The sequence below is a fragment of the Gordionus sp. m RMFG-2023 genome, chromosome 3 (genome assembly GCF_954871325.1).
Source record: "Gordionus sp. m RMFG-2023 chromosome 3, tfGorSpeb1-WG-v2, whole genome shotgun sequence".
Taxonomy (NCBI): domain Eukaryota; kingdom Metazoa; phylum Nematomorpha; class Gordioida; order Chordodea; family Parachordodidae; genus Gordionus; species Gordionus sp. m RMFG-2023.
This window is the reverse complement of record NC_088777.1, coordinates 18819722-18889715: the sequence shown is the minus strand read 5'-3', so window position 1 is coordinate 18889715 and position 69994 is coordinate 18819722. Positions and strand designations below refer to the sequence as shown.

The following is a 69994-nucleotide window of genomic DNA, read 5'->3' as shown; positions in this document are numbered from 1 at the left end:
GTAAAGGTAATATAATTTCGCCATCTATATTTTCTTTCGGTCCACATATTAAAGGTTATAGCATAAAATATTGCAGGGGCGGACTGGCGACCGTACGGTCTCGTGGGCATTTTTTATAGCGGCCTCATTTATATGGGAGCTTCGCCCCCATATCCCCATTTTGTCCGCTTATTCCCGATCTTCGACCGGGTGGGTTCCCTTAAATGACTTCTTATTTTTTGAAAATAAGTTCAAACGTTTTACATTTTTAGTAAAAAAAAGAATAGTATTATACGATAATCATATATTTTATTTTAAAAAAATGCACATCTAAAATCATATTCATTACATATATAAAATAATATTCATCGAAATATATTTTATATTAGATTTACAACGATATTGCACTATAAAATCAAATCATACATCATATGTTAAATATAAAAAAAATGCATACTCAATATATTAAATCAATTAATTATAAATATGAAATAATTGCAGTTATACAATATTACAGAGAATAAAATTGTTGCACTTTTATAAAATCAGGCACCAATCATATTGTAGATAATATTAATAAGATTCTAATAAAAGAATTAAGAAAATATATAATTTTTACGTTAATAAATCTCTCATTAACTTTGAACCTTTGCGCAAATATATAGGAATATCTTCTAATTCAATCTATGCTAATCGTTCTCGTTCAACTTACATCATTAAAAACGCTTCTAATTTTTCTTGGTCAATGTTAAATAATAGTGATTATACCTTTCGGTCAAAATTTGGAAATTACTATTCAATTTTTACATGGTGGCCAAGACGAGTCACGAACTCGCGACCTTCGCGTTCACTGGAAGCCATTGTAGTGGATTGTGATAAGGTTCCCCTGCTAGAACAAATGTGGCTTCATGCCTTCAACAACATATTAAAAACGTTCTTAGTGGGTAGCGCAGAGAATGATCTTGAGAAGGTAATCTTGACAACAAAAAAAGACCTCGAGTCAACCTACTCCTATAAACCAAACATGGTCAGACAAGGTAAAATTCACTTGAAGTTCGATGCCGTGCCTAAGATCATACATCCGAGGAGAGTTCCATATGCCAAGATCAATGCAAAGACTCAGTAATTGGATGGCTGGCTTAAGGACAAAATAAACCCTGCTCAAAAGGAATCTAGATGTCCGATACCATGCACAAGCGATCTGATTGGGAAGTTAGCTAAGGGCGGACTTTAATTTACCAAGCCATCGTTCGGTTTGAAAAGAGGACTGCACCATGAACATGGGTGGCGTATTGCCTGGCAATAAGAACGTTGATGGCGTTACCACTCAACTTATCCAAGGGAATCATAAGCCTAATTTCTTTGGAGGGTGAAATGTTAAATAATGGTGATTATACCTTTTGTGTCAAAATTTTATATTAACATTTTTTATATATCATTTTAACTACATTTTTTATATATCATTTTAACTACATTTTTTATATATCATTTTAACTACATTTTTTATATATCATTTTAACTACATTTTTTTAAAAATCAATTTGTATTTCACACAATTAGTTATTTTTTTCATTGTTAAAAAAAGATATATAAAGAAAAATTGTATTTAATGAAAGAGTGAATAAAAAATAAAAATGTAATTCAAAAATAAAAATGTAATTTATATAAAAATAAAATATATACATCATGATATTATTACTTAATGGAAATTACTATTCAATTTTTACAGTTAATATTAGCTCTCAGCTTATTTTTACATTTTTTAATTTACTAAATGCCTTCTCGCAATTAACCTGCATAAATGATAAAGTTAAAATGTATTCATAAGCAAAAATAAATTAGTGTCACTTGTATGCATATTGTATCTTTTAAGAATTTCATACACGCATATTAAACACTTGTTACATTTATTATCACACTCTGATTTATTATCATATTGTAATATTCCATCTTCTTCATTAGACTCCTCACTTGTACATGCGATATCATCGTCCGTTTCGTTTAATTCTGCTACCAAATCTTTGAATACACTGGCAAATGAACATAATTCGTTATGAAATTTAACACTCAATATATATGCCAATTGTGCCAGTTTTTCCAAGGCCTTTTTAGAAATACCTTTACTATTTATTTCATCAAAATGTCTTGGATGTAAATATTGGACATCCAAGATAAGCTCTCAATTCGCAGAAAATAGTTCCGACAAGCTGTTTATAATTTAATCAATAATAGGACGAAATAGTTCGAACCTATAAAGGTAAATCGATTCTTGAGGAGGTTCATCATGGCATTTGTCACTATATATTCGTCCTATTCGATCTTTTTAGAGAGCATTTTGTTCTCAGATACTCTCCGGGAGCTATAAATATGATGTTTTATTTAAATTAGCAGCCATTTTATTGTTTTATTTTGAATCGATATAATAATCAATGATACAGAAGATTTAGCATCTTCTTACATTTTCCATGCTGACAAAGTACCTAATTTTTTAGTTTGAAGATATGACAGTTGCCCCATTATTTTAAAAATTTTCAAATATATTATAGCTGTACTTAGAGTCTTAAATTTACATAACAAGTTCTTGTCCCAAATTATTTATTATCTATTATAAATTGAAGTGCCTTTACCGTTATTGGGAGCAAGCATTCTTTGCCATATATTCATCAGAGTGCTTTTTCACGTGCCCACCACCTTATCTTACTTATTTTTTGCAGCCATCTCAACTCATTTTGGCCAGATGAATTATTCTTTTCACCCAAGCATCCATCCTTTTATCTGATTCAACGACCTGGATTTTATTTGATTTCAATGAATTAAGAACAAGAAATGTTGGCTATATTATTTATACAATAAATCAATGTATAAATTATAATATAATAAATTAAAAACTTAGCTTTCACTCTACTCAACCGGAAACGTTTTCACTTCATTTGAAAAAAAAACAAAGAAAAGAACGTGGTAATGATGTATAGCGTCAAGTGACGTTATTGATATATTATGCATCTAATATATATAATCTCCATAATGATAACACGATCGTTTTCGTATCTCCCTAATGTATTTTAAATTTAAGGAGACTATATAGTGTAATGTTAATTTTTTGCTCTCTACGAGAATCGAACTTGAGCCTCCCGTTTCAAAGGGATTTACTTTACCGCATGCACCAACTTGAATATAAATAAATATAAAATATTAATTATATATATATTAAAGTTTTATGCATGCACCGACTTGAATATAATTAAATTTAAAATATTAATTATATAGATGTTGAAGGGTAATTATTTAGTTTATGTGTATGGTATTAAATATACTTTATTAATAAATTTTATATAAATTTTAAAATTTAAGAGTAAAAGAGGTAAAATTGGTGCAATGTATACTGTAAGCATGTATTAGAAATATCAAAATTTAAAAATGTGATGGAAATCATATTGAATAAAATTTAAACTAGAGGTGCTTTATGATTTTTGAATTTTAATTATAGGTTATAGATTGGTCTGAAATTTTTTTTGCAGACATAGCCAGGCCTGATTAAAAGACCATGAGTTGAAGGGTAATTATTTAGTTGTGTGTATGGTATTAAATATACTTTATTAATAAATTTTATATAAATATTAAAACATAAATAAAATTACTAAATATATCATTAACATATTTTATAAATAATTATTAAATATATCATTAACATATTTTATAAAAATAATGGAAAATTTTAGAATAACACCAAAATAAATATAAATTTTTAAATAAAACCTCATAAGATAGGAAAATTTTGAATATAAAGTATGTTATTCTTAACTTATATAACATTTTTGATTAAATGTATAACCTTTTTGTTTTACTTACATATAATTTGACTATGATTGAAGTTTACCTCCTATTATTTGTTAACTTAGACATATCTTTTTATTTTTTCTATTGTAATTTAATAACAATTTCTTAAATTTAATTTTATATTTTGTAAATAAGTAATAAATCATTTGGTTTGTTTAAAATTTAAATTAGGATGAATATATTTTCAGAATGGTACTTTAATATGTATTCATGAATTTCATATAAATACCAGGAGCTCACCAGTAGAATCATAGGTAAATCATTACCCTTTATTTGATGATAATTTTGAAATTAGACAGATTTAATTCTTATAAACCCCTTACATCAGACCTATTTTTCTGGATCAAAATAAATTATTTGGGTTTTACTGCGCTTGGGAAATATTTTTCACCATTAATATGGACTTGGACATAGCTTGAGAAACATTTTTCATAATTATTATAGTCTAAGATTCCTGTAAATTTTTTAATTTTAAATATGGTCTAGAAATTGGCCTGAAAATTTCTTTTGAAGACATGGCAAGGCCTGATCAACCAAGGTCCATGCAACTTTCATGTGTGACATTTTATATATTTTATTTCAGTCCTCAACTATCAAAATTATTATGGTCTTTTGCGGGTTTGAGAAAACCAAGTGCGAGGACCTGGATTGGGAATTTTTTTAATATTAGGCATAGGTGTAATATTTAACACAGAATATTTATATGGCCATCAATTAAAATCTAATTTAAATATATTTTTATTAAAAAAATAATATTCACTCTTAGTCTTAATGGGTTTGCCTTGGTTGGGGTGAGCTGGGTTAAAATAGACTAAAAAATAGATATGATTTTTAGAGATTTACCTATCTCCAGGCTTGGAAAAAAAATTTAAATTACTATCGTTTGGCCAGGTTTGAGAATTTATTTTTTATTTTTATAAATTATATTGGGCTGGGCTTGGGGAAAATTTTTCAAAATTATTATGAGCTTGGACGCTTGAGAATTTTTTATTATTAATTATAGGTCAGACATTGGCCCAAAACAAATTTTTTTGCAGGCCTGGGCTTGACCTGATCAAAAACCAAGGCCCATAAAAATCTGAATTTTGATTGTATTTTTAAATTCATTATGATTATTTAAATATTTTATTTCAGTTCTTAACTACCAAAATTATTAAGATCTTTCTTTGGACTTGGAAGAATTTTTCATAATTAATATGGCTTTGGACTTTGCCTGGGAATTTTTTTTAATATTAAATATTAGGAACAAATAATATTGGTATTATCAAGTAAATGCTTTAAATTTATTTTTACTCAAACCATAGCACTTAGTTTTAATGGATTAAACCTGGCCTGAAGGGATGAGGGGGTAAGAAGAATAAAAATTGGATATTATTTTCAAATAACAGGTAACATGCATAAAAGTAAGAAGAAAATTTTCATTCCCCGTTATTTTTGACGGGCTATCTATTAGTTAAAATATAGTAAACGACATGGCAATTCTCAAGGAATGTGATATTCAAATCATAGAGATATCATTAAAAATAAATAAATGATAAGAGAAAATAATGTGAACATAATATTAATTTTTATCTAATCGGCCTCTATTTTGATATTTTCCTCTGATCGGCCTCAAAAATCGACATTTTCTCAATGCCCACCGCGTCTTATGGCCAGTCCGCCCCTGAAATATTGGACCTATATTAATTTGTTATGCTTTCATTGGTAAATACACATCATCTAATCCACTCCGACTAATTGTTGTTCTATCTGGTAAATTTTTTGTATCTGAAATAATGCCATATTTATACATAATAAAAAGTTATTAATAAAAACATTATGCTTTAAAAAATTCAAAATGTGGGATGAGATCAGTTTTATTTAAATATTCTATTATAAAATAATTAAATATTTTAGCTGATAAAATAAAAATCAAGAGTGCCCTATAAAAATTTATAATGATTTTACAAATAACTTTTAGAAAATTTTGCATTCCAGTATTATTTATAGAAGAGAATGGCATTAAATCCTAACAACACACGAGAACATAATTCATTACCAGAATCCGTTTTTTATATTTTATGGGTTTAAATTATGTCTAGATATTTCTTTTTTACATGATTAGGCATGTTTGTCAAGTAAATGTTTTTTTATGTTTTGATGTGCTGATATTATTTGAATTTCACAAATATTTTAAAAATATTTAAAAAATTTACTCAAAAAATGAATAATTATTTTTATCCTCACGATCTTTATCAAGTCCTATTTGCAAGCAAATATTACAAAAACTTATCTGCAGCAACACTAGTTCTTAGTTCTCTTATTATTTGTGGCAGTTTTTAATATTAAATATCCAAAATGTTTCCATGCAAAAGAAGTCTTTGATTGCAAGGACATACTGTATTTTGTTACACGGTATTGCAATGCTGCATCCATAATTTTTTTAGTCTTGTATGTTTATACATTAAAAATCATTAATTAAAATTTTCTTAAAATAATAAATGATGAGTTGTAGATTACAAGAAAATATTGTATTACTCCTTATATAATAATTAAGGGTCTTATACAAAATGTTTGAAACATCAAAAATTAAAAGAATAAAATATATAATAATATTTCAATACCTTTTCTGTAAATTACTAGCCTAATCTTATCTTATCTAGCACGTTGGTCACAGACCTGCCCAAAGTGAGCCAAGTCATACGTCATAATAAGCGCAATCGCCCTTTATCGCTATATGAAACAGCAGAGCTACGCTTGGAATATCTCATCCCATCTAATTGGGTTAAGAAATTTGGGGGTAGCCTATGAGATGAGCATCCACAGTTTTTGGGCAGGCTGCAGTTACCTGTGCGCGCAAAGGCCCGGCCCGGATTTTTAAAAAATAAATCATATTTATTTTTGAATTTTATAGCTATAATAATAACGATTTCAAATATAGGCTGTTTGAAAAAATACAGCCCGGATTGGGTATTTTTTTAAAATAATTCAGGCCCGGCTTGGGTGTTTTTTTAAAAAAATTTCCGGCCCGGCCCGGGTGTATTTAAAAAAATTAAAATACTGTCCGGCCCGGGGGCTGGACCTGCAGGTATCTGAAAAACATACCAAGGAGTACAACATCTGAAAGTAGATTGAAAGGTTTGGATCTTTTGAATATTCATAGGTATTTGACGACAAGCAAGGATGAGATAATTGAAAAATTAGCTCAATCACAACGAAGATTGGATTTTACATTGTAAATATATAACATACAAAATGCAATTATTCCTAAGAAACTTTTGGTGTAAAGGCTCAAAAAATTTCAAATTTCTATTTTGGGGTCATTAAAGTGATTCTTTACATATAATTTTTTTATAATTCACATTAATTTAAAATTTGTATTAGAAATAGTTATTAGTCCTAATAAATTTATGCTTGATATTTTTAAAAAACAATAATATTTATTAAAAAATTTTATTATCCCCCCCCCCCCAGACCAAATTCCTGCGTACGCGCCTTTTTATGTCCAATGAATGGCGTGTATTTGGATGATATTATTGTCAGTGGTAAGGATGATGATAATCACCTTGAAAATTTAGAAATGGTATTTGACGAATTAAAGAAGGTGAATATTAAAGCTAAAAGTATTGAAAGATATAATAAAAAATTTAAATTTTAACTTAGAGAAAACAAAAATTTATCCTGCTAAATCGAATCACACCTATAGTCAAGAGACAAATTTTCTTGAAAATCCTGGTTCAGAAGAAGCACTAGTTGCAGAAATTGCCAATATTATTCTTGCTAATCTTGATAGCTTTGGCAAATCTCTTTCTTGTTGTTTCCACTAAAGTAGGATATCCGTTTGAAGTATATCCTCTTTCTCAAGTGAGATCCGGATGTCCCTTATGCAATATATGTAAAACTCTTTTTTTGAAGTGAGCACGGAATGATTAATCTGCAATTCCGAAATAAAATACCATGTTTTTTTTTGTAATCGTTTATGCTATTCGGAATAGTAACAGAACAAAATACTATAGAGTTTTATAAACCGGACCTCGAGTTAATATTAGAAACAGATGCATCTAACCAAGGATTTGGAGTTGTACTCATGCAAAAATATGATAATGGTAACGAATTTCAAATAGCTTACACCTCAAGAACTTTACAAGACGCTGAAAAGAATTATTCTACAATAAACAAAGAAGCAAAAACAATAATAAACGGCGTAGAAAAATGTCATAACTATTTGTATGGACGAAAATTTAATAAACAAAGAAGCAAAAACAATAATAAACTGCGTAGAAAAATGTCATAACTATTTGTATGGACGAAAATTTAAAATACGAACAGACCACAAACCTTTAATAAAGATATAAGGTAATAAAGAGATTTAAGTTCATTAACAAACCAAAGATTATTACGTTGGGCTTATAAAGTATGTGCATATGATTATGATATAATGTACAAGAATGGCGCTAATAATATAATTGCAGATGCTTTATCGCGAAACCCAATAGAGAAAAATGATGATAGAATAACAAGCGAAAATAAAACAGTGAAATATATATGAAATCTTACTTATGACACATTAACTGTATCAAGAAAAGAACTTAGAGAGTCCGCAAAAGATCCAATTTTAAGAAGAGTAAAAATATTAATAAATGGTACAAATATACAAAATCAAGCACCAGAATTACAAGCTTTTAGAACAAGAATAGATGAAATAGAAAATGATGACGGTATTTTATTTTGGAATGGCACCGTACTCACTTCAAAAAAGAGTTTTACAAATATTGCACAAGGGACATCCGGGCATTACATCAATGAAATCCATTATAAGACATTATACATGGTGGGTCGAAAAACTAGTAAACAGCTTGGATGTCAAAAACAATGCAGAGATATATTAAGTGTTGCCGTATACCAGGGGACGCCATCACAACCCTGGAAAAGGGAAGAAGAAAAAGAAAAATCGTAAGAAAACACCAACCAACTACGAACAAGGGAAGAATCAGTTAAAACCGAATCAATAAAAACAAATGACAATATGAAGCTAGGAGATGATAAAACAGTAGAAACAATGGAATCAAGTCAAGAAGGAATGCAACCCCGATATCCAACGAGGGAACGAAAGCCAACAAAAAGATTAAATGGTACAAATATACAAAATCAAGCACCAGAATTACAAGCTTTTTGAACAAGAATAGATGAAATAGAAAATGATGACGGTATTTTATTTTGAAATGGCATATATAATCATTCCGTACTCACTTCAAAAAAGAGTTTTGCATATACTGCAATCAATGAAATCCATTACGAGACATTATATATGGTGGGAACAATTAGATAAAGATGTCGAAAAACTAGTAAAGTGTTCTTCACTTAAAAAAACGATTGGTACAATGAAAAAAGAAATATTGTTATTGATCATTTAATTAATTATAATTTTTCTTTAGTTTGTTTTTGAACAGAAATTTTAAATTTCCTTAACCCGCCCGCCCATTGTTAAAATTTCTAAACCTCCCCCCCCCCCCTGCCCATAGTTTCAAATTTTTTTACCCGCCCACTTAGATGGGCGGGAGAGCCGAAACCCCGCCCAATGCAGACCTCTACCTCAAACAATTATTCTACTTTGGTGGAAACAACAAGAAAAAGATTTGCCAAAGCTATCAAGATTAGCAAGAAAAATATTGGCAATTCCTGCAATTAGTGCTTCTTCTGAACTAGGATTTAGCATTGCTGGAAGGTTTTTAGAACAAAGAACGTGTATTCAGAAAATGTAGATTCATTATTTTTTTTTACATTTATAATTACATATAATATCAATTTTATATTTTTTTCATAAATATTTTATTTGATCAAATAGATTATCTATAATTTAAATTGAATATTTTTTTATGCTTAATTCTGAAACTGAATTATTATTTTTATTAGATGGTTAAAAAAATTGAAAGAATAGTCATAATTAAATTTTATAATGACGGGCTTATGTTAAATTTTTTTTATAAATAATGGGCGGGCGGATAAAAAATCTTAGACTAATTGGCAGGAGGGAGGGTATATTTTTTTGAAAACTATAAGAGGGCTGGACGGGTGGGTTAATTTTTTAAAATATTGGGTGGGCCAACTTATTGCCTAAAACCCGCCCAATTCAGACCTCTAATTGGCTATCCAAAAAATTTAAACTGAATTATATTCCTTCTAGCGAGTAGTTCTAGCTGATCTTTGCTCGCAAATATATGTGGAAAGATCCTTCAGTGCACTAGCATCAATTAACCCCATTACGAACTAGATTAGAAAAATGTATTTTAGACAATATTTTATTCATTAAACTTAATAAAAATTTTTTAAATAACGTTATCTTTTGAGTTTTAACATTAATTTTTATTTATATAAGATTTTAAATTGAATCCGATTAAAATTTGTGAATAATTATATATTATCTTAGAATAAATAAAATAATTTTAATGAAATTGATACAAAGTAAGGTAAAAGTTTAACATAAAAAAGAAATTTAAAAAAATTGAATTTCCTAATTTTTTACTCCGTTTATATAATTCACGGAAAACAAAACATATGATATAGGTTGTAAATTATTATACGATTACGAATAGTATTTCTATAGCTGGCTTATGTATTTAAATGCCATTCTGAATTTTATTCACCAATCAATTATTTACCTTATAATTTTTTCCCTTTAAAAAAATGAATTTTTCCTCCCTCTAAAAAATAATATTATTTCTAGAAATTATTTTTACGTAAAAAAATTAATGGCTTATAATAAAGAGTTAAAAAAATATAGTGTTAAAACAAATTTATTATAACAATGTTAAAATAAATAAAATAATTCCTTACTTATTATTTTAATTCTTAAAAAAACTTATGATATAAGTTGTAAATTATTATACTATTAGTATTTCTTGTGTTGTTAATCGACTAAATTTAGTAGACTAACAAACGACTAACTAATAGTTTTAGTCGAAAAATTAGACTAAAATAGAAACTACATTAGTCTATTATTCGACTAAAAAGACTAATTTAGTCGACTAAAACGACTAATTTAGTAAATAAAGTGACTTAGTCAGCTTAGTCGATCCATTTAGTTGGCTTAGTCGACCCTTTTAGTCGGCTTAATCTACCTTTTAGTCGACTAATCAAATTTTTGAGCCAGTGTTGTTAATTAGTCTGTTCTTCCGACTACTTGAGATATTAGAGAAGACGAACTAAAGTATAGTGACATTTATCATTATGATAATTTTAATCTTTTTTGAATTTTTTTAAAGTAAATAAGTAAAAATATATAGTAAACATGTTAAATTAAAATTTAAATGAGGATGTACCATAGAAAAGTGACAATTATCATAATCGTTTTTATTAAGCTTTCGAATATTATGCTGAAACGAGCTGGTGTTTAGCCTACTCCTGTCCATCTAATTGGGCGGACTAGCTAAATAATATTTAAAAATGTGAGCGGACCTGTTAAAAAATTTTAACTTTTATTTGTTATTTAAAATTTATTAGGTAAACATTAAAAAATATATGCTCATAAAATTTTACCATTTTTAATACCAAAGTACCGACAACTGTTTATCGTTTGGAAAAGCTAATGAGATTGAAAAAACTTGTTAGATTTGATTTGCATGGAAGAATATGACATCGACGTGGATAAAAATATCATTTTACCCATTTTCCTAAAAGCAAAGAAAATTCAATTATTATTTTAAATGCAATGTTTGAAATAGGTAGCATTCACGTCAAGATTAAATCACAACAGAAGGGTGTAAACTTTTTATTAAGGAAATTGATATGATAAATATTTCATAATTATCAATTTTGATTCTTTTAAAACTTTTTATCAGGAGCATAAAAGTTTAAAATAAATAAAACCTTTCGAAACTTAGAAAAAAAATCCTTATAAAAAAAATCATATATATTTATATTGAATAAGGCTCAAAATCAAAACTAGGTAAAAATGATTATGATCGATCACCTATCTGAATTACTCTCAAATATAACCCTAAAATATAATGATTGCAACTTGTAAGTTGTTGTACATATAATGGTAATTCATTTTTTTTGTTCTTAATCTGGTATTTGGTTCCAAGTGAAAATTTTGGAATAACTAAAACTATAATATGATGACAATGACATAATTGAGTAATAACCAATAAACCATACCTTAAATTTACAAAAAAGAATACTTATTCAATTATTATGTTCAATTATTTATAATCTAATATTCGTAAAAAGCTACATTGTAATGTAATAGTTTTTTTTTGAAAAAATAAAATTTTAGTATATTCTGAAATTTTCATATATTTTTCCTTATTTATACTACATTTTGGTAATTCATATTTTATTACCTTTTATAATCATATAAATTCAATAAATAACCATAAATCTGGCAATGTTCAGCGGATTTTATTTTGCACGCTCCTGTGGATTAAAAGAAGGTTAAATAATATCAAATTTTAATGATATTAAAATAACTACTCATTACAAATAATAGACTAGGGAAAAATATTTTTGGATCAAAATTAGCACATCTCTCAACTTTTAAGAATGTCAAATAAAAATTTATTAAGTCTAAATTTTTGTGAAAAAATTAGTATTAAATTATTTATATTTTTTTCAATGCAAATAAATATTATTCGAAATTCAATGATTACTATATATTTTATTTAATTTTTAATTAAAATTTGTAAATAGCAAAATTATTTTATACAATAAAAACTTTATAAGAAATTTTTAGTGTTCGGCGAAGACAAACAAGTGGTATAATAAATAGTTATCAACATCATCTTTCTTTATTAACCCATTTATCATCAGAATGTTACAAATTATTACATTTTTTCATAATAAAGAATCTTAACATTTTAAATATAAACTATTTCAATACAATCTTTTTCGGCTTTCTTCTTGTTTCTTAAACACCAAAACTCCGACAACGAATAAAACAGCCAATCCTATTAAAGCTAGAATGATGATTAAAACTAATTTTTTGGCCGTCATTGGTATGTGTTTGGGTTTAGAAACGTGATCTGATATATAAAATTTATAAGATAATGCATTAATTAAAATTAGAAAAAAATCAGTATTGATATTTTATAATCTTTATTATTATAGGGATGTTTTGAAAAAATATTTAATACAATTCTAGTTTACTACTACTATAAAAAAAATTCCAGTAAACAAGAAACTAAGTTTTTTTGATATAATAAAACAAGATTTGGTATGAAATTTTTTTTTTCTGGTTTTCTTAAACTTTAAAAAAAATTGTATTCTTCTTTGTATTTTATTATAAACAAAAACATTTGTGACTGACAACTATAGTTGGGTAATTGCTCTATTTTAGACATTCTAGCCTGCTAAAAACGACAGATTATAATTTTTTTGTTGAGAGCCAATACCCAGGCCTCAGGTTTTTTGAAAATATAGCTCAACTTTGAAGAATAGGGGAGACCGGGCATGTTGAGTATAGGGGAATGTTGGTCCATTCCAATTATAATTTAAATTCTTTTTTTTATAAGACTGGAAATTGAATAGGATTGGCTAAAAAAATTTGGAAATTTTTTTACAAAGATAAATGTGTTTAGCGTATCAAATGTAACAAAAAAATGCAAACTTCATCATTTTGATTAAATAAAACTTTAAAATTTTAATAAATAAATTTTAGGAAAGGTTAAATAAACCCTATTCTTTATTCTGAGTGATATTTGTAAATTTAGTGGGCTTGGTCATAGGATGGTTAGTCCTATTAATTATTGCATATTTATTTTTTATTTTGATTAAAACAAATGCAAATAATTTTCAATGCATAATTAACAATCTAAAATATTAAATTTTAATATAATATAGCTTAAATAATATTTTTATTTTTTTTACAAAGATTCCTAAAATTTCTTAAAATATCTAAATTCAATTCACTTTACTTAATTATTACGTATTATGATATTATTCAATATATGAAGCTTTTTCCCATAAATTTTATTGGAATTCTTTAGATCCACTTATTGTAAGTCTCTAGCTATGTTAGATTTTCATAAAAATAATTTGGTTTTTTACTTTTTTTTTCTCAAAATTTTATTGTGCACATCTTAGGGGAAACTTTTGATTAGCTTAAAATAATATTTACGAGAACAGGCAAATTTCTGAAAGCCCCCCCCCCTTGGCTACGCCTATCAATAAATTAATATACTTTAAAGCCTCTAGTATTATACCAATATCAAAAAAAATAATTTTATGTTTTCATTTCTTTGGTGGAACAACTATCATGTTGGACAAACGTACCCAGAGGACAAGGTTTAACCAAATAAATTTTTTTCAAATTAAATTTTCCAAGAGTCGTTTCTATAAAATATATATTGACTATTTTAAATGGCCTATTCTTTGAGGATTGAAAGATGTTTTATTTATTCAAATGAACTATTGAATTTATTCAGGTTTGAACGAAAAGTATCCCAACCTACCCCCAGATCTCCCCTACATAAATAAATTAACTCACACCCCAATACTTAGCAAATTTCTTCAGCATTACGCTTGTAAATTAAACTAAATTAGCCGATTTTGACCATAATAATAGTATAAGAAATAAAAGCAATACAATATAAAATTTGTACCTCTGGGAGGACTGAAAAATTCGGCATAGGGTGATATTTTGGATGGATCTTCTTCCGCTTCCTTCCCCTTTAATAAATTAAATTTTTTATATAAAATATAGAGTAATCTTAACTAGAGATCTGCAAAAGTAAGCCCCGGGCCGGGCTCGGGCCTAATATTTTTTAAAAAAAATTCGGGCTGGGTGGGGTCTTGGAAATTTTATTTTATTTATAGAACTAGACGCCTATAACATGTCTTTTATTTTGGTAATTATAAAAATTAATTTATTTAAAAAAAATTTCGGATTCGGGCGAGCCGGTGTAGTATTAATCAATACCGTAATGATAATTTATGATCGAACGTAAACTTTTAAGAATAAATTCTAAAATATAATTTAGAAATTTTTGAATAGACATTTATAGATGAATAGACAATTATAGATTAACACATTTATAGATTCTCATTCAATCAATAAGGTACATTTAATTGGTTTAAATTCATAATATCAATTATAAAACTTTGAATCAACACTTATAGATGAGTAAACAAATAAAAATTATATAGGATATCAAGAATTGTAAAATAAATAAATTCCCTGGAAAATTTATATAAAAACATTTATAATCATTTAAATATATTTAAATATATTTAAAACTATTTTAAATAATTTTTTTACAAATCGAAAATGGCCGCCAATATTTTGAAGCGATGAAAAAATATATAATAATAAATATTTTACAATTTTAATGGCCGCCAATATATTTGAAGTGATGAATAAATATATAATAATAAATATTTTACAATTTTAATGGCCGCCAATATATTTGAAGCGATGAATAAATATATAATAAATAAATATTTTACAATTTTGATGGCCGTATTTGAAGTGATTAAAACATCACTTAAAAATCAATACGGTGTTGATTCAACAATACGAAAATATCACTACGGTATTGAATCTACAATGATAATATCAATACGGTATTGAAGCTATAATGGGTATTGATTTCACAATCCTGCACCGGGAAATCTTTTTAAAAAAAAATTTCGGGTCGGGCTGGGCTTGAAAAATTAGGCCCGATACAGATCACTAATCCTAACTCATATCTGTATTTAGGTGGGATCAGGTAAGCCAATTTTATTTTTGTTAATACGAATTAGATATGGAGTTCCATTCCTCCCCGAGTGAAATCAAGATACTTAAGGTTGTACCAACATCTGTGGTCATCAGCAGAAATGTACAGATACCAACACCGATATTTTACATCATAAAGGTGACAAGATCTGAAATCTTAACAATTTACTATTAAGAAATTATATAACAGAACTAGGAAAACTGGGTGGTACCAACAAGTTTCAAAATTTAAAGGAACCAAAACCAGTTTAAAATCCAAGAATCGGTTTCGGAACTGCTATAACAATAGCGAAATTGATATTTCTTGCAAATAATTTAAAATATTTTTGATTCATTTGTTAGAATTTATTTACTGTTATTTTGAATTTTTTTTGATTATTTTAAAGTTTGGAACAGGAAACAGAACCTTTGAATAGAATAAAATTTGAGAATCAGAACTTACTTTTAAGAATATTTTTAGAATAAAAATGATATTTTGAAAAGGAACTATATATAATTTCATTCATATACGCTGAAAAACGATCAGTAAAATGATAGGTATATTTTAATTTTTTTTACAAATCCGAGTTGGGCTTGCAAATTGTATACCTCTGCAGGTCTCTGGTAATAGCTAATAGCATGAGTAAAAAAGTTAAGAGGTGAATCTTTGGTTATCAATCAGTTTGATTACACCGAGTTAAGGCAACTAGATGTCTAATATCAAATTCATTTCATAAAAAAAATTAGCCTGATTTTTTTTTCCTCAAGCTGGCTACACTTAAATATAAGTCTTATCCTCTGAACCAAGTACAGACTTAATACTATGATATATATACTGCTTAACTCTTGATATTTTTTAATATGAATTTCTCGCCATATAGATTTGAACAAAATCAGTGATCATTAAAATTTAATAATTACTGAACTTAAAATAAAATAATTTAAAACCGGGCCAGGCCTAAATCTTATTTTTATGCTCAGGTCGATTTAGAAAAAAAATAAATTTGGATCGTTTAATAAAAATTCATAAGCCAGGCCGCAGAATAAATCCTAACTGAGCTTAAAATTAAAAAGAGCCGGTTCAAAAATTTAAAAAAATTCAAGCAAGGCTGAAAATTTTGTAAAAATATTGAATAAATGCCGTTTCGAATTTGCAAAGAAATATACATATCTAAAAATTCTTAGATTAAAGTTTCATGTTGTTAAACGGGTAAGCCTAACTCGAGTCGAGTTTTTAGTCAAGCGACTCAGACTAGAGCGGCTTATATTTGTTATTTAAATATTTTAAAAGAATATAATAACAATATTCTAGACGTTTAAATATTTTTATTTTAAAATTTTTTATACATAATAATAAATTTATCTTAGATATAAAAATTAAAATATAATAAACATTTTTCTATTGTTTGTAAATCTCTTGGGATTTTTTGATAATTTTTTGGGGGAAGATTGCTCGAAGATTTTTTATGTCAATTTATTTTTTTATAAAATATTATGTAAATATTAAATATTTTTTTATGAATCAATTGTTTGAGGTGACTATTGATATTTCTATCTTTAATATCAACAGTTAAATTATCTTACATCCATATTGTCTCCTATTGCAGAGTCCTTTCGCTGAGCCACATGAGTGACCTCCTGAACTTTAAAGTAGCTCACGTGCTTATTTTTAATTACAAGTATAAATATATTTAAAAATTCTACCACTCTTGTTTAATACTTTGTTTTGAATAATTTAAAGAATATCTTACCTTTAAAAATAACTTATATATTTTAAGAAATATTAAAAACAAAAACATATAAGATTAATTTTCAAGTCTGAGCCGTTTTTTACGACTCCGGCTCGAGTTCAGAGTCGAAAAAACTCGACTATTTACCAACACTATCAAATATTATTTATTAAACACCTTTTTAATTATTAAAAATAATTTATTTTATTTACTATATTTTTAATATTAAATTATGAAAAAAAATATTAATGTGGCATCTCATTTTTGGTTACCTCTTTTTGGCTTGTTAAGCAATCTATCGATGGTAATATTATATTTATAGAGTCATTTAAAAAATATTTACAGATTAAATTTACTTTTCTGTTATGCATATATATTTTTTTGGCCTGAAGAAATCACCCTGATCCCATCGAATGGGGTCAATTTCTGGTTTGGGATTACTCTTGTATTGATCCATTACCCTCATCCAACCAAACTCCAAACTTGCTCGAGCAAAAAGAACAGCTCAAAATTTCTAAATATTCGTAAATATCAGAAGATCACATTTTTATTCCAATAATATCACAATCTTAACTTTTTTAGTAAGCTTGCATTATCCTTCTTCAAGGATTTAGGATCTCAGCTGCAAGCATACTGGCGATCCAAGATAAAGATTGACTATAGCTATCCTTAAAACATCATCAAAGTTTCAATGGCAATATTCTCTCCACAGATCTTCGCTAGACTTACTCTTCCTTCCTTAATTAATATTGCCTATTTATAAAAATTGTTATGCATTAACTTGAAAAACGATTGATTATAAGGGTACAAATCAGGCATTACATATTGGCAAACCCATTTCGCGCTTTTTCGTTCTAGCATATCAATCTTATAAATTTTTACTTATTTTGCCAATAATGCGTGTTTCTTTAACTATCTACCAAACGGGTTGAAGCACTAAAATGTATTAAATACGCATGAATTATTTATATAAGCTATAGAGTTGATGCATTCAGAAGTGTGCATTACCCGCTCTTTCTTTAAGCGTCATATTATAGTTTTTATTTGACTTATAATTAGGTTACTTTTTTGTGGTTGGCGAAATTGATTGAAGAATTAATAAATAAGGCATTAATATTAACACAAACAATATATTCAGGACTTTTAATTTCTCGTTCTGGCATAATACCACATTATTTTTTATTTTACCGATTTTCCCCTTTTTTAAACCGTCTACCGAACAGATTATAACAATCAAATTTACCAAAGCATTACTTAAAGGCTTGGTATAAGTTTCAGAATTAGTGTTTCAAGCGGCTCACTCACGCATAACGCGTGAAGTTATAGTTTTCATTTTATTTCTAACTTGGTTTCTTTTAATGGTTTGTAAATGAAGAAATTAATATGTAATATTCGGAGATAGTTATTCTATATTTTCCATTCTAGCATGAAGCCAATTATTTCTTATTTTTACTATTTTCTTTATATATTGTCTATAAAACGGATTAAAATAATATATAATTAAGCACTAAACATTGATGAAGTTTTCGGAATAGATACCAGTCCCTTTTTAATAGTTAATTGGCCAATTTTTGTTATTGTTCCTTTAAACTTATTAAGACCTCAAAGGTACTAATAAATTATGAATATTGCATAGAATTCAGATTTAAGGTCTTCAATTCAGCGAACTTTAAGGTAAATGAATTAAGTATCTTAAAAAAGCAAAATAAAAAATATCCAATTATAATTTTTCATATGCGAGAACAGGGCAAATGGGGATTTGTCGTACCCCTCCCCTCTCGGATAACTCATGGCCATGCGCTGATTCCTACTCTATGAATTTCAGAATTTTAGCCGTTAACTTTTAATTTCTAATTTATATATAAAAAAATATATAAAAACGAATATAAATTAAGTTCAAAAATTCATATTGAAGCTTTTTAAAAAATCATAGAGGAGGGCTTCTATATATATGCTGGAACACATTTCCAGTAAATGAAATTTTTTTAAATAAAAAAGAACGCTCAAAAAATAACAAAAAACATCTTGATAAGGTATACAAATAAAATCGTAGCGGGGCTGTTTCTTATAAATTTTTAAAGAGGATTCCAAGTTCTGGTTCATTGGATTTGCCCCTGTTCCAAGGATTCCAGGCAATGGAAGCAAACTTTGTAATTTTAAAATTTTTATTCATAATCCTAAACAACAATAAAAATGTTTCCAGTATGCCCTTCTGCCGATTATTATCTAAATGTTAGCCGCCAGACTATTAATTTTTGGCGTCAGTGTGGTCAAAAATAACACAGCAAACGCAAAGGTCTGAATATAACTATATATATAGTTTGATAAAATATTATAATTTTTTAATGGAAGACAATAAAGCTACTATAATAAAATAAACCTATTTTTAAATATACAAGTTTTGATAAAACTTATTTTAAAAAAAATAATTTTGAGTGTAAATAAAAGATCGAATGATTATACCGTTCTATCTACTATTACAGGAAATACTCTGAAAGATGTAATAACGTGGTTATCTAAAAAAAATAAATGTTAGTTAAATGAATTGATCTTAAAATCATAATGAATTTAATAATAAAATAAACCATGAGTCAATCAATATTAACCTAACATCCCCAATAAAAACCAACTTATAATTTTTTGGTATTCTTTAACATAATTCTATAATAATGAACTTAAATGATAGAGGCTGGAGATGTATCAGATCTTATCAAAAAAATTTCTTAATTCCACGTAAAATGTAAATTTAATTCATTAAAAATATATTAGTGGATGTGCCGATATTAAATATCGGATCGGGGTCGATACTTTTAGCGATCCGATCTGCTTTATTGTTTTGGGTTATTTTACGATTGTATACATAATGATAAATTCCAAATGTATAGTAAAAAACGTTTTATAAAACTTTTATAATTTTTATGCATAAGAAATATTTCAGTTTTGAATCACAATTTTTTTATTAAAAATAATTTTGTTTTATATTTTGATTTTTTTCATTTTTGAAAATATTTTTAAAGAATTTAATTTTCGAATCGAATATTCTACGAATCAAATCGAATAACGTTGTCATTATTCGTATGAATACAAATAAAGAATTCTTCGATTCGTACGAATAATACAATAATTTGATTCGAAAATATGAATCGATTAAGAATAATGCAAATATAGGATTCTTTTGGAAGTATATTTGAACCAAGAAAAGGGTTTAAACACATATAACGTGTCACATTCAGCTAATGTAAATGGTTCGATTTAATCGATTTTTAAAACGGCTAGCTCAAGAATTTAGTTAAAACAAAATAAGTCAGAAAATTTTGCCCAAGGTTTGGATATCTAGCGAAATTTCGAGGCTTGGGTAATAATAAGTTGGCTCTTAATTTAGGTGTCTTGAAAAATCGGCTAAAGCCGTTTAGCAACACTTACAAATATTGCCCATATTTTAAATGGGATGATTAACTTTTGGAGAAAAAAAAATACACTTAGTCATTCGTAAAAATTAGATAATTTTTTACTAGGAAATATTAATTTTTCAAAGATAGATTGTAAATAAAAATCAATATAAATTTCGGATAGTTTACAGTATAAATCGATGAAAAATTTGAGGATCGGCACAGCCCTAAATAATTTATTCATCGAAAGATGATATTTTTTTGTGTAGTAACTAGATCTGTGCCTAAGAAAAATTTATTTTTGACATTATATTATTCATAATTATATTCAAAATTTATGTAAATACTATTTTATTAATTCAATAATTATTTTCGCAATTAAAAAATAATAAACTTATTTATAAAAACATTTTAAATTTGAATTTATTATCAGCAAGTTAAAACTTTTTTAATTTTAAACCAATCAATTTAAGATCCCCTGGATCGGAGCGTATGTCAGAAGTTTCCGGTTCGGCAAATAAGAACACCACCATGTTTGAGGCATGGAAATTTTGTTACAAAGGGCGGAATAAAGATAGCAAGTAGAATAGAAAATATTGTTAAAATAATTATAAAAATTATAAAATGGCGTTTAAATTTAAAATTTGGAAGAAGTAATTGATTCTGAAAATAAAGAATACACAGAAGCAATAGTATTTTAGATTTATTAGATTTTTTTATTAGATTTTTATGATATCCATATGTTAAAGACGTTTTGATTCGATCAATATGAAAATGATACGTATACATGTGAAAAATAACAAAACAAGATTTCAAAAAGAAATGTGCCTACACGTGAGTTTAAGATTTTAATGATTCCAAGTGTGAATGGAACCAACAAAAATCTAATTATCATCATTTTATCTCTTCCCAACCAAACCATGCAGTAAATTAATTCATAGTTTTCATATATACCTGTTCCTCAGGGTATTGGTGTCATTTACATATTTTATCTGTGTCTCATAAGTTAAATACAGTGAATTGTTGCCTTAAAATAAAGCACTCCTAGTGAGTGTGTCTATTCAGTCAGATTACCTCAAAATCGAGAAAATCCTCACTAGGTATTAAATTTAAACAAGATAATTGTAATTAAATAATATTGTTATATTCATATAATAATATGTTTGTATAATTTTAGTTTTCATGGAAAAAATTAAATTAAAAAGTCGAAGCTAATTTTCTGATATAAACGAAATGAAAATAGGCGCGCTGACAATTACCGATATGAATTTTTCTTCAGCATTCAGGTCTAGTTTAACTACTTTCTTATTTTTATAAAAAAGAAAAATAAATCTACATTTTTTTTAATAAATGCGTTAATATATATACAGGAACCGAGAACCGATCGAAAACTCATTTTTAATGAACCGACCGGATAAAAAGATGAAGGATCTGGTACATCTCTACAGGCAAATTATATATATTTATTAATGTAATGCTAAGAAATATATGTAAGGAAAAGTTTATAAACCAGAGAGTTCACCAGTTGCAGCTGAAGCACCAAAGTAATAACCCGTGGGAAGATGAATCCCCTTAACTTCAAAACACTTCTCCACAGTTTTGAAATGGTCATAAGTCATTTTTACCTAAAAGAAACCAATTATAAAATAAAGACATATAAAGCAGAAGTGCAAATGATACCAATTTTTTTCCAATACCAATACCAATACCGGGCCAACATTTTCATTGATGAAGAAGTAGTATTCTCCCTAGCTACCAATATTACATTTTTCAAAAATTATTTAAGCATGGCCCAAGGTTTAAAAATAAAATTTTTCCCAGAACATTTACAATTCGTTATACTAATCAACTTCATGTATATTCGTCCATTTGTAATTTTTTATTTTATGCATTTTAAAATTTTGATAAAAATAATAGTATTCTCAATTTAAGCATGGCAAATGTATATTAAAAGAACCCCAATCAAAAAATCCAAATGCCGGATAAAATATTTTTCAAAAATTTTGCTGATTTCTACATCTTATCACATATATATTCCAATTTTCAGCAGAAATAAATATGCTACAAAATTATTCTATGAATTAACGATTAACTGTCATTTCAAATTTTTCCACCAAATCATTAATTTTTTTGCAAAATATAAGTAAAATATTTCAAAAAACAGCACCGATTTGATTGAGATTAAGATAAGAGCTGAAGCCATTATATTGGAACCTAAGAAAATCAGGGCAAAAGTAGATGATAAATCTCATAAAATATAAATCATTGTTGAGTAGCAGAGCTCTAGAAATTTAATATTTGTCTAACTCGACTCGCAGCAAGGCAAGCCCATTGTTCCAATAAGAATCTTATAAAAAAAATCTCTTTACCCCCCTCTTAGATATTTTATAACTCAAATGAATGGTTCTTGATTGATCAAGCAGCACTTACAAATCTGTAATTAATTATTATTATCACAGATTCCTTCCAAATCTATTTCAAATCTTGATAGAGAAAATTAAATATTTGGCAATATTTTATTGTGAGGATGTTAATCCTATGATGTATTACTAAGAATACAAACTATGATATAAAAGGTTAACTATGGTAGATAATGTTTTAAAAATTGCTATAGATGCTTTGCATAATTTCAAAGACATTTTAAACTATTTTCCTAATACATAAAAATTATTATATATTATAACAACTTTACACATTAGTACTCCCATCAATGAAAGAACATTTTTTGCCCACAATGATTCCCTTTACATATACATGGAACTGGAATTAATTCTGATAGAGATGGTTCATTAATATTTATGAACATCAAATTTGACAAATTATTTACTCTTATACTCACTCGATTATTTACCATGATTATAATCATACGATGAAGGCCACTTTCACATTCAGCAGTATTGCAGGATAAATATCCAAACAGTTAAGGAATTTTATTGTCGAAGCCCAGCAATCTTTTTACGATTTACTTTAAATCTTTGGTAGATTCTTTTCATTAGCTTCTGGCTAAATCGCGCATCTAGCTCCTATGGTCAATTTTCTTTTTAAATAAAGAATATATCGGAAAGAATTTTAAGAAAATAATTTTATTAAAATTTATTAAGTCATATTACCTTTGTTTTTAAAGATGTCCATTAGATGGGTCTACATCATGCTTTCTAGAGAAATAGGTCTATTTCTAATTTTACTAGTTTTGGATTTTATAATATATTTTTAAATAAAAATTTAATTTCTGAATTAAGCTATGTAGATATTCATATACATATGCCGTCTACATGAGAGCAGGGGGAAGGAGAGATTTGCCGTATTTATTTTTAATAAGGGGGGGGGGGTAAGGGATAGCAAGAAAAAAAATAAACACTACTTATAGATTGAAAATAAAAATAACCGATAAAAAATTTTAATTTATTGATAGATATTTATTTCTCATTCATGCATAAATTTTGGTATAGTTTGAAGTAATACACGCTCTGGCTATTATTTAGAATATAGTAAAAACTAGTTGATATCACCAACTAATGTTAATTATATTTGTTACAAATAATCACGAGGTCTGAAAGGGTTTAATTAGAATTTTTTTGGAGGTTGTATATGATGGCTCATTATAAGATTTTTATAAATTAATATAATTGGCTTGTTATAGTATAATGGGTGGGCAATTAAGGTCCAAAGGCCGGCAATTTTTAGGGGGGGGGGGAAGTAGGAGAAGATTTTGAAGGGCGCGTGTCTCCAATAAATTTTCTGTCATGTAGACACTTCCCAAATAATATTTTACTATTGTCAACATGTTCTCAATGATCTAATTTTTAAAATAATAGTCAACTATAAAAAGGTTCATTAGTAAAAGAATAAGAAAATTTCACAATTTATAATTTCTTTCAAGGTAAATTGATTAATCCTATTAATCTACCTATTAATTTTCAATTCCTATTTAAACACAAAAGATTTTGTTAAAATTGGAGCATTTCTTGCCTCTAGTGTTGCTAAATTGGCTCAATCCTAGTCAAAAATACCCTAAGACTTGAGGCAAGAATATATTTTTTTCATAATTCAGATATGCTTTAGGTTTAGTTTTCGCTAAAAAATTTCTAGTCTTTTTAAGTTTGGCTTAAAACCTACTAAAAAATGGGGCAATTTATCACTAATACTTGTTTGGCGGGGAATCACACCTTATACTTTAAATAAAATAGAAGCAGCAGCAACACAAAATGAATAAAAATATTAAAAAATAAAACTTTTTACCTCTCTATCTATGTGCCTATAAAAATAAAGATTTTTGACCTCTATAAATTTAATTTTATAACTAAAGAAAATGAGGTTTCAAATTTAACACTTATGAAAAAATATTAAAACTTAGGGAGATGGAAAAGGGGATAGTCCATCCTTAAAATATAAAAAAAGGTGTTAAAAATTAAAAGAAAATTATTGGGTGGGGGGCTTTATCCACCTCACAATACACCCCTGGTTGCTGGATAACATTGTGCTAATACCATGAATATCTATGTGAAATTTTATTTGGTTTATTTCAAAATTCCTTCAAATCTTTTCCTGCATTAAATTATAAACCTGATAAGGTAAATAAGAAATAAAATTTTAACAATAATAAAAAAATAACGGTTATCACAACAAAAATTTAAATGATTGTGGTAGTGGTAGCACTAGTAAAAATTATTGGTATTGGCTGGCATTGGTAAAAATTATTGGTATTATGCAGATTCCAACTGTTGTAAAGTTTGGAAATAAACAATCAATAAAAGCTGTCACACTTAGTGAGGATGAATGTTAAAAGGGAGTCATGATTTGTATTTATTATATTTAGATTTATAAAATATTATTTTTTTTCAGCATAATTTTTGGTTGTATTTTTAAATATTTTTTATATTACGTTTTACAAGAAGCTTCCCTATAAAAGGAAAGAGAATTGTAATAATTATGATTATTGGTTTTATAATTTTTATTTGGATAAAAACTTGTTTAGGTTTTTTTTGTGCGGATAATTTTAATAAATAGTCACAACCAATAAATTATTTTTGTGTCAATAATAATTAGATCAGTAATATATATTTGTATCTCAAATTTTTCATAGCTGATATATCTAAAAAAAAATACAATATATGTATAGTGACCTTACTTCTAATGTGTTTCTAACATATGATATAACAATTATAGGATGTTTATCAGCTCCTCTAAAATTTGTATGAAACCCAGCTATCTGAGTATCTGTGCCATCTTTATCTTTATTATATTGTCGTGTGCCATCATTGACTTGGGCAGATATATATGGATGTTGATGCTACTTAGAATACATTATCAGTGAATAAATATAATATACTAACATCATTTATATCATTATAATTGTTATAAGTATCCAAAAATATTCCCAATCCAGTAAAGTTATCTCTGCTTCCAAAAACAGGCCCTTAAGAATTAAAATATTAATTATTTATTAATCTATACAACCCTTTTCTTCTTTGTCTTTTACATACCATAAGGCCATTCCATCCCCATAAAGATTTTCCCCATGACCATATATTTGAAACTGTATAACAATTTCCCAATCTCTAAAAGGTACAGGCTAAAATATGTTGTGAGATTAAAAATATAAATTGATTACATACAGTTGTACACCATATTGCTCCTTCACTGCTTTTTATATCACGAGTTAAAATAATAAAATTAGAAGAAACCATGGCATCATGCAAATTCCATCTAGTATCTATAATATATATTTATCTCCAGTGTTTTAATTAATAATGAAACTTGAAAATGGAAATGAGAATGAAAAATCGAAATTCTCAAAAATATTTGGCGTTTGAGCATATATTAAAAGAAGCAAAAAGCTCTTATATAATGTAAGCACTAATAATTTATATCTTTTCATTTCAAATATTAATATTACATAGAAAACTATGCATTTATAAAAATTTAGGTATACACGTGTTACAACAATCAAGCATAAATGCCCGAAAATATATATTGATGGGTTAATCAATCACTGTCAATTATAAGAATCAAATGTGCGTGGTAATTCAAATAATCTAATATCATTATCCACTAGATAGGTATTCATTCATTAAATCTAAAATAAAAGTGCCCATACATAAGTTGAAACGCCATTTTATGGTTTGCAGATTAATTTAATGACAGTGAATGCAGTGGAGTTGTAGCCCGATTTAGATCGATTTTTTAAAACGACCTGATTAAAATTTTAGCCAAAATAATATTTTGTAAGCCTCAAAATTTGGCAAGTAGAAGGCCAAATATTTCATCAGGCTTACACAATATTATTTTGGTTTTAATATTAATCGAGCCGTTTTTATAAATAGTCCCGAATCGGGCTTTGTAACAACACCATGTGCAATTTTGGCGAAAAGTTACAAATTACGATATAACGCATCTCTTAATTTAAAAATATGAGTTTCTTTAACAATTTTATTTATTTGAATGTTTTAAAAGTAACAGTTTGTTTTCTGTTACCTTAACATTTATAACGATTTATTTTAAACAAAAATAGTTTTTTTTATAAATATATATTTAACGTTTAAGATGAAATGTCTGACTATATTGGTTAACGGAAAACAAGGAAACCCAATAGAAATAGCTAATAGGATTTCTTCATTTTCAAATATTTTTGTTTTGGTATTTAAGTGATATAATTTTTTGTATTCTAAAATAATAGCAGCCATCAAAAAAGTGATGTTTGTAGCAGAAGATGATGATAGTATTATAAAGGAAAATAAATACATAGATTGAAAAACAGATTATTTAATGTTTTGAAATTAGTATACAGCATAAATATCTACATATTAACATTTCCCCGCTCCGGTAGAACCTTTAAATTTTTTGCAAATTATTTAATAAACCAAAAAACTAAAATAATGTTTTAGATGAATATTTGTTCTTTTATCTAATGCGGTTAAAGACAATAAAATATTAATAAACTTGTTTTCGTTTATACTTTATCACGCTCTCTTTATATTTTAGACTATAGAGAAATAAATCAATAAATTTTTATTGCATTATATATTTTCATTCTTATTTTTATATCTAACGAAATGCTTTTTGTAACCGTCACACGTTTCAAAAAAAGGAATGTAACCATTCACCCTTTTAAGGTTACGAAAGTGACGTAGCCATTATATTTTTTATTTGAATAATGGTGTAAAGTAATATGTCCATCACAGGTTGTGCGAATATAATCGCATCCTAAAATTTCATAGACATATATTGAGCATTAATTATACTGGTTAGTTATTATAATTTTTACTATTTTATTATCATATGTTAGACTCCTAACGATCACAATTTTTTTATTAGTATTTTCATTAAACTGACTATTAAATTTTTGTAAATAGGGGTATATAATCAGAATTTAAGCCACAATTTGTAACTGAATACATTTTACTAGTGTTGTTAAACGGCTCGTTTTGAGCCGATTTTTAAAAACGGCTAACTCAATATTTTAGCAAGAAAAATATTACCTAAGTCTTGAGATTTCGCTATTAGATGTTTAAACCTTCGGATCATCTATGAGAAGAATCTTCAGTCTTGCGTAATGTTTACCTGGATAAAATACTGTGTTAGCCGTTTTTAAAAATCGGCTCAAATGGAGCCGTTTAACAACACTAGATTTTACAATTGTGGAACTATACTATCTTCAAGGATTTTTTATACAATTACCTAAGATATTTATTTCATCTAAATGCTTCAGATAAATATGGCACATTCGTTATATGCTCTTTATTCACCAAAAACCCTTCGGTTAAACCATATAATTTAATTATCTATATGATTAAATGTTTCAACAATTTAGGAGTCAATCTGATGTTCATCTTTGCATTTATCTCTATACAGCTTGCTTGTTAAACCTATTCTAGTTTTCAGTATTTTATTTTGTATTGTATCCCGATGCTCTCTAGCAGCTTTAAATCAGGAATCTTTTTCTTATAATATGCATTATTTTAAATAGATGTAGGTTATAAAAGATACGGAAAAATTAGCATATTTGATTTCCAAGCTAATAAAATTTCTAAAATTCTGGCTTAAAGATACAATAAGAGCTACCATACTATAATATTTCAAAAATTTCCAAAAAAATTATAAAGCTCGTGTCCTCGTGAGCATAATAATATATTAAGTAATTGAAATTTATAGAAGATTTATTATTTATATGATGAGATTGTTCAATGTATGTGTTGTTAATTTAGTACTATCTCTTTATATTATTAACTAAGCTACTACATATAGCAGAGATCTGCATGGGTATTATTTGCACGGCCTGGCACTGGTATTTTTGTAAGCCCTGCTCAGTTTTATTTTAAAAAAATTTCCCCGTTTTCTTAAAAAAAAATTTCCAGGGAATGTAAATTTTTTCTACAGCCTTGGTTTTTATAAAAAATTAAAATGTATCAATTCGGAATTTTACATTTTTAACGAATATGAAATCTATAAAATAACTTTAAATTATCTTTTCTATCTAAGGCATAATTTGAATTACCACACTTTTTACTGGTCGATGATAATTCCTTTATTTCTTGTTCCTCTTGTAATTGAATATAGCCTTTTGTATATCAGTCATTTGTGCTCTCGGCAAAATACTTACTTGCATAAATTTAGGGGAGAAAAGGAGAGTTAAAATGATATTTATCTAAATACATTTTCCCCTTAAAAAGTGTATTATATTTTACATATTAATGTATCTTTTAATTTGATTGAATATCACCTTAAATAATGATTACTTGAATTAATTTGAATAATATTTTACTAATATTTTCGATCGAAATAATAAAAATATGATAAGTGAATAAAAGTGGTATATTCTTCCATAATAGACAATTTTTTAGATATTATAATGGCGATTTAAAATATTCAGCTTTAAGAGATTCGGCACGACTGGGAAAATCCCCGGTATCTTTAAAAATTTTAGGCCCCGCACGGGTATATCTAAGTATGGTCCGGCCTATGTACCCGGGCCGGGGGGGGGCTGCAGGTCTCTGATAATAGTTTTTTATTGTAATCCTGAATAATTTATAATATTTTTTATATCTTATTATTTAAAAATCTTTGATTTAGAAGAACACTCTAATCTGAATGTTTGTTTCATTAATTATTAATATGTCATAAATAAATAACCAAGAATTATAATTATGATTCCTATATTTTATATGAATTTATATTTATATATTTAATTTTTTTTTCATAAGTAATTATTTTATTTTCATAAATATATATAGTACTAATTGTAGATATATAAAAAATTATCATAAATAAATGCAATATCAATTAATAAACAAAATTTAATATAAATTTATTGGACTAAAAAATGATAATCGTATAAAAATAGGTGAATATATTTATTTTATGAAAGTAACTTTAAATAAGTGTAGGAAATAAATTCCTAAATATTTCTTAAATTTTTTAATTAAATATAAAGTATTATTAGGGCAATTTGATAGGATTTTAAGTTTTTGAACTATTAATTTCGAAAACCTTTTAAATTTGGTATCAAAGTACCCTAACTATTAGAAATGAGAGGTATGAATATAAATCCTCTTGAGATTCTCTGTTGAATCGATAAAATCCATATTCCCGGTAATAGGATGGGGTGGGAATATGAATAAGGTTAGTATATTAAATATTAGACAATTAAAATTAATTCATTATTAGGTATCTACAAATGAATTCTTAGAGAATCAAGTTAGTTTTATCCTTTTTTATAAAAGAAAATATACCCCGCATTTTAATAGGTTTAAGGTTGCACAAACGACCACTTTCCTTTTATGATTTTTATTATGTATAGATTATCAAACCTATTTTGAATGGAAGACCTTTTACTTTATAACAATCAATATAAACCGATATTACAGCAATTATAAACACTAAGAGACATTTATGAATATACTGATATAATCTCAAAATCTACAATACAATTTAGACTTCTGGGTATTAATTAATGCTGTGAAGTAATGTCGGTGAAAATAACGTCGTTACTAACAGTGTTAGATTTTTGAGAAAAATGAACGCCATTCATGCAAAAGGTAACGAGTAACGTTTATTTTTAAGTTATGGTAACGTAAAACATTATCGCTACCTTAAACTTTTTATTTAAAAATATGGAAAATTTTTTATTTTATTATACATTATATTTTTTCAAAATTTTATATTAGCCGAATTTTTAATTCAAAAAGTTCCTCATTTTAATTTTATTTATTACATTTATGTTGTTGATTTAATAGTGTCAAGATTGTTATTAATTATATTAAATTAATCAAGGAATGTAAATTATATTAAATCAAATAAGGTCATTAATTTTCATTTTCTAATATTATAAAATTTATTTTATAGTCAATAGTACTTATTTCTTTAGATGAAAATGATTTAATTCTACTCTGGCCCAGTTTGAAACATTTTTTACGACAATAAAGAAAGTTAAGGACATTAAGTGTACACCTTATAAGTGTAGATTGGGTCCTAATTCAAATATTTCAACCTCGATGTCCAGCAGCTCAAATCTAAAAAAACATATGAAGGTAAATATATGAATTAAATTAAATCCTGATAAATTAAGAAAAAAATTTGACGAGGAACTGGATGTAGATTTTTGTGAATATGTCTTTAAAGAATCCGGAAAAAACCCCCAGAAAAAAACTCCGGAAAAACTCCCAAAAAAACCCTCAGGAAAAAAACCTCCGGAAAATAAACCCCAAGATTTTTTTTCATATTTATAGAAATTACGTAAGATCTAATAATAGTGTTGTTAATCTCGTTCAATTTTTCAAACGTCTAACTCAATATTTTAGTCAGAAAAATATTGCTTCGTCTAAACCTTTGTTCCTTCTATGAGCAAATTCTTCAGGCTTGCGCAATATTTTTCTGGATGAAATATTGAGTTAACCGTTTTTATCAGCTCAAAACGAGTTGTTTATCCACACTACCTAAAAATATAGGTATATTTTTATTTGGATTATAATGGATATACTCATATTTATAATGTATATATAAATTAGTATTTTAGAAAAAAAATATTGGAAGGCTTCGCACCCCATCAGGGTATTCCTCGCAAAGTTTCTTTAACTGAATCTGGGTATTATAACTTTGCGATTTTTTTTCGTTCAAGTTTAGTTTCATCGATAGCCACCTCGCATTCCATTTTTAAAATAAATCCCAGATTGATGGGTGTTTATTCCCAACCAGATTAGAAAAACGATGATTCCAACCTTCGCATTGATTATTTGTGCGTTCTTCGTCGGATAGAGTGCTCTGATTCACCTTCCAAGTTTCTGGAGGAAATCGAAGCTCAATTCGACGTGTTTGGAATTGAGAATTGCTTCTTGTGACAAATTCTAAAAATATGAAAAAAAAATCATAGGGTTTTTTCCTGGAGATTTTTTTTCGGGTGTTATTGAGGGTATTTTTTCCGGGTTTTTTTTTCCGGGTGTTTCTATCCTATTACCGTCTTTAAATTTTTTTTGAAAATAAAGATTATTCTTTAAATTCCCCTAATTGAAATTTTATTTATTAAATATGATACAACTCTCTCATTTTATGTGCCAATTGAACGTGTGTTTAGCACAGCGAAAGCTGTGTTGAGCAATAAGAGCCCTTGTTTATTTTATGAAATTTGAAAATCAATTGTTGTTAAAATAAATAAATAAATAATCCTTATACAAAAAAGATCTTATATTTTATTATTTTTGTTATGATTTTATTTTTTTTATCTATGGCTTACAACACTAATATTAAATGATTTTCAATTTTTCTTCCTCAAAAGATTTTAAACAGGGAAAAATAAGAAGATAAAATATTTGATAAAGTATTATTGCAGTGATATGCCATTTAGCTAACAAAAAATAAAATAAGTTGCAAATACATCATATGTAATAGTGAGCGCATCACCCTTGTTTTTGTTTTCATCTAATTGGCTTAAGAAGTTAAACAGCGCCTGCATGATGGTGAGGGTGGGGGCGGGGGGTGAGGGGTAGGATTACTTCGCCTCCAAATTTTTTAAAGTGGGGTAGGCTATAGTTAGAAAAAATTTATTGAGATGGTTAATTTTTTAGATGAAATAGGGCACTATATACTAGTGATCTGCATCGGGCCCTAATTTTTCTAGCCCGGCCCGGCCCGGCCCGAAACCGAAATTATTTTTGAAAAAATATACCCGCCCAGCCTGAATTTATTATGAATATAGAAATTAATTTTTATAAATAACTCAAAATAAACGATATATGTTATATGGAGTCTAGTTTCTATAAAGAAAATCAAATATTTTTAATTTACATTAAAAATTCAACATAAAATTTATAAATTTAGATATATTTAAAAAAATTTCTAAGGCCCGACCCGGCCCGAATTTTCTTAGGCCAGACCCAGCCAGAATTTTTATCGGTTATTGTTTATCGTTGGTTAGAACGTTCCCACTTCAAACTTCGTTCGATTCGAACCGAAATTCGAACCGTATATTGAGTTTCAGTCATAATCCCCCAGATGGTAGCGATACTGATAACTGAACAATGTAGGACGAATACTTCAAAAATATCAGAATATTAATTAGATAATGTAGAGGACGAATATTTCATAAAAAACAATAATATTAACTAATTAATGAAGAGAACGAAAAATATTAGGCCCGACCCAACCCAAAAGCGATTTTTTTAAAAAATATAGGCTCGACCCGGCCCTTGCAGATCTCTACTATATATATTGCAGTGTACTAATTTAATACTTTTAATATAAACCTATTATAATATCCAGATATTACTCTAAATCTACTCAATCTATATATTGCATATAATCATAACCATTATCAATAAAACATATTTCTCCATAATTTTCTGTTATATTTTTTAATGTAACTTAAAAGGGCTAAACATTCTATCAGCAAACTCATATTTATGTCAATCGATTTACATTCATTTTATGATGGAAGGTTTTTAATTAATTCTATCTTAAAAAAAATAACTCTTTTACACTAACAATTCTTTGATAGTATGAGTAGTTCTTGCTTTTTTTTTTTTAGCTATTTAGCCGATACTTAAGCCGTCTATTAAGTATTAAGCCAATTAAACAAAAAAATTAAAATCATAAAAGCAAAAAAAATGGGAATAAAATACGAAAAATAGCAATGCCACCAAATACTTAAAATAAACCAAAATAGGGTGTCCTCGATCAAATACTTTTTAGCCTATACTAAAAGCAATTAAGTTTTGGTTACTAAATAAATACACTAAAAAAAACAATAAAAATTTATTAAAAAAATTTAATGGTTAATACCAAGAAATTTTTTTTAATCCAATTTTTAAATCTCTAATATTAAAATATATACTTTTAATAATCCATTACATATAAATCGATTTAGTATTAAATTATAAGAAGATAAATTAAAAAAGATTATATACTTTAAAATATGTAATAATCAAAATTTATGAAATAAAAATAAATTACCATAATTTAATAATTTTTTTTTATTATTTAAATGATTTTTTTAATAAAACCAATTAAATTTATTAAACCTTTAAAATTCGTTAATTTATCAATTTAGCAAATTTTGTAGGATGGTAACCAATGTAATCGTCAATAGGCAAATGACAAGCTCACCGAAGATTTATATAGACCAACGATTCGTTTATTTTAATGTGTATCAATACAAATTAGGTGGTGTCTAGGCTTATTAAAAAGCCCGAAACGGGTTTAGGATTTTAGCCAAAATAATATTATAATCTAGTGTTGTTAAACGTCTCGATTTGAGCCGATTTTTAAAAACTGCTTAGTAAATATTTTATCCAGAAAAATATTATGGCACAAAGGTTTGGACATCTATTAACGAAATCATGAGGCATAGACAATATTTTTCTGACTGAAAAATGAGTTGGCCGTTTTTAGAAATCGGCTAAAATAGAGCCGTTTAATAACATTATTTTTCAAAATTTGACCAAAAGATCATTAAAAACCGGAGAAATCTAAAGTAAAATTTTAAAAAAAAAACTACACAAAAAATTAAATGTTCTCTAGCTTTAGAAGGGTCATCTAATTCGAGAATTCAATCGTTAGGTGCCATTCTATATTTAATATATTCAGGCGCGTACGCAGGAATTTGGTCTGGGGGGGATAATAAAATTTTTCAAGAAATATTATGTAAATTAAAAATACTAAGCATAAATTTATTAGGAATAATAACTTTTCTAATACACAATTTTAAACTAATGTGAATTAAAAAAAATATATATATAAACCGGCATTGAAAAACTATAAAATAAATGTGAATTATAAAATATAAAGTAAATATAACCCACGATATGAATCACTTAAATGACTCAAAATTGAAATTTAAATTTTTTGAGCTTTTAAAATATATAAAGTATAAAAAATTTAAATGTTGGAAATATAAATTAATACACAAAAAGTTTCTTAGGAATAATTGTATTTTGTATGTTTTGAGCTAATTTTTTAATTATCTATCCTTGCTTTGCGTTAAATGCCTATGAATATTCAAAAGATCCAAATCATTCAATCTACTTTCAGATGTTGTATTTCATAGGTATGTTTTTCACAGACTTGCAGGCCTGGCCCCCGAGCCGGACCGTATTTTAATTTTTTTAAATATACCCGGGCCGGGCCCGTAATTTTTTAAAAAAAAAACACCCGGGCTGGGCCTGAAAATTCTTTTAGAAAAAATATCCGGGCCGAGCTGTATATTTTAAAACCAAATATTTGAAATCGCTATTATTAGCTATAAAATCAAAAATAAATTATTTTAAACTAATTCGGGCCCGGCCTGAAAATTTTATTTTCAAAAACCGGGCGGGCCGGAAAATATTTTTAAAAAAAATCTGGGCCGTGTCCTGCAAATGGTACCTCTGCAAGGCTCTGTTATTCTTCTTAAAAAAGAAAATGTTCTCTCATTAGTTTACTAAGCTGCTAATATATATATATAACCATTTTAATACGTTGGGAGTATAATCTAAAATGTGTTTGAAATAAAAAGCATCCATAGCATTTTTTGGGACTGTATCAACCATAGTTAATCTTTTTCCCTGTTGGACAAGGAGTTTCAGAGATAATTATTATTTGACTAGAACTTTAGATAAATATTACGCCACTAAAATTTGAAAATAATAGGTAAATTACGCCAAGGAAAACTTGAAATCGAAATTGATTGATAAAATAACTTAGTAGATGAATGTGATAAATAAATGTAATTAAATATATATATATATATATATGAGATAGGAATAAATATTAACAAATATAAATTAATATTAACAATAGTATTTTTGAAAAATATAATCCGGCATCTGCATTTTTTGGCTTGGGGGGGGACTCAAGGTTGTGGCAGGATATTTATTATATTTAGACTGGAAACAAAAGGCATCTCAATAACAACCGACAATGCTCCAAACGGGTTCTAAACAGGGATGTGAACTAGAGGTCTGCATTAGGCGGATTTTTGGACCAAAAACCCGCCCATTGAATGTTTTAAAAAAAATTTAAACCGCCTCCCCAGCCCGCTCATAGTTTTCAAAAAAATATATACCCGCCCGCCCCGCCCATATTTCTAAAATTTTTTAACCCCCCCCCCTTCCATTATTTATAAAAAATTTTTAACCCAAGCCCGAAAATTTAATTATGGTCATTCTTTCATTTTTTAAGTATCTAATAAAAATATTTCAGCATTACACCTCTACAAAAAGTTTATAAATTAGGAAATTAATATAAGTATAAAAATAATCAATGTAAATTATGGACAATTTATTTGATCAAATTGAATATTTATGAAAAAATTACAAAAATGTTTATTTATTCTAAGAAAAAAGTTTTAATGTTGTGTTTATTACATAATATAATAAGGTAAATGTTCTTCACTTAAAAACAAAACGATTGGTACAATAAAAAAAGATATATTGTTATAGATCATTTAATCAATTATTTTTTTTAGTTTGTTTTTGAACAAAAATTTAAAATTTCCTTAACCCGCCCGCCCATTGTTTAAATTTCTTAACCCACCCACCCAGCCCGCCTATAGATTCAATTTTTTTTAACCCGCCCGCCCGCCTGCCCATTCTCGAAAAATTTTTTACCCGCCCATCCGCCCGCTCATTTAGATGGGCGGGCGAGCCGAAACCCCGCCCAATGCAGACCTCTAATGTGAACCCTTCGACAAAAAAAGGGTCCAGGTCCTGGTTCGGGTACAGGAATAAAATTTGAAAGGACACAGGTCCAGAGTTCGGATCCGGGTTAAGGGAACATAAAAATAATGATTCAAAATAATATTTTTTTAAAATTCATTAATATTATACTTCAATATATACATATTCATAATTTACATATGAAAAATTTAAAAATGAAATAATTTATATTTTAAATGATTTATTTTCGCACAATCATAATATCTTCTAAAATATCATCCTTGAGATTTCCACATAAAGTAGACAATAAAAGATGAAAATTCACGTTCTACCCTTACCTAAAATAGATAGTTATCTTTATAAAATTGTTGTACTTGTGTCGCCGGTACACCCATGAAGATTCTAGAAAAGATATATAATTCTGAATATATTGAAGAATTTTCTTTCCAGAATTTTAAAATATTTATATCCTTATTATTCCCTTAACTTCTGAGAACTTTACTATTAAAGATGCAATAGGCATTTTTTGATGTTGCTATCATTATTATTATTATTATCACTACAACCAATGTATTGTAGTAGCCTCCAATATATTGTAAATAGTGGAGTTTTACTTATGCCATAAATCCTTAAGATGGTCTTTAGCCATTTGTTTTTGCTCAATACTCAATAAAACTTGATATCGAGGGTCTAAATATATAGAAGCGTATACAACACTATTTTTCAAATATTGTTGCTCTCGAATTTTCACGTTTTCTAATATTTCGTAAGGACTGTAAATTTTTCTAATTCTAATCGGCATCTAATCCATATGCCTTAAAATCAAATAAACATAATTGTTCTGATTGTAATCTTAATATTGTTATTTTTAAAGGAACTAATACACAAGTAAGGTCCTTTATTTTGCACCAATCATCTTCCGACAAAATGACTTCACATGCTCCTATAATAAAATCATTACAGAAATCTTTCAAACTTAATAATCGTTCTAGCATAATACAAATTGAGGACCAATGTGTTGTGCATTATCATTTAAATTAAAATATTATTACTTGTACTACAAAATAATTCACTTTCAAAATAATCAACGTATTTTTATAACATAGCATATTAATAAATTTACATAATAAAATATTATTACACTAAAAATAATTTATGATATCAATCTCTAAATAAAATGGAAGTCCTGGAAGAAAATTGGAAGAAAAACGCGAAGATAAAATAAATGATTCCAGAAAAAAAGTTAATAAAATTTAAAAAAATTTATATTATTTTTAAAAAAATATTTTTATTTTTAAAATTTTTTTATGACACCGAGAACCCTTGAACCCTCCACTTTTAAAAAAGGTTCGGTCCGGGTTCGGGTTCAGCCAAAATACGAGGGTTCAGGAGGGTTTAGGGTCCGGGTTCAGGTGCACATCCCTAGTTCTAAATCATTAAGTGATGAATATGGACTCAGATGTCAAATGATGAGGAGGATCAGCACATATCCTTAATATAGTTTGCCAAATGTAGGATGAAATAACCTTAATATTACATGAAAACTAATTATGATTAACACTACCGAATTTAATCTTTAAACAATTATTTATATTTTGCTTGCTAGAATATATTTTAAATATTTATTTATTGCATAAATCATATTTCAATCTGTTAATTTGATAATCCCATTTTAAAAATAACGAAACGACAATGGACAATAAAATATTTTTTCTACCAGCTGAGACATCAGCCGCAATAACAATATATAAATAATTATGTTTTATTTTAAATAATCATTTTTAAAATATTTAATATTGCTTTTGTCATTAATAGATGAAGTCGTAAGTGAAGAAGATGAAGAGTCTTTCAACATCAAACAATATGTAATTTCCAATTATAATATGTAAAAAATGCCTTCACTTAGAAAGAAGATTTTCTAAGGCTGACAATTTAAATAGTAATTGGGTAATCATTTTCCCAGTTAGAAAGAAGCGCAATAATTACATAAGGAAAAGAAAAGCAAAGAAAGATTTCCACCTCCTCCCACAATAGCAATCAGGAATGTTTATAAATATTGAGTAAGCTTTAAACATTAATGTATATTTTAAAGACCCATAGTGATATAATGTATAATAGACTGTAGGTTAACGCATCACCTGATCTATACCATGTTTAGGCGGTTCGATCTCTTTTTTCACCAATTCATTGATAGATAATCTATGAGGTTTAATATTGGTCAGGGCATAATTTAGGCTACTATAAAAAAGTTTAATATAATTTAGTTGTTTAGCAAAGTTAAACAATATCACGCGATATTTACCAGAGACCTGCAATCCCGGCCCTTAAAACCGAATATATTAAACTGCCATTATACTAGCGAAATTAAAAATTTAATGTAATATATTTTTAAAAAATCTGGCCGGGCAGGGCCTAAAAAAATATAAAACCCGGGTCGGGCCTAAAAAATATAAAACCCAGCCGAAATTTTTTTTTAAAAAAAACCGGGACTTGCAAATAACACCTTTGCAAGTCTTTGATATTTATCATCAATCATTCAATAGACAATTAATAAATATTAATAAAATCGATCTAATAAATATATTTAACTTTAAAGATTGTTAAAAAAATAAATATTGCTTTTATGATAGTTTTTATGAATTATCTTATAAAAAACAACTAAGTCTAATTTATTATTAAAACAGGATAAATAACAGGAGGTAAGAAAATTTTAAATTTGTTCTGGTAGAAAAAAGGATGACCATTTACAATTAAGATAGATTTTAAGTGCTAATAGATTTTTTTAAAAATTATTTATTGATATCAAGATTCTAAATATGAGGAATGTGTTCAATATCATGAACATGATGGATAGATTTAACTTATATAATACGATAAAATATTGAATTAAACATAAATATAATTTGAAGCTACTGTAATTTTATAAATAATAGACATTGTAAATTATGGATGATTAATTAAGGTTTAATATACTCATTAATTTGACAAAAAACTTGAGAAAAATAGATAACGAAAATGATTTATTTAGTATTATATGCTACAATTCTCATATTTTTACAAATTGCTCATAAAAGTTATAATTCCGACTGTATTTAAATATAACCAGGTTTTTATAAAAAGTCCCGATCTAAAAAGAAAAATGGCAATCGAAAAAGGAAAAAATTCAATAAAAAAAGACAAGGTTGAATCAAATAAGGAAAAGTACCAATGACTTAGGGAAGGTCAGATCAAAAATAGAAAAGTGTTAAAGGAAAAGCCTGAATCAATAAAGGAAAAGTATAATTAAAAAATGAAGTGGTCGTATTAAGAAAGGAAGAAGTGTCAAAGAATTAATAAAAGGTCTGATCAAAAAAGGAAAAGAGTCAATCAAGAAGGAAAAAATGTCATTCAAAAAAAGAAAAGGGTCCGATCAAAAAACAGTAAATCAAAAAAGAAAAAATCCTATTTTTACTATAATTTTATGTTATTTAAAATTTTCTTTTCAACTTTTTGCGATCTCTCTAATCCCTCATTCATAGTTAGGGCGAATTCGTGGTGAATTATACAAAATAAACTATTTTTTGTTTTTTTTCGCCACATTCGCGCTAACTGTGATAGTGTAGGATAAGTCATTTTTAATCTATATTTATCATCTTTTCTTAATTTTTTCCCATTTTTTATCATTTTTTATCATTCTTTTTTTGTATTTTTAAAAATAGATTCTTTATTTTCATTGACATTTTTCTTCATTTCTCTATTTTTTTTTGTATTTTTATAAATAATTTCTTTATTTTCCCTGTTATTTTTTATTAATTCGCTATTTTTTTTTGCCATTTTTAACCATTCTTTTCCCTTTTTTCATCTTAAATATTTTTAATCATTCTTTTTATTATAATATTTTTTAAATTTTATTTTTTTTTTCTTTTCTTTTCTTTTGCAAACAAATCATTTTTATTAATGTTTGTATATCAAATTATTTCATTACAATTACGATATAAGGAACGAAAAATTAGATTAATTGTTAATAATTTCCCAGTTTGGAATATAGGTCCCTATATTTGGAAAATAATTCCTGGCATTTGCTCCAGTTATTCTCTTTCTTTCTTTCTTTATTTCAGCATATTAATTAATTAATCATATGGCTATGCAAGAAAAAACTTGAGAAAAAATGCAAATTTGATTTTATGATTATTTCCGGTTTTAAATTTCCAGTTTTGGACATTTTAATTTTTTTAACAATATTAACATTCTATAACTTTATACCTACTAGTAGGTTATATAAAGAAATTTAAATGACGCTTCTAACTCAATTATATACAAAGATATCTAAAATTAAAAGGAGTGCATTTTGCCCCCAAAGTCCCATTTTTTCTATCTCTAGAGACCGTTTCAGCCGCTGGTTGGAGTTAGTGGCTAATTTTTTAGTTATAATATATGAAGAGTAGTAAAAATTCTAAAAAAATCTGAGTGGATCTGGTTGAAACTAGTGTTGACTATAGAAAAACTAAGATAAAAAGAAAATTGTACAATGGTTAATTGTGTTTCAAAAATGAACCATCATTACCAAATGATTCGGGAACCAAGATTTTATCTATAATCACGCAAGTAAAAAGATCAAGAAGAGAAGTAATTGAGTATATTTCACATTTTTTATAATTTATGGACAAATTAAGTTGTTGAAAATTTTAAATGATAATATCTACAGCTTTTATTTCACTTGGCTTCGATACCAAATATTAAGGTCTATATTACAATTGGTTTTTATATTTTGGATGATGTTATTTATAGCTAAGCAGAATAAAGACGACCGAGTGAATCCCCTTGTTATATTCCTTGTGCTGAAAATAAAGTTTTTTGCCATATTGTAATATGTTAGGGGTGCAGTAGCTTGACTGAATATTGTTAAAATAATCTATATAAACTTCTAAGAATTTTTGGATTAAAAAACAACATTGAAGGCATTTTTTAGTTCTGAAGCATGGATATTCAAATTAATTTTCGCATCCTCCTAAATGTCAAACCCGATTAGTTAGAATAAATTGATATACAAAGTTTTCAAGTAAAAAATAATTAAAATTTTATCTTTCAAAAATCTGTAGATTACACCAAAAATACATTATCCCCCTGTACTTATAATATAAATTTACATTTTATTTAAATGAAAATCAGGTTAAAAATCGAAATATATATTTTATAAAATGAAATAATATACTTACCTACAGGGCCCCATAACTAGAATTTTTCCTGATGGGGGGAGGGGGGCTAATTTTTTGCTTATTCTAATTCGAAATTGCATACTTTGCTTGGAGAAATTGCATATTTTCATCACTTTTTATCATTTTTAAAATGAGATTGGTGAATAAGAATATTACAATAGAGTTAGGAAAAAAAAATATGCAATATATTATTGAAAAATTTGAATAATTCGTAAATGACCAAATTAGGTATAATTAATCATAATTTATGTATTGATAAACATAATTTATGTGATAAGGATAATTTATGATATTAGGAATATTATGTAATATTAAGGATGATTTATGTGATATTAAGGATAATTTACTATGTAATATTTATATATTTGATATTATCTAGGTGTAGGAAATTGCAAAAAATGCGAAATCTGCAATGATGGGGTGGCCAAAATGTTCCTTTGGGTGGCCTTGCTCCAAATACCCCCTCTAGTGGCAGACTACCAAGCATTACTTGAGAGTGCTTAAAAGGTTTCAGTTCGTTATTAAAGTTAAAAGAGAAGTTCCTAAATTTTGATTCATATTAGAATGTGTTATATCCATGAATCAATATGATAATTTTTTATGCTATAACTCTTGACATATTCAAATTTTTTGAAAACAATTCATGTTTATATGCTCACTTATATTTATATTTAATATTATAATTATGACATTATATAAAAAATTTCATCCTATCTTAATAGAGCGTTTAATATAGCATAGGGCATTGCATTTACAGTTATAGCGAATTCGCGGTGAAGTAATAAACAAAAATATACAAAAAAATACAGCATATTTTCTATAAATATCTGGTGTTAACTATGAATGCAGGGTTAAGTGAAAACCGGCGTCATTTTTGGTTTTGGGTAGTATATGCCAATTGTTAAACCTTTATAAAAAAAATATATGAATGAATGATATTTAATTCTCAAAAGATTTTAGCACATTAAATTTTTTAATGAAAATTTTGATTTTTTAATAATTTAGAATTATAAATGTTGTAATTATTCAATTTTTCCTAATTTTTTTTATATTGTTATGTAATTATTTTTTTTGAATATTATAATTTTTTTATATTTGAATATTAGAATTAGTTATTATTATATTATAATTTTAGTTGGGCATTGTTAGTTCGCTATTCAAATTTGCAATTTGAATATTAAAAAGATATATATATAGGAAACAAAATTATTAAAATTTAATTTAAAAAATTTATATTAATTCATCCAATAATTATTATTTCAAGACAAAAATAAAGGTTTGATTATATATATTTTAATATTTAATCTTTCTTTTTTTTATAATAATAAAACGTCAATCCAACACTGGTCCGAAGAGTATACATACTCAGGGACCGCAGATATTCAGTCTAATAAATAGACTATACAATTAAATTTAGAAGAAATAAATTGTGATTGGAAGTTAATTTTTTTTTATATATCAGCGTATTTAAGGTAAAAAAAAATATATATATATTTTCTTTTCTTTTATTTTTAATGCCGTTTTATGCTTTTATTTTAATCATAATATTAATTACATTGTTGTATAATTTTGGCCGCAGCATTAAGTTATTTGTGATTAAAATTATTTTGAATTCTTTGTAATGTATCTAAGTCAAATTATTTTAAGGAATTTATTGTTGGAAAATATAATGGTAATAATATTTTCGGTAATAGTTTTAGCATTTTTATTAGGTTTAATTTTAGGTAGAAATACATCGTACATCAAAATAGAAAATAAGGAATTAGATAAGATAAAAAATATATTAAATGAGGAAAATAAGGAAAGAAACATAAACATTGCTAGAAGTACAGAGAATTTCAGACGAATTGCCAGGCCATATGTCGCGTGATTGTTATTTAACAAAGGATTTGAAATGCGCGAGATGTGGCAAGAATGGCCATTTAACTATAAGATGTAGATTAAACAATATGATTGTGAGATGTAATATTTGTGGCCAGGATGGACACACTCAAGAGAAATGTAACAAATGACTAAGAAAGAAATATTTTAATAGTGAATTTTGTAACAATAATAATTTTTTTAATGTTGATAATTTAGTAGCAAATAAGAATAAATATTTTAATTTTAATAATAAATTTGGTAATAATAGTTTTTCTATTAGTTCAGGTAAGAATAAGCATTTTAATTTTAATGATAGATGTGATAATTATAATAATTTTTTTAATGTTAATAATTATAGTAAAAATAAGTATTTTAATTTTAATAATGATAATTTGGATAATGTTGATATTGTTAGTGCAAGTAAGAATATTATTGTAATATGAACGATAAATTTTGTGATAATAAAAAGTGTTTTAACGTTGATAATTATAATTCAAGCGATATTAATAGAAGTGATATAAAAATAAAAAGTAGAGATTTTGAAATATATAGAATTAAAAATGCAACTTGTGTAGATGTACGAAAAATGGAATTAGAGAATTTTTTAATGAAGAATAGATGCCCGAGAGTAAAGATAAATATGGATGAAGCAGAAATTTGTTTTTTATTAGATACAGGAACAGAAATTAGTTTGGTGGAATTTTTTCGAAACTATCCCTGGAAGTAATGATGAAAATAGTGAAATAATAAGGAGTGATTTCGAGAGAATTAAGTTACCTAGTATAGAAGATAAACAAGAATTAGTTCTCGATAAACTTAGAAATCGAACAACAGAATTTGTTGATAATAGTGAAATAATAAGAAGTGATTTCGATAGATTTAAGTTACCGATTATAGAGGATAAACAAGAATTAGTTCTCGATAAGCTTAGAAATCGAACACCAGAGTTTTTGATTAAATATAGAGTCAAAGAGAATAAGATATTAAAAGATATAAATTCTATTGAGGTAACACCAATCGAAATCAACAGACAGAGAAGTAAAGCAGCAGAACAGGAAGAGATGGTCGAAAATAAAAACAGCAATGAAATAAGTATAATTTTAGATCAACATTTGGAGGTTTTTAAAGAAGAGTTGGGTACATTAAAAAATGTGGAGAATATTAGTAGAGAACTACCAGGCTAAATTTTGTGCAGTAAGAAGATTGCCATTTTCTTGGATAGAAGAGATTGATACAGAATTAAATAAATGGTTAAAAGAAGGTATAATAAAACCGATAGTACATAGCGAATGAGCAACACCGTTAGTGCCAGTAAGAAAACCTGATAATAGTCTGAGGCTATGCATAGATTATAGGATTTCACTAAATCCTTGGATTAGAACAACTGTTGGCAAATTTGAAAGGAGCCATTTTTTTCTCGAAGATAGATTTCTCTAATGCGTATTTACAGATTAAAGTTAATGAGAATACAAGTAAAATGTTAACGATAACAACACATAGGGGTTTATTTGCGTTTTGTAGGCTACCATTTGGTTTAAAAGTTTCGGCGCCAATTTTTCAAAAGACTATGACGGCGTTATTTCAGGGAATAAAAGGAGTAATGTATTATTTAGATGATGTTCTGATATCGGGTAAATCAGAAGAAGAGCACAATACTAGATTGGTTAAAGTGTTAGATATAATATTGGAAAATGGTTTAAGAGCCAATATAAATAAGAGTGTTTTTGGAGCAAAAGAAATTAAGTATTTAGGACATATTATTAAGGGTAATGAAATTACGCCAATTGCAAAGAATATTGATAAGATAATGAATATGAGAGCCCCGATTAATAAAACGGAAGTACAGGCGTTTTTAGGAGCAACAAATTATTATCATCGTTTTGTTCAAAATTTTGCAGAAATTGCTACTCCGTTGTATGATTTATTAAAGAGAAATAAAAAGTTTGAATGGGGAGAAGCACAGGAGAAAAGTTTTGAAAGATTGAAAATAAAGATGGTAGAGAAACCTATATTAAATTGTTTTAATGAGAATTTAGATATTATATTAGCAGTTGATGCGTCCAATGAAGGTATAGGAGGAGTATTGTTACAGATGATTGATAATATAGAGAAGCCTATTATATTTTTGTAAAGACAGTTAAATAAGGCAGAAAAAATTATTCAACTATAGAAAAGGAAGCGTTAGCAGTAAAGTTTGGTCTAACTAAATGCAGAGAATATTTATTGGGTCGAAAGTTTTTGTTATATACTGATCACAAACCGTTGGTAGGACTATTTAGAAAAAATAATAAAGAGTTGATGATTTCGCCCAGGTTACAAAAATGGTTGTTATTGGTAGGTAATTTTTATTTTGATATTAGATACAGAGAAGGTAAATTAAATTGTTTACCAGATATTTTATCAAGATATAAAAGAAACAGAAGAGGAAGAAAGAGAGTCCAAAACCGATAATGTAGAAATATGTTTATCAGAAGAGGAAGTTAATAATATTATAAGATCAGAAAGTAGATACTAGAGAGAAACCGATAACTTTGGAACTGGTTGATAATATATCCAAACAAGATGAAGAATTAATGAGAATTAAAGCATGTTTGAAAGGAGACATAGAATGGAAAAAGGAGGACAAAGCATTCAAAAGAGTTAAGAATGAATTATATATTGAAGGCAATTGTCTGATGAGAGGATATCGTGTAGTAATACCATGGACGTTAAGAAAAGATATTCTAGCAACGATACATATAGGACACCAAGGTATAGAGAGGATGAAAAATAAAGCCCAGGAATATATTTGGTGGCCTCAAATGAATAGGGAAATAGAAAGTTTAGCTAGAAGTTGTGATACCTGTAACATGTGGGCAAATGTACCAGCAAAAAATAAAACAGATAAATGGCCAGAAACAGAGGTTCCAGGGAAAAGAATACATGTAGATTTTTTAGAATATGAAAAAAGAAAATATTTTATCATGGTAGATGCTGGGGCGAAATGGATAGATTGTCAACAGGTGACAGGTTTAACGACAAGAGTAGCCTTGACGAGAATAAAGAATTTTGTAGGCAAGTTTGGATTAATGGAAACTTTAGTTTCGGATGGAGGACCAGCGTTTAAAGGTAGAGTGTTTGTCCAATTTTGTGAAAGGTGGAATATTAAGCATTTATTATCGCCACCACATTACCCGCGAAGTAATGGACAGGCCGAGAGAATGGTTTCCATTGTAAAAAGCTGGCAAGAAAGAAAAATATGGAGAAGGAAAATGGTGGTTATTGTTATTAGCTTACAATAACACTAAGACAGCCAAAGGGAAGTCACCCGCGGAGATATTTTTAGGTAGAAAAACAAGAATGGAATTAGATTTTTTGAAAGAAAAAATAAAACAAAAGGATAATACATATGAGGAGAAATTTAAGGTTGGAAGCTTAGTTTGGATTCTTATGTTTGATGGTCCAATTAAATGGGGGAAGGGAATAGTAAAGAGAAATTTAGGAAGAAAAGGAGTTGCGGTAGAAATTGAAGGACAAAAGGGAACTTGGTCTAGACATATCAAACAAGTAAGACCTAGATACTTAGAGCAATAATATTGGAGATAATTATAGATAGAATGTTTTAGGATTTAGGAAAATATATATATTATGAGATGGAAATTGATGATAGACATATTTATGAGAATCATAATTTCTGATGATATGGAATTGATGATAGACATAATTATGAGAATCATAATTTCAGATAATATAGAATTGATGATAAACATAGTTATGAGAATCATAATTTCTGACGATATGGAATTGATGATAGACATAATAATGAGAATCATAATTCTAAGGATGATAAATTGATGAAGGGCATAATTATGAGAATCATAATTTCTGCCGATATGGAATTGATGATAGACATAGTTATGAGAATCATAATTTATAGAGGAATAAAATAATTACGAGAATATGAGAGATTATAGGAGATCTTTAGATTTTTTTTTAAAAATTAAATTATATAGTAATTTGTTTTAGATGGCTTCCTTCGTCAGAGTAGGAAAAAAAATTATTAAAATCGAAATACGAGAGGTTGACGGATCCGTAGAGTCGAAGAAATGGATAGAAGCTGCCCGGTTGGAGGCACAACAAAGATATGGACAGTTATTGCAAGAAGTAACGAAAAGATCAAGATATGAGACCAGAACAGATCAAGATTGGGTCAGGAGAAGTCTAATGGAGTGTTGGTCTTGCGGAGGCACCCACAAGTTACGTTACTGTCCAACTGCGGCGTTAACCTCCGACAACAATGCTCTGCTATCAGTAAGAGAGGATATTGACCAGCCTAAATCTTCCACACCAGTGGGTTTTTAAGGGGGATGGTGTTGTAATTATTCAATTTTTCCTAATTTTTTTATATTGTTATGTAATTATTTTTTTTGAATATTATAATTAGTTATTATTATATTATAATTTTAGTTGGGCATTGTTAGTTCGCCATTCAAATTTGCAATTTGAATATTAAAAAGATATATATATAGGAAACAAAATTATTAAAATTTAATTTAAAAAATTCATTTTAATTCATCCAATAAATATTATTTCAAGACAAAAATAAAGGTTTGATTATATATATATTTTAATATTTAATCTTTCTTTTTTTTATAATAATAAAACGTCAAAATCCAACAATAAATATATCAATTCCTTCTTTTTTTGAAATCGGGACACGTTGACGCTATAATTAAAATGGATTATATATTGGAGGGCGTTCTTACCTTCTTAGTCGTCTCTATTCCAGAGTCTTGAATAACGATCACTTATATATTAATAAATATTTAATTTTAAATATTTTGAATATATCGAATTTTTTCAAAATGTTCATAATTATTATTCTTTGGCGAAAAAGATATCTAAGGATATTTCTATCTATTCGGTATCAATTTTAAAAAAAAATTATTCATCTTTTGTAGTGTTTTTCATTTTTACCAATCAATCGGCTTTTCACCTTTTTTTTTGCATCAGATTTTTCAAAGATGCTCAAATTCTCCAACTATTTTTTTATGCAACATTTACTATATTATAAAAGTAAGTATAGCCAAAGATACAAGAAACAGTACTTTAATTAACATCTCGGAATGTGAGTATTTTTTATTAATAATTATAATTAATAATGATATGGTAATTTCCCTCTCATATATTAAGATTAAATGTTAATTTTTTTTATAAGATAGCACAGTTTTTATATACTATATCTTAAAATGGATCTTAATTTAATATATTGAATCCTCAATTATTATAAATTGAAATATATAATGTATTTTCATAAAGAATATTGTTATTTATATTATTACAATTTTTGAGTATATTTCGGATCTAAAATAACAAATTTTTTATTTTGTAACTTTTATACCTTTTAATGGTATATATTCGTTTTGCAGTGATGTCAATTTTTTCATATTATCTAAATATAATATTTTGTTTTGGAGTTGGCAAAACGTATTGAGGAACTAAAAAGTACTAACCAATTATGTCTTATTTTGCTGAACTTTGTCATTACGCTATCTACTTAAAAGATTGAAGCATTAAAATATAAATTCAGCAAACAGCGATATAAGTTTTTAGAATGCTTTCAATTAATTTTTATGCATGGGCCAAAATGTTATAATGAAGTACTAATTGGTCAATTTAAATCTAGTGTTTTAAAATTCCACTTCTTCGGCCAACTACACGAATCTAAACCAAAATATCTAATTAATGCTTTAAAACTCAGTCAAAAGCAAAAATTATCTCTGGAGAAGGGGCTTTTCTTAAAATAAAGTAAGCCCCCCCTCTCCCCAATGCCCACGAAAAATGATGCCCAGGCCACTACCAAATTAAGGAATAATCGACTTCACAAAAAAAATAATTAACAATTTTTTTAGTGACTTGACCTTCTTCAATGTAATATTAAGATACAATATATCCTAAAGCCTGAAAATTTTCTTTTCTTACACATAAAATTAATTATGGAATGATATATTTTATTATTAATTAAACGTATATATTATATTTTTTGAATATATAAAATTTAGATTCCTTTTTCTTTATATAACAATTATTTGAATCAATGCGTTTAAAAAGATCTGAAAATTCTTGTTTATTTACAGCATTCAAAAAAAGAAAGGGAAAAATATTTTAAACGCGATATTCTTTCCCTTTTTCATGTCTCAATATTATGGAGGAATGATTTTTAGATGATAAATTATTTTCCTCTTTTAATAAAATGATATCTTTGTCCGATAAGGGTATGAATCTCTCTTCAAAAATGGGGACATTATTGTAATGAACACTTTTGACATGCAGATTGCCATTTTTGTTTAATCGATTCTGCTCCGCCATCATTTCACACCCTTTAGGTTTAAAAAATGGTGGGCTTGGTCCAAGCCCTTTTAAAAAATTGCAACATTGGGTGAAAAGTTTTATTTTCAACGACTTTTTAAGTGCCTTACGTATATCGGAGCTGCAGAAGCAATAAAGATAAAAATTGAGCGAATAATTGCAAATTTCCAAAGTGTCACTTACTATCATACCCACTTTAAGCGAGTTTTTTTTGCGAAACTTCTCGAACCGAAAAAAAATGGATATAAAGGCTGCGGGCAATATACACACTAAGAAAAGTAATACAACGGAAACCATTAGAATGATGAGACGCCTTTCATTTTGAAATTTACGTTTGATCTTAATGTTTTGTCGGTGTTGCCTATTACTTTTATTAGTAGGAACTTTATCACTTATTTTTTTAGATTTGATCTTATTATAGCTACTTTGAGTATCTTCATCATCGTCATCTTTATTATTACTTGTATTCGAGTTTCTTACGCGTAAAGAGTCTACGTTAAAAGTATTAGGAATTCCTTTTTTGATCCTTTTAAATAATTTAATAAGAGAACCATTTTCAAGGGATAGGGGTTTTATGCCATCGTTTATCTTCTCTACCTCTGAGGAAGATATAATCGTGTTGTAATAATCAGTTGTGAGCTCGGATGCAGGAGTTGTAGTGGTCTCGTAATCGCAGTAAATATTATCTAGGTCTCCGCTATGACTAATATTTGTCTCCTTGAGATCGGAATACTTGGGTAAATCGTTAAGATTATATTTTTCGTCATTAAGGGATATTGATGGTTTTTTAATATTGATATAGTTGTCCCTTTTACGGGTAAATTTGTTATAATGAAATATATTTCGTTTGAAGCTATTTTGGTTCGTATTTTCATTTTGAACATATGGTCGCTGCTGATCTCTAGGTATTGTTTTTGAAGATCTGGAATTTGTTTCTTCGAACATTTTTTTGCGCTTTTTAACAATCTTACCAAAATCATAGGCTATACGAAAATTGAAGAAAATTAATAAGCAAATGGGGAGAAAAGTTAAAAATATTTCCTTAAACCACACATAGCCTATATTGTAGGCTACAGAATCGCTAATAATCTTATGAGTATCAAAAGTGTAACGTGTCGGAAGTATCGTCCTCTCAACATCTTGAAACGAATCGTTAATAAATTTTCCCATTCTTAAAACAACAGAATCATTATATTTAAGTAGAGAGGAGCGAGATAAATTATTAGGAATGTTGAAATCGTTAGTGTTTGTAAACTGATAGGTATTCTTACCATTATGATGCAATGAGTGATTGTTACTATTGGTCGAATTTACTATGCCACTTTTATTCTGAGGTAATGAGGAGAATAGTAATTTAGGCACTACTTGATATTGAAACACCAAGGGTAAGCTAATGGCGAAGGCTATGAGGAATGAAATTATAACGGCAATTTTGGCCCTTCTGTCAGTGCATAACACCTTATACCGAACTGGATGGCATACAGCTATATATCGTTCGACAGTTAATGCGATAACGAGTAATACGCTCGATTTCATAAAGCCATTTAAGAGTACCAAATCGATTCGACACAAAAATGTTACGAAAGCTTTACTCTCTAGGGCTGGAAAGTCTATTGAAAAATAGACAAAATTTTCAAGGGCCCATGGTATGGCTAATAGATTAACGGATAAATCGGCTACAGCCATCCATTTAAGATATATATAGGCAACCCCTTTAAGCCCACCCGAGAACAAGGTTATGAGATTCAATAGGTTTCCAAAAATACCTAGTATAATGAATAACGGGAATATGGTGAACCAAAATACTAATTTGACTTTATTTAAAACAATATCTGGGATATCTTGCTCATACGTTTCCAACTCGCTAAGCACGATTGATATGGCCGAATTATTCATATTATTATTTTTTGAAAAATTCTTCTAAATTTAAAAAATATAAAAATATAAGGAACATCTCCTTTTTGTAAAATGACTAAAATACTAAAAATTAAGTTATAAAAATGCTCATTTTTTATCTTTAAAATTAATAAATGTATTTATTTTATGTTAACTAGATCGTTTTCTTCATAAATATTTCAAGTCGAGGCCATTCTGAATTATTGAAGATGATGCATAATTGAGGCTTCGAATCATTTTGGTCTAGCAATCTAATTTGGATGATTAATATTTTTAAAATAAAGTAAATACTAAATTTAAAATATCAGTAAAACAAACATTATTTTTTAGGTTTAATAAATTTTTGGAAAAAATTATGAAAAATCAAATATTTAAAATCTTGTTTTCTTTTATTAGTTATGAAATAAATGTATTTATTATTATAATATATAATACTATTTTTGTATAAAAATAAAAAAATATTTCTATAATAAATTATGTGTAAATTATTTATAAATATATGCTAATTTTTATCGCAGAAAATTTTAAAATAAGATTATTCAAAAAAATTAATATCTTAATCGATGAAAATAAAAATTATTTTGCATAAAGCCATTCTCAGAATATAAAAATAAAATATTGTCACTTTTCTACATTATTCTTTGCGTATATTTATAATAATTATCCCTTATTAATATTTAGCGATTTGAATTTTAATATATCATCTACAATTTAAATTTTTTTATGAATTAATATTGTTTGAAAAAAACCAAAAAATAGTTTTTGAAAAAGAACCAAAAGTAATTTTACAAAACAAGAGGATTAGTATTATAAATAAAGTATTTAAAGTAAATTTATTTAAAAAAATAACAGCTTTGAATTTATATTAAAATTTTGAACATTTTAGAAAAATTTATATATGATCAATTTTTTTTAAAGTTTTTAAAAAAGAATAAACTGACTTTTTAGTCAAATTTCATTTAAAAAATTTTTTAAATAAATTTACCAATTGATTTATTAATTATTATTTTACGCACAAATTTTTAAGAAAATAAACCTATTAATCTAAGTGTTGATAAATCACTCCATTTGAGTCGATTTTTGTTTGACTACAACAAGTTAACATTTTAGTCGAAAGCTATCGACTTGGCCTGGAAATTTAACCCGAAAAACTATTCAACTTGAAGAGTTTTAGCCGGCATATTTATCTGATTTAGCCATTAATTACAATTACGTTAGAGGATTTCCTCTCTTAGTTTTTTATAATGGTTGGTTAAATTGTTACTAAATAATAAAGATATTCTTTTGTACAACTGGAGTAAAAATTTTTTTGCTTAATAACCTATTTGTTGCTCAAATTTTATTATTTCTCCTAAACCATATCTTAAACCCCTAAATATTTTAAGGGCTGGTAATTTTCATATCATTTGTATAATCGATAATAATTTTGAAATACTTTTATAAATATTAATTTATTATAAAATCAAAATTGTTTTACATTATGTTTTATAATAGATATTAATGCGGCTAAACGGCTCGATTTGAGCCTATTTTTAAAAACGGCTAGCTGAATATTTTCACCAGAAAAATATTGCCTAAGCCCTTAAATTTCGCTAATGGACGTGCAAACTTTGGGTCATCCATAACCAAAATCTTCAAGCTTGCGTTATATTGTTCTGAATAAAATATCGTGTTAGTCGGTTTCAAAAATCGGCTCAAATCGAGCCTTTTAACAACACTAAGTCTTTAATTAAAACCCAGTGTAATTTATCTAGATATATTGCAAGATAATGGTTGCCATACATTAAAATAAACAAGCATAATCCTCAAAGATTGCAGCTATTACCATTTTTTTAAAAAAAGTAACTTAATCATAATATGCGAAATAATTGTAAGAATGTTAGTTTAAATTCAAATCATTTTTTTTAGCCAAAACTATAATTCGAGTAGAAACAAAAAGAATGTTGAAAGGAATATGTTTTGTTGCTCTAATAAAATATAATTTTATGCACCTTACATATAATTTTTTTTTAAATTTGAGAAAAAACAGATAAATATAATAATATAATTGATAAATAATTTATTAAGCAATCAAATAATTTTATATGACATTCTTTATTTAAAACTCAAGGTGTATTTATTTTTAATTTGATATAACGATTTCAGGTGTTGTGTAGTACTTTTATTTTCTTTAAAAAAACAGATATTAATTGACTAATTAGTTTAATGTATTATTAATGTAGAACTAATCTTATTTGAACACTAGCTGATAGATCTTTATTCTTGACAAAATTATACGTCTTAGTTATTATCAGGTATAGATGTTATATAGAAATTTTACCACATCTTCTGAGAATTGAGATTGTTTAGTTATTAGTGCTGTGTAGTAAAGGGGTATTTTTTCTGAAAAAATTAGGTAATGGAATTGCTAACACGTTGCTTTTTGAGTTACCCGTTACTTTATATTTTATTATTATAATATTTTAATCATTATGTTTTATTATCGTGAGTAGGGGATACTGGGGTTAGGCAAACCTATTTTTACAAAATTGGTTATAGCTCCTGGTTTTTTTAGATAATATAAAAATAATATATGATTAGATACCTAAAACTATACTCTATAAAGGTGCCTTATAAAAAATTTTAAAAATATAATCATTTTTTATTAATTATATTTTTTGTAAGAGTAAAAATTTTGTCCAACAAGCCCCAATAGCGGGGTGAGGCAAACCACTTCATGGGGGTAAACCATTGGTTTTTTAGGCCATAATAAATTGGAATGCATTTTTATTTATTAATAATGATATGTATAGAATAATTTTATTGTTTTATTGTTCAAAATATCATAATAATGATAAATTGTAGCTAATTATATATAAAAATTGAAACTTAATTTTGGTTAATTTAATAAACATTTTGGACATAAAAAAATAAGGATCTTAAGGAGAGCTTATGATTTTTTTAGCATAAATCCTAAATACCAATCATAAAACGGCCATGAAATAGCCTTTTCAAGATTTTGAAATTTTTTTCATTATTAACTGCCATAATTAACGTGTATGGTTTAGCACAGGCGCGTACGCAGCGGAGGGGGGCAGGGGAACAAATCCCCCCCCCCCCTCGAAAGCCAAAAAATGCAGAGTCCTGATTATATTTTTATATTATTGTTAATATTAATTTATATTTGTTAATATTTATTCCTATCTCATATATATATTTAATTACATTTATTTTAGCAAGCCCCGATAGCTCTAAATTGACAAATTATGATTGAAATAATATCTAGATATAATAATCATAAAACTTTCCCAAATTATAAAAGAGTGTTTAAACTTTGTTATAAAATTTAATTTACATATAAATGACTAAATATTTTAATAAAAATTAAAATTCTGTCATGTAAAAATCTTTTGAAAATTTCATCAAAATTTTATTTCTTTAATAAAATTTTTAATTATTAAATATTCCAAAAGATTTTTTGTCTATAGATGTAAACTAATGAAAACTATATTAGGATAAAATTTTAACCTTCTGGTATATTTAATTTTAAAATGAGATTAAAGGTTTGCCAGGCCCCTGGGTTTACCTAACCCCAGTCTCCCCTAATTTATATTAAAAATTTAAAACAAATTATACGAATATCTGATTTCATTCTTCTTTTATTTGTTATATTTTCATTGGTCTATTATTGAACCTTTGCATCTTAAAGGTCAAATGAATTAAAGAAACAGTAGGGGAAACTGGGGCTATACGACAGGTGTGGTAAAAAGGCATTTTCATCTTTAGGGCTAATTATTTTATATGGTCAAAATAGGTATTTCTATTCATAATATCTACCATAAGTTCATTGTAGTGGGAGTTCTGCATACAAACGAAGTTATTTATCAAAAACTATTTTTTTAGCTCTTTTTCACCAAATTTTTTATTTGGTAACTTTTTGTTTGGAGGTATAAGTTCTTTTGAATTTTGGATATATACCTTAATGCTAACAAATAAACTTGGTCCAAGCTTCTAGCTTATCTCAAAAATTTGGAGCTAAGCGAACTTACTATTCTAATGGCTAAACGGCAAAGGGTAATATGACAAATTAGTGAAGTAAGAATTTCCTAGGGTAACAACCCTAGAAAATATCTTAAGTTGGTTCTTTGTCTGTGTAAATCAATTAACTGAACTCTGATATATGACTATATTTATAAGGATCCTCCAAGATATAAAATCATTTTAGATGACGTTGTTGATACGATAACCGCTGACGCAAATCTTAGAACAGCTGATGAGTCTATAGCCAACTCAGTAATTAACAATGATAGCAGACACTTTTGCCATAAGAGTATGGTGCAATATCGTCATTGAATATTATAGGAGTGAGGTAGAAGGAAATAGAGATGGAGCATGAGTTATGGGGTTTCTAGACTAATTTTTATGGTTTCGCAAAAAATTTAGGTGGTAGGTATAATCTTTTTTTAGGGAAGGGGTAAATTATAGTGTAATTAATAAATTTAGGTATATCAAACTTTATTTGTAATAGCATTATGAAAGCTAATTATAATAGTAACTATAATATGGGAAATTGGCTCATTAAGTAAATAGAAGTTTATAAAGTTGTATGTTTTTTAGTTATAGTTAGTATAAATCGAAAGCAAAAGCATATATAATGTATTTTTCAGCTATAATACGAATTTGAATATTTTAATTGTATACTATTAGTAAATAAATAATTTATAATACTACAATTAACAAAATAATATTAAAAAATAATATAATATTACTACATAATATTGCCATTCAGTAAAAAGCAAGAAGATTTGATATAATACACTAATTACCTAAAGTCATATTCATTCTATCTATGCAGCGCCGTGCCGAGACTTTTGGTGGCCCAGGGCAAAAAATAATTTGGCGGCCACTTAAAAAGTTTTTTGATAATTTTTAGAAATGAGAAATAAAAGCATATATATTCTATTAAATTTAATCATAAATGAGTAACGCACATTATAAAAATGAATATAATCATAAACTAAATATTTCAATTTTATTTATTCTCCTTGCCTTTTTATTTGCAAAAGAGGATATTTGTCGGTATAATCAAACGCTAAAGAGAGATTAACAAGTCGGTTCTGTGCCATGCAGGATTGTAGGTAAGTTTTCATTAATTTGAGTGAGAAACTGATTTCTATGGATGCCACGGTAGTTAGAATGGTTAAAGTAATCCTTAATACAATGGATATATTTAGTAAATGGAGTATTCATAAGGCTTGCTAAATATATTCACTAAAAAATTTAATTCAATTAGTAGATCTGTAGATTAATATCGCTTTCTAATGTATCCTAACCTGTGAATAAAATATTTAATTGACACCATTTTTCCTTTAGTTCTTTCAGGCGCATTTATCAATTTTGGTATATTAAATAAGAATCCAAAATGATCTTTAAAGAGCTTTAATTTTCCTCCAACGAATTTCTCGCTTCTAGTAATACATTAAAAAATTCAATCTCTTATTCTTTTTAAGGATCATGTATAGGCATGCCATCTCCTTCGTAGGAATATTGTTTTTGAACTTATATAAAAAATTCTTATTTTTCAAGCGCTAAAAATATTGAGTAAAATTATAAAATTTGGCGGCCCCTAAAATTCTCTAATTTCTGTGGCCCGGGGCGGCTGCCCTACTCGCTTCTCCTCGTCATGGCCCTGTATCTATGCCAGGAATTGTATGTCTCTTTTGTGAAGATAATATTTTTAAACATTCATAATTTGTTTTAATTATTAATTATAAAGATAAAAATAAGAATTTTTATGGGTTAAATTTCATATTTTTTGCCCAGGGTCGTTGGTAAATAGTAAAAAGCACGATTTAACTTTATTCTATAGCGTCCACAGTATAAAAGGTATAAAGCCTCGTTTTTTATAAGGGTTTGGCTGACGCCATCGCGAACAATACCCAATTTTTTAAAAAATCTTTAAAACTCAGTGGAAGAAGATCAGTAGGGTAACAATGCCCTTTGCATCTTTTGATTCCAGTTCAATTAGGTCTATAAAAATAAGTTTATCAAAAGACCACAATACCGATTTTACATAACTAGTCAACGCTTGTTTATTTGACAATGTTGTAGATTCTTCAACCAGAACGATTTTGGATTGTAAATTGATAATATTAAATTTTTATAAGCATTTCCTTGGAAATGCTTTTAATAATTTAACAAAGCAGGATACCTAGAATTTATATGGCTCATATCTCAATCCATTTGCTCTTGTAAATCTAACAATTCAAAATCTAGAAATTGTCAATCTTTGCAAGATAATATGCAGTTTAAATAAAATATTATATAGTTTGTTTAATGTGATTAACCATTTTTAATGCAATCTCTGTCTTCATTTTTTTCCTTTAGTTTCATAGCCTTTTTTAGCAGATTTTTGTTTGTGCAACTGTATTGGCATGTTTCCAAATATTTTTACGCTACATCGTATTTTGTGTGTTCTTCTTGTAAATGGCTGTTATTAATTGTATAATTGCATCATTCACTTGATATATGTAGTCTTCCTTGCTGGTAAACAAGGGTGCAGCTAATAAATGGCTAGTCAAAACGGATGGTTATAATGACATTTCCCTATTTCTATTAGATATTATTTTTTCAGAATTATTCAAAATAAGGAAGAATTGATTTTTGAATTAAAAATGTACCAATAAATATCTACCATATTGTTTATTTTTATTTTGTTAAACATCTTATTTTATTTATAATTGTACAATTAATAAATTATACTGAAAATGAATGCCTTGTAAAGAAACGAGGATATATTCAAATTAAATTTGGTTAGATAGTTTACTAGGTTCCAAATTTATAATTTATCCTGTACAATATTGATTCGCAATTTATTTTATAAATTGCAAAAGTTCTCGCTCACATTTTACTTGTATAACTGACAATGTTAATATAAATTAAAGCAAAAAATAGATTGTAGCTAAGCAGCAGCTCTTACAAATAAATTAGGCAAATTTTGCATATAATACTTTGAGATTCATTGTTATTCGAAGCTTCTCCCAATTCTATATTTTCTTTGGATATTTCTTTGTAAGATTTTTAATTTATATATACTATCTAATTCGGCTATCTGACGATACTTCGATACCCTCGTTATTAATATTCCAAAATTTATTTGGGCAAAAATTTGTATTTCACTATTTTTAGAATATCTCTCTTAACTATTGATTACTTTCTCAATTTTGGATCAAAACCTAAATCTTATAAAGATCCATAGGATAATTAGGGTTTTCTTTTACTCTACATTCATCGGTATTTATTATTTTCATGCTACCAAATTTAGGGAGGTTATAAAGCCCGATTCAAGTCTATTTTAAAAACGACTCGATCAAGATTTTGGCTAAGATAATATTATGTAAGATTGGAGATTTTCCTCATAGATGGCACATAAAGGTTTGCACCTTTATTTGCCAAATTTTGAGGCTTACATATTTTGGCTAAAATCTTAATCGGGTCGTTTTTAAAAATCGACCCCTATCGGTTTTTTAATTCAATTCAAATTATATGACAATATTTTCAGGTACCACCCATGACCCATGCAGTAAAATTATCAATATTCTTTGTTATTGTTTGAAGATATCGCGAAAATGGAATATTTAAAACATTTTTAAAAAAATATTTGCTGTTAAGTAGCTGTAATATTCCTGTAGGCGGTGTCCTGGTTCGACTCAATTTTGATATCTAATGCTGTTTAGGCTAGGCTAAACATTTTTACGAGGACACCCTATTTTGAGTTGTTTTATATTTGGTGGCATTGTTATTTTTCCCATTTTTTTCTTGTTTTTTTTGTTGTTTCCGTTTTTCCCCTCTTTTTAAGCTATTCAGTTGGAGCTATATTCGATCAAACAGCCGGCTGTTTAGCAATGAGTCGAACCAGGACACTCGTTATACTTTATTGCTCAAATTTTAAACAAAAATAACATCAATTTCTTTTAAATACACTAATCAACTTTATGGAAAGAGTTTGATTTTACTGGAGTTTGTTTCAGCAAATAAATTGGCGTTTATTTCAACCCTCTAAAATCTGTATTTTGTGATGGCTTCGTGGAAATATTTTCCACTTGCACCAATTTACCCCTGTTCACAGAACACCCTCTTCTTAAAGGTGTGTCTAAGATTTTCCAGAGAAATAAATCTTATTAATGAGCTTTAGAGCCGCTTTATCCACCTTTGGACTGGTGCCTTTATTTTGGTAAACACTATATAGTTAGTTTTATATAAAATTAAGATTTGGGCATCTATTAACGAAATCTCCAGGCTTGCGTAATATTATTTTGGCTAAAATCCTAATTTAAAATCGACGAAATCGAACTGTTTAACAACATTACTCTGAATTATTTAATTTTTAAATGTTTAAAATTGTATATGCACTGTATAAATGTTCGCATTAATTTTGTTCACCTTTTACTGATTTGTTGTTTCAAGTAGTAAAGTATAATAATACACTTATCATTTTGGATTTTCTACATTTTGTTTTTATTACTTTATTAAACATTTAGAGTGCTATTTATTGTTGGCTGCAATCCCCTCCCTCCTTCTTCGAGTCTATTGGACAAACTTAAATAGTTATACTGTTCTTTAGGTGAGTATAGATCTCGAACTAAGTTTAATCTGGAGTATTAGAGAATCATTCATAAAAAATTAGAAAGAAAATTTCCCTGAAATACTGAAATATTTTAAAATAAATATTCTTTTTTTTTGTTAAGTGGGCAACCGGTTTTTAGCGGATATTGGTCTTCAATTATTAGGCCAAAGCGTTTTAATTAAACATTATGTTAATTCTCTGACTTGCACATATAAATTTAACTTAAATAATTTCTTTCCCAAAGTTTTATATCCTCTAACCCAATAATAATGTGTGAAAGTTAAAGGGGAGAAAAAAACAGAAAAAATTATTTAAAAGATGGTTCATTTTCTGTTCCTTACCAAAGTAGCAATTTTTTGACAATGAAAATTTCTAGGAAAGTTAAAATTTTTTAAAAAAATGATGGTTGGGCAGATCGTAAAAATACTTTTATTTGAATTGAATTAAAAAAATTAATCTCTTGCAGGTTTCTACTGATGATATTAAAATATTCAATAATGTTATTCATTTCATATTCATATTAATCTAAAATTATTGTAGGATTATACGTAAAATTTAAAGAAATCTTAAATTTTTTCCCCAAAACTTTCATAATAATATTAATTAAATTCAGGGCACCTAAATGTACCTTTGCTGCTTCTGTTATCGTGGTTTTTACCCTGAGAGCTATTTATTTTATTTTTAGTTTTATTCGTATACACTAATTAAAGAAGAATTAGAAAATTTTGTCATAGTTCTATGCATCACAAATTTATCAAGGCATTTATTTTCTAATAAAAATTATTATAAAATCCTTTGAAACCAAACATTATGGAAGATAGCTAAACATATTCAATTTATTGGAGTTGGGACAAAACTTGAGACATTTAGCTCTAAAGGTAAAAGGTAAAAAGTTATAAACGTTTATATTCTACCCCTCCTGTTATTTTTCCTTCTTTCTTTCTCTGTTCCCTGATTGAGAGAGAGATAAACGCGATGGGCTCATTTTAACTAGGGTTAATATTATAAAATTAATTTTGTTCAATATAAAACTATAAAATTTAATATTCAAATTGAGAACAAGTATTTTATATCAATGAAAATTCAATTAATTTCTTACCAAGCAATATTCATAGTACCCATATTTGACAAGTTTTTACCGTTATAATAAAAAAAAAGCAAATACCTTATTTCAAAAAAATGGCTTCTCATTATATATATTTTTTAGGTTATAAATCAAATCTAAAAAATAATCAGAAGAAATTAAATATTAATTTTAATCAATTTCGTTGTTTTAAAAATAAATACTGTAATTTTTTAATTATTTTTAATTATTGATCATCATTTTTTTAGAGTTTTATTTAATCTTTAGTGAAGATGTTAAAATATAAAAAAAGGGGGTGGGGGATTTTTAATTTGCATATATTAAATATGATATATAGCATATATAGTTGATACTATTTAAAAAATAAATCTCAATTCTAAAAACAAGAAACAGAGTTATTATTTTATTTTTAATCCCAAATACATCCATGCCGAAGTTGATATTATATGGATTGAGTTTAATTAATTTTTATATGCAATATTATAAAACCACTAAATAATAGAAGATTGGAAAAGAGAAATGAATTTATTTTTAAATATCAAGTTCTTAATAAATACAATACCAGCTTTGCCATAAAAAAAAATATCAAAAATATTTGAAGAATATTTTAGGTCAAAAAAATAAAATAAAATATCGTTATCTTATATTGAATGTAAGATTTAGAATAGAAATGAATATGAAGAATAAGCGGACACAAAATTTAAATCCCTAGAGAACCTTGAATGTGTTACATTATAACATATATTACTATATTATTTGTATATTTATACAACCCAAGATGGTTATAATTACTGCAATAATAATTTCTTGCCCATAAATAAATTGCAATCCATTCATAATAATATTTTGTATTTTAATTTTAATCACTATACACAAAATTTATTGTAATAGCAGTATTATTCACAAGGGTCTTATGATAAAATAAGGATAATCCTCTATATACATGGTGAAATATTGAAAATATATAATGTTATATTTTTAATACAATAGAAAACTTAATTCATATATTTTCAAAAAATAATAATTGAATTTTGCATATAAGAACTCGTTTGGCTAATGTTCTGCTAACTAAGTAGAAAAAATCTTTGAATGAAATTTATTATCATTCTACCTTGTATCTTATTACACAATTCAAAACGTTAAAAAATAATATGACGAACGAAACAATATAAATAGCGGTAGAAATTATATTTCATGGTTAAAAAAAAATTCATTAACTCCTAAGCACAAAAAACGAGTTCTTATCTGTAATGATGAATAAATAACCTTTGCCTATTCATGATCAGGGTTGCCAGAGTTGGGCAGGTCCTCCAGAAAAAGAATCTAGATACAGATACAGATTCTTTATAAAAAATGAACCTTAGATACAGATACTAGTATCTTTTTCAAAATATCAAAAAGATACAAGATAAAAGATACTTGTCTTTTACTAAATTAGAGTATCTTAAATACAAGATACTTTTAAATTATAAATACCAATTAAATTAGAATAGTTTATAAAATACAGTTTTTATTATTTATTTGTGAAGAACATAGCATACACATATAAGAATGAATATTTGCAATAATTAATAAAATATTTATTAAAAAATTAATTATAATAACCAGGGATTTTAATATTAGTTTTTGCCCATTAATAGCTTAAACAGGGGAGAGTAGTATATTTATGAGAGTTGAAAATTTGCAAATAAGAAAAAAAAATTAAATCTAATGATTTATTAGAATTTGCAGGTTATTTTCTGTGTTGTTTTAAATATAGCTTATATTCGGAGTATGTGGCTAAATGGCATCTTTAAATAAAATATACTAGATTTATTTTATTCATTATGTTTAATAAGTATTTATCATTACTTATTTGTGATTTTTATGTATTATTTGAATTAGTTTATTTTCTAATATGACTTATTAATTCTTGCGTTTGTAATATCATATATATGAATATATTTAAATCTCTTTTCAAATTTTTTTTATATATTTCTTGCAAAATCATTAATTATATATAAAAAATATCATAATAATGTACAACTTTATATTATAATTATTAAATACATAATTATTATTAAAAAAATATACATAAAAATGGATTTCGATTTTATTTATATTTTTTTAAAATTTTATAACAAATTATTTTTGTTAAAGAAGCCATTTTATATCGGATCAAATTTTATAATATTGGCGGATAACCGATATTTTAAAATGGGTGAAACCGGCCCGATCCATCCGATAAAAAAATTGGCACATCCCTAATATATTTTATATATAATTATTTTAGCAAGTTCTTATTAGAGGAAATTTTTAAGCTACAATTGATATATAAAAATATTAGATAATTTTAAAAGACTCTTAATAAAATAATTATAATAAGGTAGGATTTAAGTTTATTAGTTACTTTTATTTATTTATGATATTAGTAATATTACATTACAGTATTTATTTACAAAATTTAATCAATTTAAAATGCATTAAAAAAAATTATTATGTTTAATAATTAATAAATATACATTCTGCCATATTGTTATTTTTTTTGCGCATTCTGTTTATAAAGGTGTGCGAGATTCTCTTCAGAATCTGTTTTTAGTGAAGCTGGTGATATTGACAGTTATTATCGCCGCAAGCTGACCTCTGATAAATTGGAAATATTGGTATTTCTAAAAAGAAATCTTCGTTATATTAATGTTAAATATTATTTTAAATATTTATTTCAAATTTCATAATATAATTGTTTTTTACTTATTATGTATATAGATTAATGTTATTATTCATTATATAAAAGTGATTTAATAATAAAAATATTTTATATACTTTTAGAATTGCAATTGAATTGAATATAAACTATAACTCATCATTATAATATATTTAAATGACATATATGGTATAGTTAATAATAGATGATATACTAATAAAGTATATTAAAAATTAAAACCATTGGTATCTTTACAGAATACAAAATTAGATATGATATCGGATTGGTAATCGGCCGATATCAATTTAATATCGGGAATATCGGATCGGCCTCCAAAAAGTGGTATCGACACACCCCTAAAAAATTTATATCCAAAATGATTTTAATTTGTAATCAACCATCTTTTATAAAAAAATTTAATAACAATTATCTAAGAGGGACTTAAGTATAGTTACTATTATGTTGATAATTATAAAATAAAAATGTATAATATACTTTAATATGTTTAACAAAGTTTGTAAAGGAGTTAGTTGAACCTTTAATAACTTTTTTACTTGTGCAATTTTGACATTCAGCTTGTACCTTGTTCTTTTTCACATGAATTACTTTATAAAATTTTCCATCTTGAATTTTAAGATTCGGATTTGATTCAGGAGAACCCATCTCCATAATTTCATCTTCACTACTATGATTGTTAAACATTTTACAAATTAAAAAATATTACATATAAAATATATCCTTCTCTTATTTAGTTTTGGTGTTGTTATTTTTAATCTATCTATCTTTGTGACCTGTAACATTTCCAACTAATTTTGGTTATCAATATATTTAAAATATAGCGCGAAAAAATAAAGAAAATAATACAAGATTTCACGAAGAAAATAAAGTTACATTGTGTGATATGTAAATGTTTTAAACATGAATATTAAAAAGAATCTGTATCTTTATCTGTATCTTTATCTGTATCTTTATCTGTATCTTTTTAAAGAAAATGAAAAAGATACAAGATTCTTTTCAAAATAAAGGATCTTAGATACAGATAATAGTATCTTATTAAAATGTCAATAAGATACTGAGTACAAGATACAAAAGGATCTTGTATCTTAGATATAAGTATTCGCGGTACTGCCCAACTCTGAGGGTTGCCAAATCAAAATTTTCAAATTGCGCTAAAAAAATTTTTGCGAGATCTTATGTATGGTGAGGAGGTATATATTTGACTTCCCTTTTTTTCTCATAATAATTACTTTATTACACTTTACAAAATCAGTATATATTTTTTCAGAATCGATAATATTTTATTTATTGTTTTAATGTATACTTTTATTGAGAAGATATGCTTTATTTATTATAGAACATAAATCCTTTGATCTGATTTTTGTTTTCTATGAAAATTATTTAGCGAGACCAAATTTATAAAACAAGATCTTTATTTATAAATGTATATAAATATATTATATCGAAAATTGAAATAATAAATTTAAATTTAAAACAATAGGTAGTTTTTCGCTTTACCCCCCGAATAAAAATAAAATGTCGTGCTTTTGTTTAGGGGATAAATAAAACATATTTATCAAAAATTAATCTCAAGTAGGAAGAGGGAGGATTCTGAAATTTATTTAATTAAGGAGAGGACTGTGAGAAAATTATATGTTTATTAACAAAAATAACCTAGCCATGCTTTATTAATGATATCTAAAATTAATTATTATTTAAAATGTTAAAAATTTTAATGTGGGAGAAATTTTAATGCCGGATATTTTAATTGCGGGAGTTGTGCGCTAGAGGGATCTGTACATGTTGAGAAAAAAATTGAGAAAAACTTCAGCTGCTGGGTGGGGGCTGCAGTTCCTGCTCGGGTCAAAAAGGGAAAAAATACAGAAATAAACAATTGAATTCTGCAATTTTTCATAAATATAAAACCCAATCTATGGGACAAAATATACATACCTTTGTTTTGGTTTCATAACTTAAATTTCAAAAATTCAGGCTTATAATATTAATTTAAGAGCCAAATTTCAGAGAGGAAATCCAGCGCCATTACCGAAATACCTATGGCAAAGTCAATAATATAGAACTATATAATACTAAAGACGTTATATTACATAAGGTCAGATTGAATCAGACGTGAATTAGTGATAATTTTAAAGCAACATATCAGCTTCTATTTCGTGAGAGGTGATCAAAACATAACGTGATTTTTAAATGCAATTTTATGCCAAAGCAGCTATTCCTTTTGAATATTAATATTTTTATTTTAAATTAACTTCTTTATTTACATTTGCTTTTAAAACAAACTTATTAAATTTTTATTGCCAAATGAAATCTTTGGTAAAATTTTTTGAACATTAAATTTTGAATACATTAAAAAAATTAATATCGCCACGCTACTAATGTATAAATAAAAAATTATTATATATATTTTAAGTTGCTAAGTGTTATAAAATTTTTTCAAAATAGCTGTTCATTCAAATAAGTTGACTAATTAATATTTTACGTAATATATATTATGATAATTAGGTAAACCGATATTATGAATGGATTTTTAAAATATTTTATATAATCTCCCCCGAATAAAAAAATTAGACGGTTAGAGCTATCTATTACTTGCTATATTTTAAAATCAATAACGATACAAGCAGGGGTTGTGCAATCCTCCTCAACCTCGAAAATTTCTTAAAAGCCCTTTAATCTAATGTTTATAAAAAATATTAATACTTTATATAAATTCGCTCTCGCGACTTTAAATCCACGGGTATTTGTTATATGCGAATGCAGTGAGGGAGATTGATGCAAATTGAAATGTTGGAAACTAACATTTCTGACTAATATATCAAAGAGTAGTTTTCAATATTTCTATACTTTTTAATATTTAAATTTTCATAGCCGCAAAGAAGTGGTACTATGAAAATGAATGGTTAATGAATTTACTAAAGGTTTATTATTTCAAAATAAATATAAATATAGTAAAATTCGCTGATAAAGGATTCATTAATTAAAAGATATTTTTACAAATGCCTATAATAAGCACTAAGCAGCATCTATAACATTATTGTTTTTTTTATATCGCACAATGTTTAATTTGAACTGGAAAAAAGATAATAGAAAAATATAGAGGATAGGCAAATGTTTCTATGTGTCCTGTTCCACGTTCCCACATGAGTTGCATAATACAAGGATCTGCAGTTCCCATGGCACTGGGTGGTTCAAAAGTTTTAGATTTAGAAATTAAGGAGCCTCAAAAGAAAAATTGTCTATTTTTCAAAATGTTCATTTATTATAGGACCTAGAGATAAGTAAAGCGCGGTCTATGTAGCCAAGTAAATTTAAAAAAAATTAACGAGCTAGGAAAGAAATATTTATTGGCCGGATAGGGCACATCTTACATAAAAAAATTTCAGACCGGACAATTTATATATAGAAACATCAGGCAGAGCCTCACATGTCTCTGATTTTTCGCAAAATTTTAATAGGCCAATATTAAGATATTTTTTAAAATTTCAACCTGGTACTTTGATTTTGGTGAATATATTTGAAATAAATTACAATAAGCTAATTTTTTTATATTTTAAGATATGTCTAACTATTATACTAAATCTATATATAATATACTAAATTAATAAAAATTAAACAAATTATTTATGATATGATTCAATTACAAATACACACACAATACATATATCAACAACCTCAATTGATTTAAAAAACGTTTGTTTAAAAAGAAATAGATAGCCATAGAGGAGAGATACAAGTGCCACCCTTTGAAAAGCACGATGAATTTTTAACCACCATTTTAAAATCATATTTCCCTCATCTGAAACCGATAAAATACTAATATTAAATATATTTTCAAATTCCAATTTACTCACAGGGTAGATATAATATCATATATGACTAAAATTATTAATTTTGTTGATTAAAACATATTTAATAAGATGGAGGTGCAACTAATGCAACTGTCTCCTTTATTTACTCCTTTTTCAAAATTTCTATGCCTCCTGATACGTACGGGGAGGTGGTATCCATATGATACCACCTATTTTTTTAAAAATATTTTTATAAATTATAATTATATTTTATTTATAATAGATAAAAAAAAACACTCTTCAATAACAAAAACAAAAAATCGTTGGCACTTTTTTCCTGGCCTCAAAGGATTAATTGACATAGTGAAATTAGATATAGATATTATAAATGTGATGACAGGAATATTTGTATAAAAAAATGGGTAGGGTCGGAATTTTTATATGATTCTAACAGGCCAGGCGGCGCCTTATTTTTTGTAAAATTTTAACGGGCAGGGCAACTTTAACTTGGTTATAACGAACCCTGCCATACTGTGAAGATTTCTAATAGGACCTGTTCTTTAATAATCTATTTATAAAAATATAATCATTGTTTTATTATTTCATAATCGAGGAGATCAAAAAATTTAATGGTGTTTTCATTTATTGTTGTAACATATTTTAAAAGTATGCATTTTCGTCAAATCTTATTCTATTCCTTGGTCAATGGTTATATAATCATTAAACAATTATAATAATAAAAATGAAATACCAATAAATGGGGTCGCTTCCCATGAATCATAAAAATTTTCAAATATGTAATAATCGTTTATAAAAATTAGAGATATAATCAAAAGTAACTAAATGTATACATTTTGTAATTGGCGTATAAAAATAATCATGTTATAAGAGAATAAATGATTCTAGATATAAGTTAAAAATTTAATTATACATGAAATTACTCACAAACATTTTCAATCCTGTTAAATATAATTGTAGGTGAAAAAAAGGAAAAATATTTCAAAGAATAAGCAATGCTTTATAACAATAACTCAAATTAAATAGAAAAATATATGGTCTTGGTTTATAGATGCTTTTATCTTTAATTAGATCGATGAACTAGATTATTGATCTGCATCGGGCCTAATTTTTCAATCCCGGCCCGGTCCGAAATTTTTTTAAAAAATTTTTCAGGCCCGGCCCGTCCCAAACACGAATTTTTTTAAAAAAAAATTTACCGACCCAGCCCGGCCCGAATTTATTTAAATATAGAAATTAATCTTTATAATTACTCAAAATAAAAGACATATTTTTATTTTACATAAAAAATTGAATATAAAATTGATAAATTTAGATATATTTAAAAAAATTTCCAAGGTCCCACCCGACCCGGCCCGAATTTTTTTTTAAATATTAGGCCTGGCCCGAACCCGATTATTTTTAATAAAATTAGATCCGAGCCCGGCCTGAAGCCCGTTCGGGCTGGGCCGGACTCGGGCCGGATACGGGCCGGACCTAACTTTGCAGATTTCAAATTTAGATAATATATTTTGTTAACACTTTTAATTATCTTAATCCCAAGGTACAATAAAATTATATATTATAAGGCTTAGCCCTAATCTATCCAGCGCTGGAGTCTTATAAATTTGTGGCCAAGTTATTACTCTAAAATAAATAATAAGGGGCACGCTAAAATGGGTAGCGAGTTTTTGTTTTTCCAAGAATTAGAGGCAATTTTTTTATATATTATTTTGAAATATTTCATATAAAATACATATATTATATTAAATACATTAATCTCATATTTT

The 69994-nt window shown here is 26.8% G+C and overlaps 2 protein-coding genes across 2 annotated transcripts; both read right to left on the bottom strand.

Moving 5' to 3' along the window:
- Window positions 1-12552: 12552 nt before the first annotated feature.
- LOC135926269 (vesicular integral-membrane protein VIP36-like) lies at window positions 12553-26518 on the bottom strand. Its single transcript, XM_065462075.1, has 9 exons — window positions 26364-26518; window positions 26222-26319; window positions 26064-26178; window positions 25940-26022; window positions 25735-25896; window positions 22117-22231; window positions 19681-19733; window positions 14394-14460; window positions 12553-12815 (listed from the first exon to the last, which is right to left on the bottom strand). Exons 1-9 carry the CDS (start codon window positions 26482-26484, stop codon window positions 12667-12669), a joined length of 963 nt encoding a protein of 320 aa, XP_065318147.1. The 5' UTR covers window positions 26485-26518; the 3' UTR covers window positions 12553-12666.
- Window positions 26519-49873: 23355 nt separating this feature from the next.
- Window positions 49874-52267, bottom strand: LOC135926783 (uncharacterized). The gene is made up of 2 exons (XM_065462715.1): window positions 52185-52267; window positions 49874-52053 (listed from the first exon to the last, which is right to left on the bottom strand). The coding sequence occupies exon 2, from the start codon at window positions 52027-52029 to the stop codon at window positions 49930-49932; it is 2100 nt and encodes a 699-aa protein (XP_065318787.1). The 5' UTR covers window positions 52030-52053; window positions 52185-52267; the 3' UTR covers window positions 49874-49929.
- Window positions 52268-69994: the final 17727 nt, after the last annotated feature.

Bases quoted from the DNA above. Each gene is read 5' to 3' on its own strand.
- LOC135926269 (XM_065462075.1), bottom strand. From the start codon at position 26,484: ATGAAAAGATATAAATTATTAGTGCTTACATTATATAAGAGCTTTTTG. The intron at 26,179-26,221 runs GTATGTAATCAA...AACATATTTTAG, and splicing joins GAGCAATATGGTGTACAACT to CCTGTACCTTTTAGAGATTG. The intron at 26,023-26,063 runs GTTGTATAGATT...TTAATTCTTAAG, and splicing joins AAAAGACAAAGAAGAAAAGG to GGCCTGTTTTTGGAAGCAGA.
- LOC135926783 (XM_065462715.1), bottom strand. From the start codon at position 52,029: ATGAATAATTCGGCCATATCAATCGTGCTTAGCGAGTTGGAAACGTAT.